The 72089-nt window shown below is 38.2% G+C and overlaps 1 protein-coding gene across 1 annotated transcript; it reads right to left on the bottom strand.

The window, feature by feature from the left end:
* Positions 1-19686: 19686 nt before the first annotated feature.
* Positions 19687-59721, bottom strand: NAMPT (nicotinamide phosphoribosyltransferase). Its single transcript, XM_044245822.1, has 11 exons — positions 59412-59721; positions 44315-44471; positions 42615-42718; positions 40165-40293; positions 37258-37416; positions 36568-36704; positions 31247-31472; positions 28928-29047; positions 25937-26077; positions 24670-24804; positions 19687-22637 (listed from the first exon to the last, which is right to left on the bottom strand). The coding sequence occupies exons 1-11, from the start codon at positions 59466-59468 to the stop codon at positions 22527-22529; spliced, it is 1476 nt and encodes a 491-aa protein (XP_044101757.1). The 5' UTR covers positions 59469-59721; the 3' UTR covers positions 19687-22526.
* Positions 59722-72089: the final 12368 nt, after the last annotated feature.

Raw genomic sequence — 72089 nt, 5'->3', positions numbered from 1 at the left:
GAAATTGTTGCTAGAAATCTCCTTAGAGGTTTATTTTTCCAGGTTATCATAGGAGGAGTGGAGAGGACACATTCTGCAGAGCCTGGAAATAATATGAAATGTGTCCTTTTCCCAGGGCTAAGTCATTCTCTTCTTGGCTCCCTGTAGGAAAAATACAGTGACGTTCCTTCCTCAGGCAGGGTAGGGTGATTATGAGTTGTATAAATCTCACAGAACCTTTCCGGGCCATCTATCACTCTGTCTTGCTCTCTTAGAGGAAGGAGAAAACTGCTGAAGGTTTAGAACAGAAGTGATAGCTTTATGGAGTGCATAGGAATGAAGTTCTGAATCAGTATTCAAGTAGCGTTGTATATAGAGCAGTGGTTCTCGACCGGGGAGGATGGTGCTGAAGAATTCTCTGGTGGCTTATCCAGGTTACACAGGCATTTTCCGCTGTCATATCATGGCAAGTATCAAATGTTCAGGAATAAGTATGGTTCAGAAAAACCCCCCAGATAATTCTCACCCTATCCCTTTCCTACTCCGCCTCCTGATTCAAAAGATGATGTGCCTAAACCCTGCTCAAGGATATAGAGAATGCATGTAAAAAATACAAAAATTGGATACAGAGTCCAGAAAAAGAGCCAACAGCAGGCTCTCAGAAGGCAGTTTCTCAGAATGCAGTATTCTCAAAATGCATTTATTTCCTGCACTAAAATGTCCTCTGGCATTCCTAAAGTGGCTTCCTGGGCATCACCACACTGAGGGGAGACCAAAAGAGCTCTTTGCCCGGGGCACATATTATCCACAAAGCTTGTAAATAAAGCCGGGAGCACACGGCTGGAATGCGGTGTCTCTTGTGAGTGCCACTTAGTTGGCACCATTCCGCAGCCCAGTGACGCAACGTGTTGTTTCAGCCTGCCTCGGTCAGCAGCACTGAACAAACAGGCCATCTGATTTAAAGGAAAATAGCATTGTTTCTCAAATTCCACAGATCAGCAAGATCACATGATAATTGTCTTCCTCTGACTGACTTATTTCGCTTTAATATGCTCTAGTTCCATCCAGGTCATTTGAGAAACAAGGCGGAGGATCATGGGGGAAGAGACGGACAAACGAAACAGGATGAAACCAGAGAGGGAAGGATGGGGCAGCTGGGACATGGACATTGGGGAGGGTGTGTGCTGTGGTGAGTGCTGTGAAGTGTGTAAGACTGACAAAACACAGGCCTGTACCCCTGAAGCAAATAATGTATTATACATTAATAAAAAATAAAGGAAAAGAGTAATTATTTTTTCATAAATGGCTAATTTAGAAGATATTTTCAGCCTTTTTCATCTTACATTTTAGATGTGTCTCTTACAAGCAACAAATACTTGGATTAAAAAAACCCAAAACTATTCTATCTTTTGACTGATTTTATGTGCATATAGGATATATGTATATATTGCTCATACGTGCAACATGTATGTGGCATGTATCATTCATCTTTTAATTTTGCTCTTTGAACCACTTGTTTTTATTTCTTTTTCTCCCATTGTTAGCCTTCTTTTGACAAATTTTAACCTTCCCTGTTTGAAAGCAACATACTTTGTTCCTATTCCTATTAATTCAGTATTCTTTCTTATCAAAATCTAAAATCAATGAATAAATTTAATCTCCTCTTGACAATTCAGGTGCCTCAGAACACTTTGAACTCCATTTATCTTGCTCCTGAGTTAGGCTGTACTCATAGACTTTAAGTATTGTTTAATTTAAATCCATAAGACAGTATTATTGTTTCACACAGCCAGTTGTGTTTAGTTTATTCATAGATATTTACTACTTTTAGTATTCTTTATTCCTTCTTCTCTTAGAATTTCCCTTGTTGAAGGTATGTTGGTAGCAAACCTTCAGTGTTTGGCGGATCTGAAAATGTCATTATTTTATCCTCATTCCTGAAAAATATTTTTACTGGGGATAGGGCTCTATGTTGGCAGATATTTCCTCTTAAGACTGTGGAAGGAGCTGAGATGCCCTTCAACAGACGAATGGATAAAGAAGATGAGGTTCACCTATGCAATGGAATATTACTCAGCCATCAGAAAGGATGAACACCCACCGTTGCATCACCGTGGCTAGAACTGGAGGGGATTATGCTGAGTGAAATAAGTCAAGCAGAGAAAGACAATTATCATACAATTTCACTTATATGTGGAGCATAAGGAATAGCGCAGAGGACCACAGAAGGAGGAAGGGAAAATTTGAACGGGAAGAAATCAGAGAGGGAGACAAACCATGAGAGACTGTGGACTCTGGGAAACACACTGAAGGTTACAGAAGGGAGAGGGGTGGGGGGTTGGTAACTGGGTGATGGACATTAAGGAGGGCATGTGTGAGGATGAACGCTAGGTGTTATATGTAACTAGTGAATCGCTGAACATGACGTCAAAAACGAATGATGTACTATATGTTGGCTAAGTGAACATAATAAAAAAAAATCGTGCAAACCGAGAGTGGTAGGGGAGGGTGAGGTGAAATAATGCAGGTAGAGCACATGTACACACACAGAGAACACACGGTCCTTTTGGGACACAGCAGTATCTTCCAGCTGCAGTTGTTGAGAGCTCAGACACCAGTCTCTGTCCTTAGAAGGCCAGCTTTTCCCCTCTGGCTGCTTTTAAGATCCTCTGTGATGTTGATTTGCAATTCCACAGTAATGTGCCTGGATGCTTGGCATTCACTGAGCTTCTTTAACCTTTGGATTATTGCTTCTTTCTTATAAACTTGGATAAATCCTGAGAGCTTATCTCCTGAAATGTAGCTTCTCACTCATTTTCTCTTTCTTCTTCTGTAGATCTGTTTAGACACATGTTAGTCCCTTTCACTCTTCTACATTGCTTATCTTCTTTTTGATTTTGTCCATTTTGAGAGAGAGAGAATGTAAGTGGGAAAGGAGGAACAGAGGGGGAGGGAGAGAGAATCTTTAGTGGAATTCTAGTTTATGACCCAGAGATCATTACTTGAGCCAAAATTGAGAGTCCGATGCATAACCAACTGAGCTGCCCAGGCACCCTTGTCCATATCTTTTGTGCTGATTCTAAAAAAAATGTCTTCTGAGCTGTCTTCCCTTCTGTTCCATCTGCCGGTTATCTAATCTGATTTATTTCTGCATTTTTAATTTCCATAAATTCTGTTAATCTATTAATTTTCAAATCTGGGTCATTTAAAAATTTTTACTTCCAAACTATTTTATTTAATTATTCTTTTAAGATTTTATTTATTTATTTGACACAGAGAGATCACAAGTAGGCAGAGAAGCAGGCAGACAGAGAGAGAGGGGGAAGCAGGCTCCCTGCGGAGCAGAGAGCCCGATGCAGGACTTGATCCCAGGACCCTGAGATCATGACCTGAGCTGAAGGCAGAGGCTTAACCCACTGAGCCACCCAGGCACCCAAGCTATTTTATTTTTAAAAAAACATTAAGGGGGCACCTGGGTGGCTCAGTGGGTTAAGCTTCTGCCTTCGGCTCTGGTTGTGATCTTGGGGTCCTGGGATTGAGCCCCACATCGGGCTCTCTGCTTGGCAGGGACCCTGCTTCCTCCTCTCTCTCTGCCTGCCTCTCTGCCTGCTTGTGATCTCTGTCTGTCAAATAAATACATAGAATCTTTAAAAAAAAGAGAGAGAGAGAGAAAAAAAAACATTAAGCATAGTTATTTTAGAATGTCTCGTAATTTTAATATCTGAGTCTTTTATGGATCCATTTTCTGTCAACCTCCTTCATGGTGTCTTGTTTCCTTGTGTAATTAGTTACTTTGTGAACTGCTCATTCACCTTGGAAAACTATTCTGGCAATTCTTTGAGACTTAGGATGAGAATCCTATCAGAGAGGACTTACATTCTGCCAGGTGTTTAGGAAACTCTACCAGTCTAGTTTAATCTAAATGTAAAGCTTGAGGTTTCTGTAACACGCAGGGATGTAGACTTCAGACAGATGCAAGGGTTCTGTTTACCATATCCTGTCAGGCCCTAAAAACTAAAGCCAATAGTCTCCAGTTTTGGTAAATGCTGCAGGACAAATCCATATTTAGTGCTTGTTTGTTTTCTTCAGGGCCCTATTTTCACTTGGATTTTGATCTGGTCATTTCTCACTATCCTGTTAGATCATTACTTCTACAATAATAGTAGTAGTAGTAGCAGTAGTAGTAGTAGTAGTAGTAGTAGTAATAATAATAATACAATAATAGTAGTAATAATAAAGATGCCCATTCGTTTTGTTGTTTTCAGTGGTAGGGGAATCAGAATTATCTAGCCTGCTTATATTTCTGGGGGAAAAAAGCTGATGATAAAAATACAAAAATCGTTTTTGTCAGAAGTTTGATGCTGCTGATTTGGACAGAAGATTCCTGGGTTTTCTTCTAAATCTTCCCACATCACATAGTCAGATTTCTTAATTTTACTTACTAAACTTCTGTTTCTCTATCCAAAAGCAAAAGACATTTAAAATAGCTACCAATTTTGGAATCTGTGTCAGTGAAGTCTGCAGATTTTTGTTAAAAAGACCCAAAATGAAGTCACTTTTGTTAAACCCCACATCAGCAACCAAGACTAAAAGCTTATCTTTTTTTTTTCTCTTCAAATTCTAATCAGTTTACATATAGTTTAATATTAGTTTCAGGAGCAGAGTTCAGTGCTTCATCATTTACATTTAACACCCAGTGCTCACCATCACAAATGTGCCTTCCTTAATAGCTACCACCCATCTCTCCTATCCTCCAACCCTCCCTCCATCAACCCTGTTTGTTCTCTATAGTTGAGTCTCTCATGACTTGTTGCCCTCTATTTTCTCCTCGCCCATAAGTTCATCCACTTTGTTTCTTAAGTTTCACATGAGTGAAATCATGCAGTATCTTTCTCTGACTTATTTTACTTAGCACAATACACTCTAGCTCCATCCACGTCATTGCAAATGGCAAGATCTCATTCTTTTTGATGGCTGAGTAGTATTCCATTGTATATACACCACATCTTTTCTGTCCATTCATCATTTGATGGGTATTTGGGCTCTTTCCATAACTTGACTGTTGTTGATGATGCTGCTATACACATTGGGTGGGTGTGCTCCTTCATACGTGTATTTTTGTATCCCTTTGGTAAATACCTAGTAGTGCAGTTGCTGGATCATAGGGTAGTTCTATTTTTAGCTTTTCGTGGAACTGCCATACTGTTCTCTGAAGTGGCTGTGCTCTCACTAATAGCGCAAGAGGGTTCCCTTTCTCTGCATCCTTGCCAATACCTGTTGTCTGCTTTTAGCCATTCTGACAGGTGTGAAGTGGTATCTTGGTATGATTTTGATTTATATTTCCATGGTGCTGAGTGATGTTGAGAATCTTTTCATGTGTCTGTCAGCTATCTGGATGTCTTCTTTGGAGAAATGTCTGTTCATGCCTTCTGCCTATTTGTTAGAACTGAGTTATTTGTTTTTTGGGTGTTGAGTTTAAAAGTCCTTTTTGAATTTTGAATACTAATCCCTTATCAGATATGTAATTTGCAAATATCTTCTCCCATTCTATACTGTAGGCTGCCTTTTAGTTTTGTTGACTGTTTCCCTTGCAGTGCAGAAGCTTTTTATCTTGATGAAGTCCCAGTGGTTCATTTTTGTTTTTGTTTCCCTTACCCCCAGCAACATGTCTATTTAGAAACTGCTGTGGCTGAGGTCAAGGAGGTTTCTGCCTGTGTTCTCCCCGAGGATTTTGATGGCTTCCTTTCTCACATTTAGGTCTTTCATTTGTTTTGAATTTATTTTTGTGTGTGGTATAAGGAAGTGGTCCAGTTTCATTTTTCTGTGTGTTGCTGTCCAGTTTTCCAAACACCATTTGTTAAAGAGACTGTATTTTTTCCATCGGATATTCTTTCCTACTTTTTTGTCAAAGATTAATTGACAATATAGTTGTGAGTCCATTTCTGGGTTCTCTGTTCTGTTCCATTGACCTATGTGTCTGTTTTTGTGCCAGTACCATACTGTCTTGATGCCTACAGCTTTGTAATGTATCTTGAAATCTGGAATTGTGATGCCTCCAGTTTTTTTCTTTCTCAGTATTGCTTGGCTATTCAGTGTCTTTTGTGGCTGAAATTTTAGGGTTGTTTGTTCTAGTTCTGTGAAAATGTTGGTGACCTTTTGATGGAGATTTCATTAAATGTGTAGATTGCTTTGGGTATTGTAGAAATTTTAACAGTGTTCTTCCAAACCATGAGGATGGAATGTTTTTCCCTTTCTTTGTGTCCTCTTCAGTTTCTTTCACAAGTATTGTATAGCCTTTAGAGTATACTTCTACCTCTTTGGTTAGGTTTATTCCTGGTATCTTAATGATTTTTGGTGCAATTGCAAATGGGATTGATGCCTTGATTTCTCTTTCTGTTGCTTAATTATTAGTATATAGAAATGCAACAGATTTCTGCACATTGATTTTATATCCTGCAACTTTGCTGAATGCATGTATTAGTTGTGGTATTTTTTTGGTGGAATCTTTCAGGTTTTCTACACAGAGTATCATGTTGTCTATGAAGAGTGAAAGTCTGATTTCTTCCTTGTCAATTTGGATGCCTCTTACTGCTTTATATTGTCTGATTGCTGAGGCCAAAACTTCCAGTATTATGTATAATAATAATGGTGAGAATAGACATCCGTGTCTTTCCTGACCATAGAGGAAAAGCTCTCAGTTTTTCCCCATTGAGGATGATATTAGCTGTGGGTCTTTCATATATAGCTTTTATGATGTTGGGGTATATTCCTTTTATTTTATTTTAATTAATGATGATGATGATGATGATGTTAGTCACCAAACAGTACATCATTTGTTTTTGATGTAGTGTTTCATGAGTCATTGTTTGCATATAATACCCAGTGGTCCATGCAATCCATGCCCTCCTTAATACCCACCACCAGACTCACCCATCTCCCACCCCCTCCCTTCTAAAACCCTCAGTTTGTTTCCCGGAGTCCATAGTCTCTCATGGTTTGTCTCCCACTGTGATTACCTGCCTTCATTTTTTTTGGATGGGACCGGAGGAGATTATATTGAGTGAAATAAGTCAAGCAGAGAAAGTCAGTTATTCTATGGTTTCACTTCTCTGTGGAACATAAGGAATAGCATGGAGGACATTAGGAGAAGGGAGGTATATTCCATCTATACCTAATTGGTTGAGGGTTTTTATCCAGAATGGGTGCTGCATTTTGTCAGATGCTTCTTCTGCATCTATTGACAGGATCATATGATTCTTATCTTTTCTTTTATTAATATGGTATATCACGTTGATTGATTTGTGAATATCGAACCATCCCTGGAACCCAGGAATAAGTACCAATTGATCATGGTGAATAATTCTTTTAATGTACTTGTTGGATTGATTTGTGAGTATCTTGTTTAGAATTTTTGCATCATGTTCATTGGGCATATTGGCCTTAATTCTCCTTTTTAGTAGGTTTTTGTCTGGCTTGATCAAGCTATTGCTGGCCTCATAGGAGGAGTTGGGGGTCTCCCTTCCGTTTCTGTTTTTGGAACAGTTTGAGAAGAATAGGTACTAACTCTTCTTTATATGTCTGGTGGAATTCCCCTGGTAAGCAGTCTGCCTAGGACTTCTTTTTTTTGGGAGATTTTTGATTACTGATTCAATTTCTTTGTTAGTTATGGGTCTGTTCAAAAGTTCCATTTCTTCCTGTTTCAATGTTGGTAGTTTGTATGTTTCTAGGAATTGCCCAGTTTATTAGCATATAATTTTTAATAATATAATTGTATTCCTGTGGTGTTGGTTGTGTTCTCTTTCATTTGTGATTTTATTTATTTGGATTCTTTCTCTTCTTTTTGATGAGTCTGGCTAGGGGCTTATCAATTTTATTAATGTTTTTGAAGAACCAGCTCTTAGTTTCACTAATCTCTTCTATAGTTTTTTAAAAATTTCATTATCATTTATTTGATCTCTAAATTTTGTTATTTCCCTTCTGCTGGCTTTAGGGTTTATTTGCTGTTCTTTTTCTAACTCCTTTAGGTATAGGTTAGGTTAGGTATTTGAGACTTTCCTTGCTTTTTTTTTTTTACTTCTTGAGGCAATATACTTTTACAAGTATATTATATTATATATTATTTTATATATTTATGTGTGTGTATATATCTATAGTATTATATTACAAGTGTATTACAATATACTTGTATATTGTATATTATATATACTTGTATATTATATTATATATATATGTGTGTGTGTGTGTGTGTATAGTATATTATATATTACAAGTATATTACAATATACTTGTAAAAGTATATTGCCCGTATTGCAATATACTTCCCCTTTAGGACTGCATTTGCTGCATTCCCAAAGTTTTGAACTGTAGTGTGTTATTTGTTTCCATGTACTTTTACTATTTTTTTTTTTTAAATTTCCAGGTTAACCCATTCATTCCTTAGTAGGATGTTCTTTAATCTCCAGGTATTTGTGGTCTTTCCCCATTTTAACTTGTGGTTGACTTCAAGTCTCATAACACTGTCCTCTGAAAATGTGCACGGTATGATGTTGATCTTTTTGTACTTGTTGAGGGCTGATTAGTGACCCAGTAAGTGATCTATTCTGGAGAATGTGCCATGTGCACTGGAGAAGAATGTGATTCTGCTTTAGGATGAAATGTTCTGAATATATCTAAGTCCGTCCAGTCCAGAGTGGTCACTCAAACACAGTGTTTCCTTGTTTTCTGTTTAGATGATCTGTCCATTGCTGTAAGTAGTGTGTTAAAGTTGCCTGCTGTTACTGTATTATCGTCAGTGAGTTTCTTTATGTTTGTTACTAATTGATTTATATATTGGGGTGCTCCCAAGTTGGGGACATTAATATTTACAATTGTTAGATCTTCTTGATGGATAGACCCTTTAGTTATGATATAATGTCTTTCTTCATCTGTTGTTACAGACTTTGGTTTAAAATCTATTTTGTCAGGACGGCTGGGTGGCTCAGTCAGTTGAGCTGCCTTCAGCTCAGGTCATAATCCCAGGGTCCTGGGATCAAGTCCCACATTCGGCTCCTTGCTCAGCAGGGAGCCTGCTTCTCTCTCTGCCTCTGCCTGCTGCTCTGCCTGCTTGTGCTCTCTCTCTCTCACTCTGACAGATAAATAAATAAAATCCTTAAAAAAATCTAGTTTGTTTGATGTAAGTATGGTTACTTTGGATTTCTTTTGACATCCATTGGCATGATAGATTGTTCTCCATCCCTTCACTTTCAGTCTACAAGTATTTTTAGGTCTAAACTGAGTCTCTTTTAGGTAATATATAGATGGGTCTTTTTTTTTTAATCCATTCTGATATCCTGTGTCTTTTAATTGGTACATTTAGTCCATTTACATTCAGTGATTATTGAAATAATATGAGTTTAGCCTTTGTTACCTATAATTTGGTGTTTCTGGTGATGTTCTATGTCCTTTCCAGTCTTTGTTGCTTTTAGTGTTCTTTCCTCCCCAAAGAGTCCTCTTTAGTATTTCGTGCAGGACTGGTTTAGTGGTCATGAACTCTTTTCATTTTTGTTTATATTGGAAACTCTCTCCTATTCTGAATGACAGTCTTGCTGGATAAAGTATTATTGGCTGCATATTTTTCCCATTTAGCACGTTGAATATATCATGCCACTTTCTTCTGGCCTGCCAGGTTTCTGTGGAGAGGTCAGCTGCTAAACTTATGTGTCTACCCTATTGTGTTAAAGACCGTTTGTCCTTATCTGCTTTAAGAATTCTCTGTCTTTGTATTTTGCAAGTTTCACTATGATATGTCTCGGTATTGACCTGTTTTTGATGATGGTGAGGAGAGTTCTCTGTGCCTCTTGGACTTGAATGCCTGTTTCTTTCCCCAGATTAGTGAAGTTCTGTTATATTTGTTCAAATATACCTTATGTCACTTTTGTCCACTCTTCTTCTTCTGGGACTTGTATGAATATTATTTCTCTTTATAGAAGCACTCAGTTCCCTTAGTCTATATTCATGATCTAATAGCTTTCTTTCCCTCTTCTTTTCAGCTTCATGATTTTCCACAATTTTATTTTCTAGATCACTTATTTGTTCCTCTGCATCTTGTCCCCTTGTTGTGATTACATCTAATTGGGATTTCATGTTTTATAGTATTTTTAATGGCTTGACTAGATTTCTAGTTCTCTTATCTCTGCAGCAAGTGTTTCTCTGGAGTCTTCTGAATTGTTTTCTCTCCCCCCAACCCCCGCCCAAGCCCTACTAATATTCTAGTGACTGTTATTCTGAATTCTTGTTCACATATATTACTTTTATCTGTTTTGAGCAAATCCCTGGCTGTGGTTTCTTCTTGATCTTTCTTTTGGGGAGAATTCCTTGGTCTTCCACAATGTGGTGGGGTTTCTTTTTTCAGATCTAGTTGTTCATTTTGATTTTCTCTGTCCTTGGTTCGATTTCTTGGGTGTTCAAAATGATCTGATATTTATCTAGCTGAGTTCAAGGGATGAGGCAAGCCTGTGGTCTCCCTGCTCCTTCACCATCTTAACTCATTACTCCTTAATGCCTATCCTACCTGCAGTTTTAACCTCCCAGAACAAAACCTTTAACCAGTCATTTTGAAATCACCTAGCTAGCACTAGTGAGGTATTTCACCTCATAGGCACATGTCTTCCCCTTAGGAGAACGACCTTTCCTTGACACAGTGAATTATTTACTACAGTGCACTCTTTTTGGTAAAAAAATTTTTCTGTCGCCTTTCTGCCTTTAAAAAATGTCGACTTTTCTAAAGTTCAGTGGAACTCCTTTCTATTGGGATGCTGCCTGCTTTCCATGAGTTGTTTGATCTTTAAATTTACTAGGTTGAATTTTTGTTGTTCAACAACCTTTTATATTTATTTACTTTGCTTTGTTAAAAAACCAACTGACGGTGATTAAAATCTTAAAATTCCCAAGAGCACCACTAGAAGTTCAAAGAGAGAGACGGGCATTTGGTAGAGCCTTGATATTTATTTTTTGACAGATAAAGATCACAAATAGGTAGAGAGACAGGCAGAGAGAGAGGGGGAAGCAAACTCCCCTCCAAGCAGGGAGCCCGATGCGGGGCTCGATCCCAGCACCCTGAGATCATGACCTGAGCCGAAGGAAGAGGCTTTAACCACTGAGCTACCCAGGTGCCCCTTCCTTTTCGATTTTTTGGAATAGTTTGAGAATAAATATTAACTCTTTTAAAAAAACATGGTAGAATTTGCCTGTAAATCCATCCGGTCCTGGACTTTTGTTTGTTAGGAATTTTTTGATTGCTGACTCAATTTCTTTGCTTGTTTTTGATCTATTCTGATAATCTGTATTTTCCTGTTTCAGTTTCATAGTTTCTATGTTTCTTGGAAGGGATCATATTTTTCAGATTGTCCATTTTGTTTGTGTATACTTTTTCATAATATACTCATAATTCTTTGTATATCTCTGCTGCTCATTTATGGTTTTATTTAAATAATTTCTCTTTTTTGTCTTGATGAGACTGGCTAGAGGTTTATCAATTTTATTGGTCTTTTCAAAGAATGAGCTTCTGTTTCATTGTTCTTTTTTATTTTAGGTTCTGTATCATTTAATTCTGCTTGAACTTTTATTATTTCGTTTCTTCTGCTGTTTTGGGGTTTTGTTTGTTCTTTTCCTAGCTCTTCTAAGGTGTAAAGTTAGGTTGTTTGAGACTTTTCTTGCTTCTCAAATGAAGCCTGTATTACTGTAATCTTACCTCTTCAAAATGCTTTTTCTGAATCCCAAGGGTTTTGGACAATTGTGTTTTCATTTTCATTTGTTTCCATGTACTTTTTAATTTATTCTTTGATTCCTGGTTGACACAGTCATTGTTTAGTAGCATGTTATTTAACCTCCATGTGTTTGTCATCTTTCTAGATTATTTCTTGTGGTTGACTTCTGGTTCCATAGCTTTGTGGTCAGAAAAGATGTGTAGTGTGATCCTGATCTTGAATTTGTTGAGGCTTACTTTGTGGCCTAATACGTGATCTATTCTGGATAATGTTCTGTGTGTACTTGATTGTGTATTATGCTGTTTTAGGATGACATGTTCTGTATATGTCTGTTAAATCCATCTGTTCTAGTATGTCATTGAAAGCATCGGTTCCTTGTTGATTTTGTTTAGATTATCTGACCATTAATGTATGTAGGGTGTTAAAGTCCCCCACTGCTACTGTATTATTATTGGTTAGTTCCTTTATGTTTATTATTACCTGTTTTATGTATTTGGGTGCTCTTATGTTGGGGGCATAAATACTTAAAATTTTTATATCTTCTTTTTTGGATTGTCCCTTTTATTATTATGTAGTGTCTTTTCATTTCTCATTATAGTTTTTGTTGTAAAGCCTATTATGTCTGATACAGGTACTGCTACTCCAGCTTTATTTTGCCATCCATTTGTAGAATAATTTTTTCTTCATCCCCTTATTCTCAATCTGTCTTTAGATCTAAAAGGAGTTTTTTGTAGGCAGGATATAGATTGGTTTTGTTTTCTTTCAAAAATTTTATTTGACAGATACAGTGAGAGACGGAACACAAGTGGGGGAGTGGGAGAGGGAAAGAAGGCTTCCCACCGAGCAGGAAGCTGGATGCAGGGCTTGATTCCAGGACCCTGCAGTCATGACCTGAGCAGAAGGCAGACACCTAATGACTGAACGACCCAGGTGCCCCCCGTCTTATTTTTGTTTTTGTTTTCTAAATCCATTCTGTCACCCTTTGTCTTTTGATTGGGTGTTTGGTCCATTTACATTCAAAGTAATTACTGACAGATACGAATTTATTGTCACTACACTTTTCTTGTGGTGGTTTCTGAAGATTTTCTCTGTTCTTTTGTTTTTCATGGTTTGCTGATTTTCTCTAATATATTTGATTTCTTTCTCTTTGTTGGTTGCATATTTATTAGTGGTTTTTGATATATGGCTACTATTGGGGTTGTATCTAACTCTTGCAGATAGCAGTCTATACTTAAAGCTGATGGTTGTTTAAGTGAACCCATTCTTTTTTTTTTTTTTAAGGTTTTATTCATTTTTTTTCCAATTTATTTATTTTCAGAAAAACAGTATTCATTATTTTTTCAGTGCTCCATGCAAGCCGTGCCCTCTATAATACCCACCACCTGGTACCCCAATCTCCCACCCCCCCGCCACTTCAAACCCCTCAGACTGTTTTTCAGAGTCCATAGTCTCTCATGTAAGTGAACCCATTCTTTACTCCTCCCAGGTTTTAGGTATATGTTGTCATGTTTTACATCCTTTTGTGAGTTCCTTTACCGATGCTCCTTTTGTGTTTCCTACATTTATACTGTCATTTTTGGTCTCTCCTTTCCACTCAAAAGAGTCCCCTTTAATATTTCTTGCACAGCTGGTTTAGTAATCTTGAGCTCCTTTCATCTTTGTTGTCTGGGAAATTCTCTCTCCTTCTATTCTGAATGATAGCTTTGCTTGATTGAATATTTTTGGCTGCAGATTTTTCCCATTCGGCACTTTGAATATTTCATGCTAATCCCTTTTTGCTTGGTAAGTTTCTGCTGAAAAAGCCCTTGATAGCTTTACGGGGTTTTCCTTATAAGTTACTATCTTATTTTGTGTTGCTGCTTTTAAAGTTTTATCATTATATTTTGCTAAATTTATTACAATATGTCTCTGTGCCGATTTGCTTTTGTTGATTTTTGGGGGCTCCTCCGTGTCTCCTAGATCTGGATATGTTTTCTTCCCCAGATCAGGGAAGTTTTCAGCATTATTTTGTCAAATAATTTTTTCCTTTTCTCTCTCTTCTTCTTTTGGGACTCCTATAATATGAAGCTAAGCAGGGTCGGGCCTGGTTAGTACTTGGATGGGGGGGGTCTCCTATAATATGAACGTTATTACATTTGATGGAGTCACTGAGTTCCCTAAGTCTATTGTCATTCTGCATAATTCTTTTTTCTCTTTTAGTTAGCTTGATTACTTTCCATTAGTTTGTCTTCTAACTTATTAATTTGTTCGTCATCCAGCCTGCTGCTACCAAGTATATTTCTCACTTTGTTTCTTAAGCCCTTTATCTCTGCTGTTTTATTCCTTATCTGTATTAATGGTCTAACTGATGCCTTCTAGTCTTCTCGAGTCCAGTATCATTATGAACAGTAAATTCCCTATCAGGCATAATTACTTATATTTTTCACTTGGATTTCTGCCCATCACCTTGTGTTATTTCATTTGGAAAAGTCTTCTCATTTTTCCAAGTTTCTGTGCCTATTTCTGTGTGTCAGGAAAGTCAACTACATCTCTTGTTCTTGAGGGTAACACCTCATGAAGAAGAGGTCCAGTAGTGCCGTGCCACCATGTGGTCATGTGGTATCCTGTTCACCAGGGCCCGGCGTTTCTGGGAGTGTCTCCAATGTGTGCTGTGTGTGTTCAGCTGTTGTGTTCTGGCTGTTTTATCCTTTAGGTCAGTCATCTGCAGCATCTCTTTGCCTATTGTGGGCAGTGTTTGGTTCCTGGTCTGAATGTGGTGTTTTAACTAGGTGTGCTCTGATCTGCTTGTGAAAAGAGACCAGTCACTGCCTGAATTAAGGCTCCACAAAACTCCTACATTAGTAGACAGTGTGAGCAGGAGATTGGGCATGTCCTCTGGTGGAGGGGGTCAGCTGTCTGGAACTGAAGTAAGCATGACTGGGAAGAGTGGCTCCCCCATAGCACTTGGTGGTAGGGCTTGGTGTAAGCAATTTAGGAAGGGAGAGTGGATGTTGCACTGGTTCCCACAGGTGGGCCTGTGGCTATGCTGAGTGGTAGCAAAGGGAAATGGCAATTCCTTTGTTACCAGAAGGGTCTCTACAGTATTTCTCTTTGGGATATCCTCCAAGATGAGCAAATAACCTCCCCACTGTGTGCTCCAGGTACTCTTTAGATCACGGTTTCCAAGCTTACATCCGTTTGATGTGTTGTTTGATTACGTTCTCTCCAAAAGCTGAGCAGTGTCCGTGGGACTCTATGTCATCCAAGTCTCCTGACCTTTAAAACACCAGGCTTCAAGTCCTGCTGGTTTCAAGAACTTATAAAATTTGGCCCCTCTCGTTTTTGAAGCCAGTTACTATGGGGATTCATTTTCCTGTGTTGTTAGTCTGTCTCTGGCCCTTCTCCTCAACCACAGCTCCCTCCCCACTGCACTGGCCACAAACCATTTCTCTCCCAAACTGCATCCCTCCCCTTTCTATCTCTTCAATGTGGCTTCTATTTTTAAGTTGTAGAGTTTGTTCTGTCAGTCTTCAGGTCAATTTCTGGGGTAACTTAGGATGATTTGATAGTTATCTCATTGTATTCATGGAATCAGACGAGCCTAGGCCCATCTTCCTCCATGCCATTGTCAAACCTCCAGGCTCTAATCTATATTTTGATTAAACACCTTATTTCATGAATGTACTGTAATGATTTTTCAAAAGGACAGTAATATTTGAACATGCTTTGAAAGTTATCCATCTTTTTAAAAAATGGTAAAATGGCTTTTTTTAATATTTAGTAAAATGTTCAGGGTATTAGCATTATATAGGGTACCAAAACATTCAGAAAAGCCTTTATCTTAATGACATTTACTCAACAAACATTTGTATGTCTACTATGTGCTAAATGCAGGAAATAGGGATGAATAAAACACTGCTGTACACATCCTACACCATAGGACATAGACCTATGGATCACAAGTGCATTTTAGAAATACACTCGATACCCGATACCCGTGGAGCCCAGAGGAAGGGTCCATGGAATGAGGATGGCAGATGATTGAGTTGTAAAGGGTTCCTGGAGGCGTTATCACCTAATCACCTACAATAAGTTGGCCAAAGGAAGGCATTTCTGGCTGAGGCGTCAGCATGAGCAAAGGCAGAAAAAAACAGAAGATAGTGTATTGTGAATATGTGTGCATGAGTGTGTGGAAGGTAGAGCAAATCAGTTAATCCTGGCACAGATAAAGAAAAGTAAAACAAGAGGCTATCTGTGTAGCATGGGGCAGATCAAGGAGGGTTTGTGGGTTAGGCTGGATTCTGAGCATTATCCTGGAGACTAGAGGGAGCTTCAAATGTTTTAAGTGGGGGACTGACACTATTGGAATTTGTTAATACTCTGGTATGTACAAAGAGAGGGAGAGGGGGTTAGGACAGGAAAACTAGTTAGATATTATTTATATTGTTTCAGGAAGAGAGCTGCAGGTCTGAAATGGAGTTTGAGGGAAGAAAATCGTAACATTTAGTAGGTAAATTAGCAGGACCGTGAGTTTGATCATGTGTGGGGTGGGGAATCTCACTTAGGTGGTGGGCTGAGCCTCCAAATGAGGCAGATCTTCAGGAATATGCTAAGTTTGGAACTGCTATATTTGAGTAGGTAGGTATCTGGGTGACAAGGCATCATAGAAAAATTCATAGCCTAGAGATATCAATGCGTGGAAGCTTTAGTAGATAGCTGATAGCTGAGACCATGAGAATGGCTAAGATCAGCCAAGACAAATGTGGAGATAAATAGGACAAGATAACATTTAAAGGGTTTAAATGTGTGAAGAAGAGCCCGAGGGCCCCCATCATATTATACCATAGACAACAAAAGAGTAGTTTCAATTATTGGCAGTGGCAAATAGAGGAGCAATCCTCTGGTAAGATAAGAACTAAACACACTCATTTGGCAATCAAGAGGTCACTTTGTATGAGCGACAAGGACCCGATGAGGAGGGCTGGTGTTATCAAGGGATTTTTTTTTTTTTTTTTAAAGGATGAGAGAAATAGAGAAATTCCTTCCCGAGGAGGAAGGAATAGAAAGTGAGAAGCTGAAGATAGAGTTATTTTTTTCCCCCTGAGCTCAGAAATCTGGTAGAAATCTTCAGGCTACTCGGAAGACCGACCGCATCAGAATTAAACCTGTAGCCAATTAATTCATCAGGATTGCTTATAAATAAGCATAATCCATCTTAAGTTAAAAACCATGTCTTCCGAAAGTTTAAGTCAAAGAAGTAAAAGCTCAGTAACCAATTACAAAATTTAAAAAAAAAAAAAAAAAAGAAAGTTGGTCAGGATAACTTTAAACTGAAATTTTTTGTCAACCAAGAATAATGCTTCATTTCTCTGGGATGAATATAAATCATTGTAAACCAAAATTGCCTTTTTTCTGCAAACTATGCTATAAGCCAGTAGAAAAGTCAACTGGTAGCTTCTACTGCTCACCAAAAGAATAGCACAAGCCCTGAAATGTGGTAAAAGCCCCATGTGGCCACAAATACTAAGTTAAGTCACCAAGAGTCTTTACACCAATAAGGCGAAGGCTCAGTTGCTCTGGGGTAGTCTACAGGCAAATTTCCTGATTATCAAGGCCAACTTCTATGTTAGTTAAAGAAATTTTGGTGCAGTTGGTAATTTGATTCTAAAATTCCTTTTAAGAACATATTTTTCTTTGTTGGAATGACCTAAACAAATACTTTTGTGAAGTTTTAATAGAACAAATGACTGTGAACCAAATAAAGATGGATTTGTCTCTGAAGAACAGATAACAATTAGAGAAACTTCAAATAAAATGAAATAGTAATTTAAAACGAGGTGGGAAGAGCCTGAATACAGGCGAGGTGACTGGTTTAATTTGGCTGCAGAATGCTTTGGTTGCTCTTTTTAAAAGAACTAAACAAAATGTAAATCTTGAAACATTAAAAACAAGCAATTTCAAAAATGCATTTCAAGGCTTGAACACTTGGGCCTGTGTCAGCAGAAGGGGTGTTTATAGCATGCTAATAAAAATCAAGAAATTTCTTATTGAGATTATTCCTTCCCTCCGTTATGTCAACAGATACTGACTAGTGCCTGGTAAAGGTCATCAAACAGCCGGCAACACACTAAGTGCTTTATGTCTGTCTCTCCTTGTCCATATGTGTTTGGACACCATGAGGAGGCTGGGCGCCTCCTCTCGCAGGCTGACCTGGGTCAGTGGTCTCCACTGCCTGATCCCTTTGAAGCTCACACCACCCACTGTTGCTGCCTCCTGCTGACCTCTGGGTCCCTTCCCTTCATTCACGGAACATGCTGGTGCCTTATACAGCTTTCTTCTACTACCTCAACTTCTGCCGTCTTTCCTGTTCTTTTTTTGTGTCTCATGATCTTCTGCATTCAGCCACTGCAAGGTCATACCCTGGAAAGTACTATACCATGAACTTGCTCCTCTCTGATCATTGATCCAAGCATACTCGTCTGAGACTAGTGTTTCCTGTTCTTCCAAACCTGCCTGTTCCAGCAACGTAGACCAGAGCTGCTAGCACACTGTCCATTGGGATCCCTACTACCTTCCCAGTGCTCTGGGTAGCTCTCATGTCCTTACCTCCCGGTTTAGATATGTAGGATCATTATTTTGGCAATTATTCACTTAGCATAACTCATCTGACAAAACACCAAGTATCTCCATGTTCTCTGTGTCTGTACCCAGGCATCGGCGTGCTACTATGAAAGGGAACAAAAGCATCGCAATAGGCCAACTTTCACTTTTAAATTGTCACCAAACAGTTGGGTCCTCCACACTGTGCTATAGTCGTACTATGCCTCCGGTCACTGTATTCTCCACAAAAACTATTTAAAAGCCTCCTTTTCCCAAAGCGCAATCTCCTTTGGTCTCTGACTTCACAGGGAAAACCATGGCCTGCATGAGCACCTGTCCCATCACGGCAAGTGTTTTGGACCCCATGCCCCTCACGGATTCCTCTGTTATCATCAACTTCTCCCTCTTTCCCGAGTCCTTTTCAGAATTAAAGCAGTAGCTAAGAAGGGAAAGGAAGACAAACTGTTGCCTCACTTGTTTCCTTTTACATCCAGAATTCAGAGTTTTGTAAGGTAGCGGCTTTCTGCCGTGTGCTGCCTCTGCTGCTGTGCAGGGAATGCTGGGAAGCAAGCCACTAGTTATCTCCAGGTTCAATGCAGTTGACGCTTTTCATCCCTCACTCTACTTGGTCTCTCAGTACGTCTTCAACACAGTGCAGAAACACTCCCTTCTTTCATCCTTCCTTTACTCCTCCTGGTTTTCCCCTCATCTCTTTAGCTGCTACTTGTCAGTCTTCTTTGCCTGCTTAGCTTCTGCCACTTAGATTTTTAGAGTTCCTCTGGGTTTGCCCTTGGTCCTCCTTTCCTTATACCCTCCAGCAGAGATTGGCACATTTTTTCTTTAAAGGCCCATAAAGTGAATTATTTTAGGTTCCATAGGCCTTGAGGTCTGTCACAACTTCTCAGCTCTGCCACTGTAGCATGAGAGCAGCCATAGGCAATAATCAGACTAACATGCATGGCTTGTTCCAATCAAACTGCATTTACAAAAACAGACAGGATGGATTTGGCATGTGGTTTGCCAGGGCATAGTCTGTCTCCCTAGAGAAGTACCCTTTCCTGTGTCTTTCATGACCAGCTGTACATCAAATTCATACCTGGAGACCCTCCTGTCCCCAATCTGTAAATTCAACTACCTAATATCCACATTTAAATGTCTCAATGGCATCTCAGATCTTAACCTAGGAATTGTGCCCTTTCCCTCCAAATCTGGTCTCTCTCTAGTGTCTTTAGTAAGAGGCACTGCCATTCAGATAGCTACACAAGGCAGAAAATAGAGGAGTCATCCCTAATGCCTGTCTCTCATTTTCTAATTCTTTGAATTGGAGGAATACCTAAAAGAGGGTAAATCTGGAAATGGCCATTATTTGAAGCACACAGTCAAATTTAACATTTCACTAATAGAGCTAAACTTTATTTCCATGTTTATTACATGTTTTATCTTTGATGTTGTAATATACATATTAGAATTAACATACAACTTGGGAGAAAAGCTGGACATTCTCCACTGAATGGGTTAAAAAGGAATGTAAAACTACAAAAATACTTGTTTAAGTGTTGAATTCTAAATTATGGCAAACAGAACAATAATTACCTTGCCATTTTTCTCTTTCTAGTTTTCCAAGAGTTTCATTATAAAATATTTTCATAACAATTTATTTCAAGAAAGGAAATAAGGGATAATCATTAAAACCATTTGACTTCAAGTATAGAGTACAAATAAAGAGTCTTAACACAGAACTCCTATCTTCTATTTAAAATACAAATACTTCATGATATTACGAAACTGAGAGGGATTAACTGATGTCAACTGCAAATCTAATGACTTAAGCAAACCCAAACATGCCATTTGCTTTTGTCTGGAAGAGTTAGGCTGATTTAAAGGTGACACACAGCAGAATTCTAGTTGATAACTATGTCAACCATTTGCTACTGAGAATGGGGATGGCCAAATATTAAGTGCTTAGTCACAGAAATTCAGACTACTCAGTTCCAAGTGGCTAATAGAATTAATCATTCCACCTCTCTCCTTCTACGCCATGCACTGCTGCACAGATGTTAACATTCATTGGATGTCTGAAAATAAAATCCTCTAGCTACTGTGAAACTGCTGAGATTCACAGAACACAAAGAATATTATCTGTAGTATAATTCCAATGTTTTAAACAAAATCAAAATTATGGATGGTTATCAAAGTTGGTATTTGGTAATAAATATGGTGTTTTAATTCTCTAAAAGCCCCTTAGCACATTCTGTGAAGAAAGCTGTGTTTTTAATACTAATTTTTGCTTAGATACATTTAAAAGAATTAGCTTAAAATTATTTTCCACTAGGAATTACAGGATGAAAACTCTTAATAAAAGTGAACAGTGCTTATTATTTTCAATAAACTAGTGTTTAGAATCATCTGCAAAACCCACCTTCTTTTTAATGATGTTTTTAAGAGACATTATTCTACTGATAAATACCTTTCTCTTGTAACTGTTTAGGACAAATGATTTATGGCTTTTCAGTTTTTTAAATTTCACATTTAAAGTCATGTTATTAAAGCTTTCAAAATTGGTCTTCCAAGATCAGATTCTTAAATAAGAACAGAAAGGACAAAAGAAAGACAAACTCCTTATCAACATAGTTTCCTCCTGTCCCTGGAAATCAACATTTCTCTTAAACTTCAAGGCACACACTCCTTTTCTTAGACCTCAGGGGTCGACAAACTTTTTCTGCAAAGGGCCAGATAATAAACTTTTCATGCTTTGTGGGTCATATGGTCACTATGTAACTACTTGATTTCTGCACTGTCTCAAGAAAGCAGTCATAGACAACAGGTATTTATTAAAAAAAAGCAGTCTGAACTTGGCCACAGTTGGCCAACTCCTGCCTTAGAACAGACGTAAATAGAAAAGAATCATTAAAACAAAACTGGTCTCTTGTCAGCTGTGATGACTGACTCAGCATCTAGCAGTTAATCACTCTAGAACATTTTTGATGTTGAACACTTTGAATGTAGCCAACTTACTACTCTTGGTTAAGAGTCTTCTCTTCAAACTCATGTCATCATGCTTTAATTTATCCTCATTTAAGAACTTGCTTGTGCATTATTTATTGAGGAATTCAGTTTAAAATTAATAAATGATGTCCATACAATTTAATATCCAATTTAATTTTTAAAAAACTTAATGAAAAATATAACAGAATCGAAACATTTAAAATAAGTACACTCACTACCCATTCCAGTAATTCATTTAAGTCGTATCAACTATAGAATAGGAAAAATAAATTCAGAAGTGTAATTTAAAATACACTACTTCCACTTTTGTTAATATTTTACATTTATGTATATATTCTATCATGGAAGCAGAAATTCTCTCTAAAAACATCTCCTTAAAATCTTGAGGTGCATGTTAGAGCCACAGGCGATATCTGACATATAAAACTGAAGTACAGGCCTTCAAATTTGGCATTTCACTGGTACAATACAATGACCAACGTATATAATCACTGTACAGTGCCTAGACATTCCAGTAAGAACCATTATTTTCTTTAATGTAGAACGATTAATACATATTCTACAAGGGGCAGTGAGGTTAGTAATTCTATAGGGTATGTCCCGACATAATTTTCAAATTGTACAATAACATAAACAGCTCTGTTAAGGCCATGTTTTATTTGCTGATTAATGGACAAAAGGCAATGTAATTTATTTCAAGTATTTTCTTGAAAGTCTGTGCTCATAAAAATCATGAAAAGTTGGAAAGACTGTTAAATCACTGAAACTTTAAATATATCTTACACAATCTTGTTTGTACAAAAATACAAGTTAAATATAAACATAAAGCAATCAATGATAATTTTATGCAAATCTGTTTTATGTGATCTTCAGTTATATATAAAAGTTTCTGGATTCTGTTATTTGTGAAAAGATCAATACCAGATTGAATTACTATCTATTGGCAAAGGGCCCTAAAAAGCTTGCCTTAGCATTAATCTTTTACATGGTTAAGTGCATTTCCTAATTTGAGATCACCTAAACACTGGGAAAAAAAAAAAAACGAAAGGGCAGTATGTCCATAAACCAACAAATAATTTGGCTGTAATGTATCATAAAACACAAAGAAACCCCCACACATCTGTACAATAAACATTATTACATACACACAGGTGTCCGCGTGCGCACATGCACGTACACACACACACGCAGGCGAGCACACACACCCACTGGTAAAGCCTAATGAGGTGCTACTTCCAGTTCGATATTCAGCTCTGCATTTTTTCTTATTTCATCAAATGAATAGCTTTTTGTCACCTTCCCATTCTTGAAGACAGTATGGAGGAGATCCTGTACAAATAAAACAATATAAATATATTTTCATATTTTATGTTATATAAACATAAAAACGTAAGTTTTATTAACAATCAAGCAAAATACTTCATTAATGCTTTGATGAATTAGACTGACTAGTCAAACACAGAGATGTTTTATGGTGTTCAAATTATGAAATATCTTTATATACAATGCTTGTGGAGCAGGCAGAGAGCCTGGCAGTATCTAAAAGCGCTATGTAAAAATATTTAGCTTTAAAAGAAGCTAAATATTCTTAGAAGTTTTCCTTGAAGGAAAATCCAAAAAAATCCTAGCTGATCCATCTCTATGCTTTCAGGTGGAAGCTGCTCGGCTGCCAGAAGAGTCCTGCTGTCGCTGATCATTATGATGGACGGTGAGCAAGAAAAGCCTGCCAGACCTTCCCTTGTTTCTAGACAACAGACTCAATACTGATTAAACTTACCCACCCTGGAATGTGATAAATTTCCTAGTCACTGAGTTTTGGACTTTGGACAAACAAAAACCCCTAAAAAAACCAAGAAACCAAGCCAGAAACAAAAAAATACTGATTTCTTGATGAATGCTCAGTGGCTGATTTAAAAACTGTATATTCCAGAACTAACTGATACATGTAATCCATTTGATCTATGCAAGGGTCACAATGCTTGAGAATTAAAACTAAATCCCCTTTTGGGTCTGGTAAAGCCACTTGGGTCTCCCTAAGGAACTATCTGCCTGCCTTCAGTTTCTCTTTAAAACACCCTAAATTTCGCATTGAGATTGAGATGCATGACCTTCTCTCTCATAAAGTTAAGTACTATCAGAGAATGGGGTTTCCTATTCTTAAATTAAAATGCCATTTAGGATTATAACTGACTATTGCCTCAAACATTCTAGAGTATCATGTACATAAAATCAGTGCCTTTTCAAAGTCTTAGTTAGGACTGTGTCTAAAGTGACGCTAGTCCATCTGGAAACACTAATTCAGCAAACTCTTGGTAGCTAGGAAAGTTAAGTGAAGGCTACCAAACCCCTAAACCATCAGGCTAAACCTAAAAATTAGCTTAGGGACTAAATGCTTTTTAAAGACAAAAATATTCTGCCTCAAAATCTTAAGAGTGTCAAAGTAATACACTCTAAGCAGAATATCTGACATGGTATTAAGAATCCATAGTGATAATGTATGGTATAAACTTCTTTTGGTATTTTTTTTTCTGAGAATATGAATGTTCACAAGCAGTTTCCCTCTAAGTTTGTTCAATCCAGTGGTTTAAATAAATTTTGTAACTTTTGAGTTCACAAATACAAGTGTACTTTTGCATGTTAAAGACTGTTACAGCACATGGACCACTTCGGCACACTAGGAATTTTTCTGGTTTGGTTGATTTGAATCTGGAAACTTGGTTAAGTCTAGGTTTCACCAATTGTTATTATGTCATCAGAATCCAGTCTTAGCCTTTTCACATCTTACATTAAGATAACATAATTTGCATTTTGTAACCCAGAATTGCTGTGAGAATCACATGAGACTAAAGAAAAACATCTTGACTGGATTCTGTTAAGTTTAAAAAAAAAAATGCAATTATCTTTAACAACATCTCAGAATTTAGACAGCCCTTCCTTTATTAAAAGCATCATAGTTTTACTATAACATAAATAGCCTTCCTTTAGTATTTTTGGCTATTCCTCTTCAGAAATTATTTGCTGCTAAATTGGCAGTAAAAGTAAGAATATGTACACAAAAGCTTGTTGAAGCTCATCAATCACTACCCTGTGGGTCACTGTGTAGAACTTTTTTTTTTTTTTAATGTTACAAAGTTTTTCACCCACTGTATACACTGATTTACAATCTAGCCCCTTCTTGGTTTTCATCTTATTTTGGTAGACTAGGTCAGCATTTGTACACTTTCTTATCACAAAAGTACTTTGTCCTTCAAGAAAAAAATCTGTTCTGAAAATAATTTAAAAATACAACATAGGAGCCCCTTTCTTAATTTGGAAAGCTGACCTATTGTTAAAAAAAAAAAAATCAGCATAGAGAACATACATGACCATATTCTTCAAGGTCTCCTTTTCCTTCCTCAAGTGTAACAAAATTCCCTGCTGGTGTCCGGTGTAAAGATAATCGACCTTTTTTGGATCTTTTGTTGGGATCAGCAACTGGGTCCTTGAAGACATTAATCTGGAAGAAAGAGAAATAAGACTAATCAGGAATGTTCACTCAATTCCCATTCAAGAAAAAAAGCTTAGGTATTTTATAGGTATAACTAAGCAAATCCACAGCTGGCTTTTAGAAGCATCACTCTAGCTTGTGTTGGAGAACAGAGTCCTCTGTTGTATAAGGTATAAGGTATGAACAAAATCCAAAGTCTTAAATATCCTTTCTTACCACTGGAGATACCTACTACTCTAGTTGTAAGAAGTCGTTAAAGTGAACGTGTGACCCTCAAGGGATCTTTTCTATTCTGGATTACCTTAAACGGATTCAAGTACAGCACATGCATGCTACTGAAAAAAAATCTATGTCAACTGTATCAGAGAATCTGGGGCAAGGGAACTAGGATTCTTACTAAGGTAAAAGCTTCCATTCCATTACTTGATAACCTCTCCTTTTGTTACTTTTTACTCTATTCCATGTTACTGTGAAAAGCAAAGAAGACCTAGATAACCTGAAGAGAACAGAGGTTCGTTTAAACATCAGAAAGGTAGGAGGCCAATATAATAGAAGCATGTAGTCAATCAACCTCAGAATATTCCAAAGACAGACAGAAATGAAGTAAAGCAGGGGGCCAAGCCAGGTATTGAGGAGTTCTTAGTAACTCCCACTCCCACCTTTAGATCCACAGATTTTCAGGGGCTATGAAGGGCCAGCCAGGGCGATTGCTGTTCAGCTCCCAGAAATGGGCAGCTTGGGTTCTCCTGTTTTAAGACTATCAGAACAGGACTGTGGTATCTGAACTCCAACCTCATGCTTCACCTTCCTCAAACACGGGACAGTGCCTACGTACTCACTTATCTTTAATATGTGATGGCTAGGTGAGCTGACATTCCCACTCAAAATGGTCAGCTTTCTGACTCAAAGGTAGAATACTGAAGCAGTAGGAAATGAGTGGCCTGCACCATCTCTCAAATCTTATTTTTCCTCCTCTCCAAGTCACATTTTTTTTAAACCTCTTTTCTTTCCTTGTTTTGAGTCAAGGTCAGTGGTATATGACAGCATATTAGGAGTTTAGAATCATATCCTTTGGTAGAATGCAGTTATTCAATGTAACAGACACAGAAGTTACTAACACAGGAGTAAAAGTTGTACATACCCCAAGGCCATTGGTTACAACATAACTACACTTGAAGGAACAATTCAAGAGATCTCTCGTTAACTTCTGTAGCAAAGCTCCACCAGAACCAAAGGCAATGTTTTCAATACTCCATTTTTTTTGCTTCATGCCTTCTACAATCTAGAGGATTAAAAAACAAAAACTAAGTAATCTGATAGAGGAAGGTTATTTTTGCTGAGTCATTCTGATGAACAAAAACATCCTAGAGTCATAACACCATACATCGTGAGGTAAGAGTAAGGCCTACAGAGTTATATTCCACATTTTGTCTTTTAAATAACCTACCCACTTCAAAAAGTGTTAAAGGAAGGAATTTCACTCCAAGCTCCTGCATGTATAGTGTTGCCATTGTGACTGTGGTCAGGGTAGGGGGAATGAAAGGAATGAGGGAATGAGAAACAACTGGTGATAAAACATTTAAGGTTTTGTGTCTATCACAAGAGAGGTTTCTGCCTCTTTTCCTAAATAAGTAGATTCTGGTACACAGAAATCTACAGCAGGGTTGTATCAACTTCGTAAGATGTCACAGGGAAGCAAAGTTCAAGAGTGAGGCTGACAATGAGGGAAGTCTGCTGTTTCTGAAGTTAAACAGAATTTTCATTTTGTCACATTTAAGGCATCTAGTAGATGTACAAAAGCAAAACTGCTACAATTCCTTTCCTTGCTTCTGAAAACTTATTTCGACTCCCTTCAAGACAAAGAAAGCATGTATTACCCTTTAGGTCAAACAACATACAAGTGCATCTGCATTAACACAGATGATTCATCTCTGACCAAGGCTTCATGAAGGCCAAGGAGTATCTGTCTCGATATTTAACTTCTTGTTTGTAAGTTAAAACAAACAAACATACATCGAGTTTAAAGCTAATTCTCAACTTTAAAAAAAAAAATTGCATATACATTCTCAAAATTTATAAAGAAAAAAAAGAAAAAGAAAACAGAAGAGTTTCAGTTTTTACATGGAAGTTCAAACACACGGATGAACAAGCGGACTTCCAGAGTTGAGTGCTGGGTGTGAGCCATGGAAGAACACTGAACTAATGGGTTCTCTGAAAATGGCACAGGCCCCTTCCTGCCTGTGATTTTTCACGTGAAAGGGGGAGAAATGCATGTGAGAGCACCTGCTAAACTCGCTAAAATGTAGGCATGGGTAATAGTTCTTACCGGGTACCAAGTAAGAAACCTTTAATTTAGCTGAGCTAAGGAGACAACAACAATTAAAAATGCCTGCTGAGCTCTCTCTACTCAGGCCTGCCTTCCTTTTTGCATGAAAGCCCCTAACCTCCCCATACCAAATGTCTTAGAGTTGTCTGGGGAGTTTCCACTTTTCTTAAGTAAGGCATTTTGGGAGAGCTCATTTCTGTAACTGCAAGCGAGCTCTTCCAGAAACTTCGTTCTGGAACTCCAAATGCACATCACCACTGAACTGCTGTTTGTTATATGCCATAGTTTTCTCTTAAATGGATCTTTGCGACACAAACTATTTATAATTTGGGTATTGACCTTACTTTTACCACACCAAAAATTCTTGCAAACAGAAAAATCCTTTGGTAACTTGTGTTAGACAAGCGGGTGCTACTGGAGATTGATGGACATGAAAATACCAGTGCTTTAGGACAGGAGACCGTGCACAGCATGATAGCAGGGACAGCCTTCATTTTTATGGAGTATTTTAGGTATTAAAGTTGTAGTGCTTTAAAAGCTTTTTCGAGGAAAAAACGCAAAAGTTTTAGATAACAGAACACTGTTTGGCTCAATAGTGATGACAGTCAATGCTTAATTTAGAAGAAGTGACAAACCATTCTATACTCTTTTGAGAAAGCACATATTAACACCATCTGAATTTCATAATTGCATTCCAGAAAGACACACCTGTTCAAGCTATGTCAAGACTTTTCACTTTATATACAAGGAAGTGTTCCGTAACAGGCGCCTATTTTCTTGTTTCATAGTGACACATCTTTAGTTGTAGTATCAAGGATGCCCAATGAGGACAGAGTAGTATGTGTGGTCTGGCTGCTATGTCTAGACTTGCATTTTCTCTTCCTTATGATTTTCTTAATATTTTCTTTTCTCTAGCTTACAATTAATTCTAGGAATATAGTGTATAACACATAGAATAGACAAAATATGTGTTAATTGACTGTTTATGCTATTGGTAAGTTTCTGGTCAATAGCAGGTTATTTGGAGTTAAGTTTTGGGGGAGTCAAAAGTTATATATGGATTTAGGACTGTGCTGGGTGGAGGGGGTATTGGCACCCCAACCCCTGCATTATTCAAGGATCAATTGTGTCTATAAATTTTAAGCAATTAAAAGATATATGATCATGTGTCGTGAAAAGAAGGGCCATCTGTACTCCAATGTTTATAGCAGCAATGGCCACCGTCGCCAAACTGTGGAAAGAACCAAGATGCCCTTCAACGGACGAACGGATAAGGAAGATGTGGTCCATTTACACTATGGAGTGTTAGGCCTCCATCAGAAAGGATGAATACCCAACTTTTGTAGCAACATGGACGGGACTGGAAGAGATTATGCTGAGTGAAATAAGTCAAGCAGAGAGAGTCAATTATCATATGGTTTCACTTATTTGTGGAGCATAACAAATAGCATGGAGGACATGGGGAGTTAGAGAGGAGAAGGGAGTTGGGGGAAATTGGAAGGGGAGGTGAACCATGAGAGACTATGGACTCTGAAAAACAATCTGAGGGGTTTGAAGTGGCGGGGGGGTGGGAGGTTGGGGTACCAGGTGGTGGGTATTATAGAGGGCACAGCTTGCATGGAGCACTGGGTGTGGTGCAAAAATAATGAATACTGTTACGCTGAAAATTAAAAAAAATATATATATGATCATGAACATTTATGAAAAGAATCAGAGCGGTACTTAAGTTATTAATGTGCTATTTATCAAACTGATGAGCTTAATTCTAAGGAATGCTTTATCAGAACTTTAATATAAGAAACTTACCTCTTGTAAGGTATTAATATCTACTCCATCCCCTTGAATAATTCTAAGATAGGGTGGCAGCAACTTGTAGCCCTTTGCGTTCTCAGTAACAGGGAACTTCTTACCCAAAATATCCAAAACCTGTAGGGGAAAATACAAACCCAACAAAGTAACTAAAACTGAGTGGGGGGGGGAGTGTAAAAGCTTTCCACAGTTAAAAAAATGACTTTGCTTTGCTAGACAATCTTGAGAATATAAAAACTGATCAAACTGCTTAAAAAGTTTTACAACACTATATACAAGCCTTCTAAAATTTAGTGTCAATTCCTTTTGATTACATTAGAAACAGGCGTGCTGTTTTTCCATCATGTCAATTTATACTGTAAAGTCGCTCAAAATACAAAATTTTTTTCTTCCCATCTTTCAAATTAATATAGATTCAGGGAAAAAATCTTGGACATTAGGAAATTTAAACAGTAAATTTTAAGTGAGCAGAGTGCCCAGTGAACACAGGCTGGGCCCGTAACCCAGAGGTCAATGAATCAAAAGCAGTAAATATCATATTTTTAGTAGGTATATAAAACATCATTTGACAAACTTATGATTTGGATTTATTCTGCCTATGCCCAACAGTTTGTTTGGCTTATTTATATTTTTAGATTTATTTGTTTGAGAGAGAGAGAGAACAAACATTATCAGGAGGGGCAGAGGGAGAGACAGAATATGACGCAGCCTCCACACTGAGTACAAGTCTGATGCAGGGCTCCATCCTACCTACAACCCTGAGATCATGACCTGAGCCAAATCACAAGTTGGAGGCTTAACCAACTGTGCCAAGCAGGTGCCCCAGTTTGGCTTATTCTGTCTGATAGAACCCAAATATAATCTATCTGAATTATAAAACCTCAAATTATGATTACAAAGCACGAAATGAAGCACATACAGCCCAAGTTTCTCAGAAGTTCTTATTTAAAGGTGACACCCATTTTTTTTAAAGACAAATTGCGTATTATACAAATCATCCCACTCATTCACTGCCTACTAAGTTTTAGAACAGCTGAAATTCCTGAACACTGATCTAAAATTTCTCAGAAAGCTTGGGTCAGAGCTTACAAAAGACCTACCAGACATATATTTACCCCGAATCACTCCCTTTTCCTAAATGAAGTTTACCAATGAGAAAATTCCATATGGATGACTTGGTTTATTCTTAATTAGGTCAGTACATTTTTATTAGGCAACAGGGAAGACATGAAACCCGTTAAGTTTGCTAAAACCCAATTTGTTAGTATTTCAGATTAAGATTTTCAAAATTGCCTGTTACTGAATGGGATAGGAAAAGACTTCCTTGGTTCTCTATCCCCCCTTCTCAAGGGGTAACTTATCATCTAATCATTAGTTGGGAAAGTCTGGTGAAGGCGAAGGCAGGAGCTACAAAGATCTATATCAGATACCTGGCATATTGTACAGGTTGTGTGACCTTTAGCAAGTTATTTTAACCTCTCTAAGCCTGTTGCTTTGTCTATAAAAGAGATGGTAATATTTATTACACATCTTCATAGGAATGAAATGACACAGCTTAAGTAAAGCACTTAACACAATATTTTTCTAGTAGTACGCACCAAATAACCTGCTTTTACTAATGATTTCCAGAGAAGGCAAACCAAGTCCTGAATGCTTAAAAAAAAAAAAAAAAGCAAAGCAGCAACGCTACATTGAGGATCAACAGTAGCTCCAAAGAATCACTACCTGAAAAGTATTTTTGAATTCTTTTTTTTCCATGTCACCTTGCATGTATTTCTTCTGCATTAAAAACTTCAAAGGTATAGCAATGATTTGTGGTAAAGAAAAACCACAAAATTGGTAACCAAATCACAGGATTAATATTACTAATTAATTTTCTTTCTTTTTTTATATTTTATTTATTTGCCAGAGAGAGAGAGGGAGGGCAGGAGAGTACAAAAAGGGGGGGCATCAGGCAGAGGGAGAGTAGAAGCAGACCCCACTGAGCAGGGAGCCCGATGTGGAACTCGATCCCAGAACCCTGGGATCATGACCTGAGTCAGAAGGCAGATGCTTACACCACTGAGCCACCCAGGCATCCATAATGTTACTAATTAATTTTCAAGGTATGTAAAAAATATCTGTTCAACATTATTATCTATTTGATGATACACAACTAACCCAGAACTGTATGTATCCTTGGACAAATTTATTACCCTCCTTGGGCTGTAATGCTAAAATAGTTCTGAAATGGTATGTGCACAAATGAAATTAAAATAGTACTGATATAGCTCATCTATAGGCATTTTAATAATCAAGTTATGTGTTAAAATTTACCTTCAATACAGTGTCCAGAGGATTTCCAGAATCAGGTCTAATTATTAGTGGTGCCTCTGTACTTCTTGACAGTATTAAATGTCTTAGGTCTTCACCCCATATTTTTTCACATGCGTTGTAAATGTCATAGCTATCGCTGACCACAGATACAGGCACTGATGAAAACTGTGTTACTATATGTTCAAAAGCATCTTTTTCACGGTCTTTCCCCCAGGCTGTTATGGTACTAGGAAATAAAATGAAACAGATTTACTTAGGCAGACACATTATCTACTCCTGAATCACTTCTCATGCACTATACTTACACCATCAACATCACAAAGAAGGTGAGTGATTTAGCTTAATGAATATACATCATAAGGTTTGTTGACCATTTGAGCCACACTACCCCTTGGCTGATGTTTAAGAGTATAAGAAATCTTATTCCTGTCCCATAGTTATTTTAACTCTTAAAGTCATAGTCACCCAACTCTTTTTGTATTCCTGAACCTGCTCATTTAAAATCAGTTCACTAGGGGTGCCTGGCTGGCTCAGTCAGTATAGCATGTGACTCCTGATCTCAGGGTTGTGAGTTCGAGCCCCATGCTGGGTGTGGAGTTTACTTAAAAAATCAAACCAAATCATTTAACTAAAAAAAGCAACTCCTGAATGCCAAAATGTCAGAAAGAATGACTACATATTCCTATTATTTTGCTAGGCAATGCAAGCACTTGGCTCCCTTCTGTGAGTTTTCCAAACCATATACCAATAATAGCAGGGACATATATTTGTCTATCTTAACTTTAAAAATCTTATACTTAAAGGCAATTACTTACACAATTATTTGTACTGTACTTTATGTACATATAGTCAACTAACCCTTTACCAGTTATACCTTTAAATGGCCAATAACAGGCAGCCATTTATTTCAGCTATAGAGTATCCACTACTAATTAATACATGCCCAGGGAATATAAGAATTTTAATACTTAGTTTGGGCAAAACATAATTAAGATGGGAAATAAAATGTGAGAGTTTCTATTAGGCAGAAACTGCAACAGTGATTTTTAAAATCTTCTTGAATAAGATTAATAATATATAACAAGAACTTCTTGGTTAATAAATATAGGTCAAACAATTTAATAATGAATTTGAAAACTGTTACCAATTCCTCATGCCAAACCATTTTTCCTTCTCCCTAATTTTCTAGTCTTCATCTCTACCCCATCCATTTTTCTACATAAAATAATGGGAAGACAACCCATTCATTTATTGTATAGGCCCATGTAGGTTCAAGTTTATTTCAAAACTGAAGAGTTCAATCTGAAACTGTCATTCCATTACAGGTGTTTTTTTTAATATTTATTTTCTTTTTTTTTTAAAAGATTTTATTTATTTATTTGACAGACAGAGATCACAGTAGGCAGAGAGGCAGGCAGAGAGAGGGAGAAGCAGGCTCCCTGCTGAGCAGAGAGCCCGATGTGGGGCTCGATCCCAGAATCCTGGGATCATGACCTGAGCTGAAGGCAGAGGCTTTAACCCACTGAGCCACCCAGGCACCCCTCAGGTTTTGTTTTTTCCCTCTAAAGGACTGAAGTAAACTATTTCCCCATGCAGTCAGTGATTTGTTGGTGCTAACAGAGCATGTACACTTCAGGGTTATAAAGACTTAACTACTCAGTGACAACTTTTGTATGAAATGGAGAGACAGCAAGTCTATTCACATAAAACCTATTTTAGAGCAAACACTGCTCCTGACAAGTACAGAGGCTGCCAGTAGCTACAAATCCAACTCCCTACTTCATGCCAGCATCTGCAGGCTAAAGGGATAATTAAGACATGAATGAAAAGAAGCCCCATCTACATCAAGAACTACTACTGTCCTCTTTATAAGGATGGAGAAAATTGAGCTCAAAGAATACCAAAATGAGAAAGCTTTGCAATGTAAGAATGAACTCGTACAGGCAAAGCTGGCCGCCCACGCAGTGCTGCCTGTCCGGTGCTGGTATCAATACAGTCCCCTCCCTCTGCTCCTTGCATCACCCACCACCACTTTGTTGTTCATTTGTAGTCTTTTACTTGCTTCCTCTCTGGCACCTGAACTTCCTTGAAGCTTTCTTTCCCATAACTTCAGAGACCTCTCCACCATTTTTATTTTATTTTTTTCCTATTTCTATGGCTCCAGTCTGCCTCGGAGGCTGTGTTCTCCCCTTCAGTCTAACTATAAGCTCTGACCCGGTGCATGCTTTCCTCCATCCACCTCCTTGTGTGAAAAATACTAGCTTTTAAAAACAACAACAAAAACCACTTGTGATAAGGGTTTCCAAAATCTATACCTTAGTCCAGGTTCTTCTTCTGGACTCCAGATCTACTTGTTAGGCAGGAAGGTGATTATCTTTATTATATTGATCACCAGGGAGACATATCCTACAGCACCTTCTACATAAACCAATTGTAACACCTATTCTTCTGATAATAGTATTTGGTATATGGAGCTTATATAAATATCTGTTCAATGAATTCTACTAATGCGATTATTCCAGTTTCCAGCATCAAATCAAATTGACAACTTTCCAAAGTTTAAGGGAAATTTTATAAATAGTGTATTTTTTTCCCTCCTCAATTTCTATTGATTTTTGTTTTACTTATATAGTTTAACAAGGCAGTTTTACATAAGCTCAAAAAAGTATGCATTTTCTTAACTACATGATGTACAATTTTAAGTTGGGTTCCACATTAAATAGTCTAATACTTCTCTTAAGTTTCTTGGTCAACCAAACTCTCCCCACATCTTTGGGTTCAGTGGGGTTTTTAAAAAAAAATGTGTTATTACTGGCTATAAGAAAGTGTGGCTTTGCTTTGCATAGCCTCAGAATAAGTAAATTGGAATATGAAAATCGTTATATGAACAGGGCAAAATTAGAATCTATGTGAACTGGTAGTACACTGGAAGAAAACAGAAAAGTCCTATTAAAACAAACGATAACAGCATATACGTTAAGTCCAGATTCATATATTCCTTAAAATATTTGTAACAATAATGGCTTTTAGAGTTCTCTTATTTTCAAGTTATTTTAGATGTTAGTTCATTTATCCTTAATGACCTGCTAATGTTGGAGACTTGCATTTTAGCTCCTCCTTTTGTTTGGCTGGATGGACAAACTGGGGAAGGGAGAGGTAAGTGACTTGCCCAGGGCCACCCAGACTGTCAGCTGTAAGGTTTACTGGGTCACTCAGATTTCCCAGCTTTTAGTTCAAAGCTTCTTCACTATATCATGCTACTGTTCAAAAGACTTTTCCATTTAGGAACATCTGAAATATTCTTATATATTAAAAGGGACAAATTTATAAATGTAGTAAATATTATGAGACATCCTGTTTTAACATGGAAACCCTAAGGAAGACATATCTTTATTCTCAGATTTATAGTATCACACTTGTGAAAACAAAACCATTAGTGAAGAGTCATATATATATATTATTTTTGTGTGTGTGTCTTTTTATTGTTTTAAAGATTTATTTATTTATTTATTTATTTGAGAGAGCATGAATGGGGGGAAGGAGCAGAGGGAGAGGGACAAGCAGACTTCCTTCTGAGTGTGGAATCTGATATAGCGCTCCATCCCAGGACCCTGAGATCAGAACGGAGCTAAAATGAAGAGCCATCTGCTCAACACACTAAGCCATCCAGGTGGCCGCAGATACTACTCAAGTTTTTAGAAGATGTACATACATCTAAATCCAAAATAAAACTACTGTAATCCTAGAGCCTTCATCTGTTGATGACATCCCTGTGTTCCCACTTTCATGAGCCTTGACTCATGAGAGCATTCAACAAGGCCCTAATGTCATGATACAGCATTTCCCATGAATATTTACGGAATTTACCATCTACCAGTCCCAATCTAATCATCAAGTTCTAGCAGTTTCATCTCCCAAGCCATTGCTCATTTTCAGCGACTTCTTTCTGTTCAGAGCCACAGGGTCTGCACCTTGTCATCTCTCTAAACTGCTGCAACAGTTTCCTATTCAGCCTAACTTCTTGTTTCTGTCAATTCACAGGGTATCCTGCTATCAAAACAATCTTCATAAAGTATTTATCTGATGTCAAAGCTCCTTATGCTCAAAACTTCAATGCTCACTCCCATTTGAAAAAATAATTAGATTAACCTAGCATGATGTAGCATCAATGTCAAATGAATATGAGGGCCTTAACTAATCTATTTTTTCAGTTTACTCTATGTTCCCAACAAATCCCTATTATGTTTCAGCCCATATTCCCTGAACACATTCCATCTCCTCTTTCACTCTTGCTTTCTCAGGACAATCCCTGACCTGTGGTAGGCATGTGATTAGATTTACTCAGAAGGATTGCTCTCTCATGTCTGCCATTAAATTTTGCCATTCCTTCAAAAAGTGAAGATTTCACATAACCATCTCTATAAAAAGCTTTCTTGATCCTGCCAGCGAAGTAACATCTTTCCTTTCCTTCCCTTGCAGCACTAGAGCACTTTCATCTCTTTAAAAGTACTTCATCAACAGAGCAGAAAGTTGCTAGTCTATTATTTTTATACTGATATAGGAAGGGTCAATTTCTTGTATTTTTCTATCCCTTACAGGACCCAGTAGATTGCCTTGGAGAAAACCTCACTGGTGGTTTTAGCCACCCTGTGATATCCAAGTAGGAGTAAAACTTAATAAACTCCCCCAAACTGATTACTGTAAATAATTTTTGCTATTAAGAACAAGAAATTAGGTTTGGCATCACTGTAAAAGCTCCATGGACTTTCAGTAAAGTTTTAGTAAAGTGGGAGCATAACAGTTGCACTCTGGATTGCACTCCTTTTACAGTGACTTGAGCTGGTTTAGCCATATCTGATAAGGTAGCATGAAAAGAATCTGAACCCCCTCCTTTCATCAGAGTGCCTTGTTCTACAGTTGACGGTACTGGGTCCAGCTGACAACTTGCAGGGCGTGTAGAAAGCAGGAAAAGAGAAAAAGCGACCCAAGTTTTACAGGGAGTGCTCCTAGATTTAACAAATAAAACGTATCTGCATGTGGCAACAGAGCAGTTCTTTTAAAAACTCTTAAAACTTACGCAGCAACTTAAGAGTCAAAAGAAAGCTCTCCAGTGGTTTTTATTAGGATGGTTTCAAGTTCTCTACCTAATCTTTAATACCTAGTATAAATACTGAATTCATATTGCTTATATTTGTGAAGATTTACTCTAGTTACTGGCTTGTAATTAAGAAAAACATCACTGAATCACCAACACAAGAGTGAAAAAAGTCATTTTAGAAAACAAATGTTTAGATAATAGGAGGATGAAAACAGAATTGTACCTGTGTTCTGCTGCTGGAACAGAATAGCCTGGAACAGGATCTTTTGTTCCATAGTATTTTTTAACAAAAGCAATTCCTGCTACTGTATCTGTTCCTTTGAAGTTAACCAAATGAGCAGATGCTCCTATGCCAGCAGTCTGGAAAATAAACCACACACCAAAATCCAACAAAAGATAAAGACTCATATTTTGAGGTATAAAGTGCATCTCTCAAGATACCCTGTCTTCAAGCCATTCTTAGCAGAGATAACAGTTCCTATGACAAATATCTAGTGTCTCCTAAACATTTAAGGAGCCAACTGTTACTTCTAGCAGAGAGACTGACTGAATCGTGACCCATCCTCATTTCCCACCAGCCTCTTTTTCCTTACTCTGCCTTGTGCCTTTCTGTAGAACATAATCTGACACCTACTGTATTTATTATAATATATAACATTATACATCTATCCATCCATTTGATATGTAAAGGAGAGGGTCATTTTTTGAAAGCTTCATTCCACATACTCTGAACAGAGGCTAACACATAGTAAGTACTTAATATATATCTATTGACTGAATGTCTGGAGTTTTAAAATGTAGTCTACTCAGAAACAAGATCAGTATTGGTAACATCCCCCAAATTTATAATTTAGATTACCATTCTAACCAACAAACCACATTCTATGAAATGAAGTTCATTTCAGTTTCTTACCTCTTGGGAAGAAACTCCTCTGTAGCCAAAATCATGTAACTTGTATTCCAGCCCATTTAAGTTACCAGATGTCTCCAGCAAATATTTGGCCAATATTTTCTTTTGCTCTCTAGAATTTGTGGCCACTGTGATTGGATACCAGGACTGAACAAGAATAGTCTGTAGTGATAAAATCAATCACAAATATTAGGATATAAAATACCGATTTCTTTCTGAGTAAAATCCCTGCTTTCTTTGGAGGTATGTCCTAGACCTCCGTACTACCAGAAATACCAATTAGACATCTGAACTGTCGAGCAGGATGCCCACCGCGTGCAATCCAGAGATAGTACATAGCTTAGCTTTCAAATCATCAACACAAAGGATAGGCACAATAGGATCTTAGTAGTACAGAACATCAAATTACCTAGTTTTCAGTCATGCGCCAACGAAGCAAATGATACTTAGAAAGACTGTGATAAAGGACAAATTTTTTTTTAAATTTTCAATCTGTCATGGACAAATAGTTTTATAAAATACATTCACACTTAGGTATTACGGCAATTACCATGAAAGTTTCTAAATAAGTTTGGTTATCCTCAATTACTATATTTAATGTGGACCTGCATCAAATAGTTTATGGACCAGCATAGGAATACACTTTGAACAGTATGGGGCTAAAGAAGTTAATCATTTACTTCTCTACATAGTCCTGGATCTAATTTTTCCTCAGATCTATTATGACTACCAGTAGGTTATTTAGTTCAGCGATGCTTTCGCTTAGCCCTAGAGAATTCTATTCACTGAGTTGTGCTTTATGTTCTTGACTTTTATCAACTCATTTTAAGAAAGCTACATGAAACATTTCTGCATATGCTATAAAACTGTGTGGTCACTGTCTATTTTATAATTCTTTTTAACAGCAAAAAGGTTTCGTTTTGCTTTTTGGTTGGAAGAGGTGGTTACGTTTAGCACAATGTGTTCAATCCTCAGCCCCTTTGTAAGTCTGAGACATCTTTACAGAACCCTTGGGCTCGTCTAAACAGGTTTTGAAATCTGATTGCAAATTTCTAGCACCACTATTGATATTGATAAAGTAATTCAATAATTTTAGTGGGTTTTAAAAATCAGTATACAGTGAATAGCAAAGATTAGCAATAACTCTGAACATACACTGGGCAAGGTCACTGGAAGGAATACTATTTAGTGCTATTTAAAATGTTTTAAATCAAGGATTGCCTGAACAACATCTTTAAGTTTGTAAATAACAAGTTGTCTAAATACAACATTTTTAACTTTATGGTTGTCTAGTGAAATACACCAAAATAATAATGATTATTTCAAAAGGGTTTTTGTTGTTGTTTTTAAAGCTAGTGTTTTTGTCACTTTCTGAAGAAAATAAAAACATACATGAAGCAAGGTGAGCTCAGAATTAGTCCTCCATGTCCATAAATATCTGCTTTATGGACGTTCAATTAGACACAAGGGCAAGTACTTATTGACTAAACCTTCAATCAGAAAATAAAAGTGAAAAAAGTTACCCATAGATGATGATTTTCAAAATAAAATTTATCTGCTTGGGATATTCTGGCACTGAAGGTAACTTTGGATAACTATTCCTTTTGTGTTTTTATAATACCATCCTCTTAAAGTCTAGTATTTCCCAGTAAAAATACTATCACAACTATATAAAAACTAGTAAGTTTTCTTTTACTTTGAATTCAGTCAATTCAAAGTTTTAAAACACTGCAGTAAACTACTTTAAGTCATTATTTTGGGCAACTGGACATTTTTCCTGGGCCTATTAGCCTACTATAAGTTGATGTCCCATAAAGGGCCCAGTTAATTTTGAGTTTTAAATTTTCCGTCAATTTCGAAAATGTATGTCAAACATATTCTTGGACCTCTTATATTTTTTTAAATTTTCCAGTACTTATAAATAACCTCAAATGTATGATTTTACAATATAACAACAAATTAGTTTAACCAATAAATACTAAGTTAAAGAATTAGTTCTAGTGGTGCCTGGGTGGCTCAGTGGGTTAAAGCCTCTGCCTTCGGTTCAGGTCATGATCCCAGAGTCCTGGGATCGAGCCCCGCCATCGGGCTCTCTGCTCAGCACGGAGCCTCCTTCCTCCTCTCTCTACCTGCCTCTCTGCCTACTTGTGATCTCTGTCTGTCAAATAAATAAATAAAATCTTTAAAAAAACTATGAGCATGCGAAAACAGGACTACTTAGGTACAGATGAAATAAAAACAAAGAGCCTTCCTCAGAGTCTCTAGTGTATCCTCCTTTTTGGGCTTAGAAATTAAAATGATTAGCAAGTCTTGAGTGTTGTTTAGAAAGAAATATCAGGTGGTAAAACACAGGCTCTAAACTGATTAGATAATGAAGAAAGCTGTTGTTAAAAATCTGAACAAAATTCCTTTAGTATAATTAGAACAGAATATCCACAAAATATCCCAAGTTACTAAAAAATAAACCTGTGCTACTTCCCTCGGTTTTCTCTATGATAATAAACATTTAGGATTGCAACAAACAAGAGAGAAGACAACTGAGCTTTAATAGTAATAGTTCTTAATAATTTCACTTAGATAAAGTCTCAGAACACTAGATTTCACTGGAAGGAAACTTAGATTACTTAATCCAACTGTCACTTTATAAATGAGAAAACTGAGGCCTGGAAAGGTTTAGTCAATTGTAGAAGATTACACAGCTTTATTAGCAGCAATTGAATTTTTTAAAAATTTATTTGTGTGTGTGTGTGTCTAAAGTGTATTAAGTGAAGATACAGAAATAGCTCTCAAGAGTTAGAGGGGTCCCGACAGGATTGCCCTATTAGTAGCAATTTAAAAACAAGAATGCCAGTTGAATGGTTTTTACATCCTTAATTGATGTTAAACAGTAATCAGAATAAAACAATTCACCTCAATCCAATTTGTAAGCCAGTAACACTCTGGGTCTGTGTTTTCCACTGTGAAGAGAACATTTCCTCGGGGAATGACATAGCCCTCAGGAACAGCTTTTATTTCTATTGGAAGATGCCCATCGTATTTCTGGTAAAAGACAATAATGAATTTATTTATTCAATGGATGACATCCAGTTACTTGTTTTAATAAGGTTCTTTATATTTTACAGAAGCTAAACTTACTGTCATAAAAACTGTAATTGTACATGTTACTATATTGTGAGTAATATAACTAGAATATTATTATTTTCCTGAAATAAAATTAACTAAAATTATTAACAGTTTAGGCACTGATACTAATTTTTAACTTTATGTTATCAGAGTACTTCTGCTAAAAATATTTCTCACTAGAAGATAATCTCAAACTGATCAAAAAGTTTCTCATTCTTTCAAAAAAAGTTTATTCTGACATATTTTAAAGATATTCCAAGAATACTATCTTTCTTCTTAGTTGTTTTCATAAAAGAAAAGCTAAAGGTTAAAAGACAAAATAAGGGACTGCCATTAGCAACATAAAACGACGACAAACGAAAAGAAAGGGCGCCTGGGTGGCTAGGTCGGCTAAAAGTCTGCCTTCTGGCTCCAGTCATGATCCCAGGGTCCAGGGAAAGAGTCCCACATCTGATTCCCTGCTTGGCGGGGAGCTTGCTTCTCCCTCTCCTCCCTGCTTGTGCTCTCTCTCACTATCTTTGTCTCTTGCTCTCAAATAAATAAGTAAAATCTTAAAACAAAACAAGAAAAAAGAAAGAAAGAAAAAGAAAAAAAGAAAAAAAGAGAAAAGAGAGAGAAACCCCTGCCAGTAGAAGAATCTTAAATAGGTTTTCTCTTTATTCTGGTAGTAGGCTGAAACCACTTTAGGAATAGACAGACCAAACATTAAGTATACTTTCTAAAGCTTTGGGAATCAATATGCAAGTGCAACAGTTCTCTGCAAAATTAGCCTGAAACACATTTGCTACAGAGTATGTTATTGGGTATTTAATTATGCCTCCTTTCTTTTAAAGGTAAATGGTGTGGCTAAATTTTGGCTAGGAAGGCAAATTATTTCAGAAATCCCAGGGACAGGTTAACTAGATAAAAGAAAAATCCGTTTAATGAGAAGCACCGGAAGACCTTATGATATAGCAGAAAGAATATTGCCTTAGAAACCGCAGCATGGACTCAAAAATACTGACTTTGGGCAAGTCATTTAACATCTCTAGGTCTCAGACTCTATCCTTAAAACAGGGTTAGGTGAGACTAGATTAGATCCCTAAAATTCTCTGACCATAAAATCAAAAGATTGGGGCGCCTGGGTGGCTCAGTGGGTTAAAGCCTCTGCCTTTGGCTCAGGTCATGATCCCAGAGTCCTGGGATCGAGCCCCATATCAGACTCTCTGCTCGGCAGGGAGCCTGCTTCCACCTCTCTCTCTGCCTGCCTCTGCCTACTTGTGATCTCTCTCTCTCTCTGTCAAATAAATAAATAAAATATTAAAAAAAAAATCAAAAGATTTATCACCCTGGCTACTGGGAATTATATTAATAAGCTTACCACCTATCTATCACTGTTCTCTTCCCAGCAAACCAAATGAGGTAAGTGTAGGTTAGCCAACAGATTTTACTAACCTTACTTAAGATACAGGGAAAGTATAGCACATAATGCTGACTTGACTTCTTCAAAGACCCGTAAGTAAAAATTAGTAAAACTCAGTATTACAATATAAGCCTGAAAGTTGAAGTATTTCTAATTATTTTGTGTTTGATAGTCTACAATGGAAAAAACATTTGTTTTTAAGACATAAATTAACACTTTACATGGCAAGATACCAGAAGATCCCATTCCCAATCCATCTTTGTAGTGAAGACCACCACCAGAGGACAGTCAACTCTCATAACTCAATTCCCAGATCTTTGGATGTTCAGTAAGTTTAGGTAATTGATCCAAACATGCTAGGTATGAATATTACAGGACAAAAAAGAATAAAAATCAACCTTATGGACTGACATGGAACCATTCCAATGATTCAGTCAGGGAAATTTCCTAGAATTACTGTATAGTGATAGTCTCACCACATCTATTCCCTTAAATAATGTATAGCCAAGAAAAAAGACCTAAATTTTACAACTGCCAAATAACCATGCCCTTTTTAATCATAGCGCATCTTCAAAGAAAAGATCAAATCACCTTTCTGAAAACTGCTAGTGATTTAAATTATAATTCATTTATATTATAACCAATATTTAGACCTGCTATAGAAAAAAATTTAAATGTAACCCTTAACTTTTCCCAAGAATATCTAAAATAGTAATTATATTAGGGTCACAGATGGAAAAAAGCTATAATTACAGTCTTTTACTCAAATTCCTTTGTAAGAAATTTTGAACTAAAAGTAAAACCAAAGTAGAGCAAAACACAACATTTTTTTTACCTCAAGAATGTAGTTCCATCCCTTTTCATTAAAGACATCATCCTGGAAATGCTCTCTATACACTTCTTTGGCTTCTTGGATCTTCTCTTTGGTCACTACTTTACCTGAAAAGACAAATTCCTCCTTTTTACATTTCTAAAGGCATTCTATAAGTTGCTGGGTTGCTGTATGATCAATCTCTCTAGCTATTTCACCATTCTTTGGATTAAAAATCCAAGAACTGAGAGGTTAAATAATCACCCAGAGTCAACCGCACAGCCAGAACAGGAATTTGCCCTTCTGCTTGTTCACTCTAAGCATACATAAGTTTTTATTTGAAAAGCAGATGTGCAGAAGAAATCATTACACGAAAAGGACTTTTTTAAATAAATAGTAATAAGTTAACTTCTAAGATGATTTATCACTGTAATGTATCTTCAAATTTGATACAAATAATTTTCCAGGTGAACCTTTTCACTTTATTCATAAAGGGTGTCTTCAGGGCTGATAATCCAATAATTTTCACAAGGACTGAGTGTTTGCTCCTCAAATACACTTTTAGTTATCTTTAGCTGTAAAATGAGGATAATAGTAGAGTACCTACTTATAGAATGACTGTGAGAACTAAGTGAGTTAAGACATATGAAGCACTTGGCATAATGCTGGCCTATAACAGGCAATTAACAGATCTGAGCTGTAATTAATAATATTCTATAAAGTTTTTAAGCTATAGAACTAAAGTATGACATCAATCTTTAGGACTTTATATAAGGTTACTAGAAAACTCATTTAAAATATCTTGGTAAGTCTTACTGCAAAGTACTGTGGATATTCAAGTTGGTTTTCTTTTTTTTTTTTTTTTTTTCCCAATTTATTTATTTTCAGAAAAACAGTATTCATTATTTTTTCACCACACCCAGTGCTCCATGCAAGCTGTGCCCTCTATAATACAAGTTGGTTTTCAATGGTATAACACATCTGAACTTAAATCTGACCTTAAAACTGCCAAGATTATGGGAAAAGATTATTATCTTTGTAAAATTCAACTTAATCTGTTTTCATTTCTGAGATTATTTTCATTTGAAAAGGCTTCAGACATGAAATTTTCCAAAATGTATAAAAACCTTTGTGAACTTTTTTCACCCTAGAAATACCATTATAAAACAAACTGGACATTCAAATACAAAACTTGATCTTAGCCACAAGGCCGAGAAGCGATGGACTTTCAAATACAAAAGCACAGAAATTATTTTGGGGGTTTTCCATTTTAAAACCTATTTTAACTCGGGCCATAGTGGCAGGCAGTTCTGAAAAATAGGCTTTTAAGATAAAACAGACTATGACAAAAATATTCTAATTGCTACCATAATTCAAAATGAATTTCTAGATGAATAATGAATCCTTTACTGTGAATTAATGACTTAAATCTATAAACATACCAGGTTAGCCTCAGAAAATTATTGACTTTTCTAAACTTACTCCTGAATTAGTTTCAGAAATTCTTTCTCATATTTAGAATAAGCCCATACACCAAAGTTTAAGATTTAATGCATTCAAATTAAGAGTTTTTTACAATTCAAAAATAACATCTGAAACAGTCAAAATAGTTAAGTAAATGTCAAAATTTAACTATTTGAAATCACAGAATATAACAATATAGGAGAAGATTTATGAAGTGTTACATAAAAGCAGTGTTTTAAATGTACTAGGAAAAATAATACCTTTTAAGTACTTATTAAGAATGTACTGCAACCCATAAAATACTGTTTCCTCGTATTTCACCTTCTTTATTTTGGAGTTTTCTGTCTTCTTTTCACGGCATTCAAAGTAGGAATAAACTTTGCTTGTATTGGGTGGGTACTGTTTATAGTGAGTAACCTAAAGGAAAGAGAAATACTTGAATTACAGAACATCAGAACAGAATATAAATCATGGCAGAAAAGGCTTGAAATTATCTAAAACCAGAGAAACTACACTTCTTATTTGCTACTGATCAGCTTCTTTTCCAGCTGTAAAGAATACAGAAAGAAGCATCATACTTATTAGGATACTATTAGTAGTTCATTCAGTTATCTTAAATTTGAAAACCAGAGGACAGCATTAAGTTTTATAAACAAATAAACTGAACTTAAAGAAGTATGAGACCTTTAATGGGATGGACCCTTGAAATGAAAGTTCGAAGAAAGGTATCTCATTTGGTCTTGGGGAATGGTCTTTCTTCAGGATAGAGAAATGTAGCTGCCTGGAGTGGGGCATACCCATGATATAAAAAATGAACTGGAAGCAGCATTTGGTACTGCTACTATCCAAATGTGCTACATTTGATCAGTCAGAGTCAATGATTCCCCATGACTCTACTTTGTAAATAGTGAGGCAGTGAGAATGACTCCTTCCAGTCTTCATACGAACACTATGAAAACCTGGATGAAAGTAACAACAGCAGCAACTAACTAACTAAAGAAATAAATAAGTAAGTCCTGTTTATAATATTACTTTTTCTCAAATTTCCTCTGAATTGGGAAATAAATCCCTGTCCAATGTAACATCGAATCCTTAGGAGTTGAAAAACATGAAGTATTATTTCTTTTCCATGAATTTGGATTGAAGTTACTATGTTAATATGTCTTTGTTTTAAGAAAAAAGTGAGTTCATTATAATTTGAGTTTTCTTGTATTTTAATGTGGTTAAAACATTTTACCAATAGAAAGTAACTGGAAGTATAATGTGTATGTGCTCTGTTGAAACAGTAGGAATGAAAATGCCTCGAAGGTTAAGGTACAGGGCAGTCAAGCACGTAATGGTGTAATGGTCACTGCAGAGCAAGTTCCATGGATTACACTGTGAAGAACATAAACCGTTCGTCCTGTTTAGCTCCGACCCTAAGTTTAGGGAAACCAATGCTTTCCTTGTTTGGATGCATAATCTTAAAGTAAAATTTAGGCTTTACCCTAAAAAGTATTTGTAGATTAGCATAAAAAATTCTAAAATAAATATACTCTATATAGAATAAAAAAAAAAAATCACAAATGTTTAATAAATGTTTCTTCTCCAAAAGAAGCAACCTGGAACTCTATGAAAACAGCACCCTTATGCTGCTTGAAGGCAACCCGCATGAAGAATCTTAAAGTTAGAGATATAGACCAGGGTCTGGCTTGGGTTTTGTTTTTGTTTTTTATGTCAGAACCTAGAGACTGACACTACTGGAAGCTGAAGTAGTAGCTCAGTGAAATAACTAATACAAAACCCAGAGCAGTTAAATCTATGAACCAATTCACCAAAATACAAATATTTGAATGATACCCTAGTAATAAATCACTACTACTTCAACTACTTAAGAAACTGATTGGAAAAAGGTTAACACCACCTAAAAAAAATATATCCAAGATGTATATAAACATGAAAATGTCCAGTTTACAATGTAAGGGACTCCAACTCCTTTAGTGGGAATGAGCAGTGAGGTAGAAGAAAAGTCAACTCCAATGAAGTAAAAACCAAAGGTCTGGATCACATTATGCAAGCTCACAGAAGTCAGATTCATAGTTGTGACTCTCAGTAGTTTGACCTTTTTGCAGTTCAGATACTGAAAGGTGCATTTTATAAATTTACTTTTTCTATACCAGATTTAAAAGTGTTAGAAGGCAAATAAATTATTTTCATCACCAGTCAAAAGCTGAATGAAAATGTTCCTAAATTACTTAACCCCATTTTGGCCTAAAAGTATATTAAAACTTTTTGATCATGCAAATCCAGTTCCAGTTTTGGACAGTGAGTATGTTTAGAATTTCAAAGCTTTACTACTGCCATGTTCTTTAACTATGTACTTAAACCTCTACATAAATATTTGGAATGCTTCCTCTGAAAACAAATGTCATTAAAAACACAGAACTGTCTAGGCTGCTTCATCAGAAACTAAGTGTGACTTCTAAAATCTTCTTTGGAGAACTTTTGAGAACTGTTCTAGAATTTAACTTTAGAAGCTAATTCTCAGGCAATTAACCGCCTACCAATGAACACCCAATATATGTAAAGAGCCAAATAGTATGTTTGGATCTATTTATATTAGCTTATGCCATTGTTTTAATGGGAAAAAATGTTTAAACAGAGCTTCTTAGTAAATATTATTCTAAGAATATAGCCAACAGAAGATTTATAATGGTTCCAAGTTTTGCCAGGTTTACTAGCATTTTACTTTCTTCATTTTACTTTCTGCTAAACCGCTCTCTCAGAACCACTTGGAACCGTCACTAGAAAATGAGATGATACAGCAGAAAATCAAATCATTAAATTGCCATTTTGTAAATAGTTTATTCAGAAGTATATACTGTGTATCCACTATGTATCAGGCATTGTTTCAGGTACTGAAGATGAAGAAATAAAATGGACTAAGGTGGTTTTTAATTCTCAAACGGCTAATAAGGGCTAGAAGGTCAGAGAAAAACATATAAGTCAACAAAATAACTTCAGATCTAGATGTAGGTTTGAAAAATTAAAAGAAAATGAGGGGCTAGAGGGGGTCTGATAGATTGCTGTAAAGATGGGGTCAGGAAGGCTTCTCTGAGATGGTGACAGGTGACAGGACCTAAACTACAAAATAGGAAATACACTGACTTAAGGGATGAACACATGTGTGGTTGGTACATGGAGAGTGGGGAGGAGGAGGAGGGAGTACATGGTGAGGTCACAGAGAGATGCAGGGACAAGACTGTGTAAGGCTTGTACGCTACAGCAAGGAGCTTGACTATTACATCAAGTACAGTAGGCAGCCAATAGAATGTTTTAAGTGGGAATGAATACGACCTGATTCATATTTTATAAGGATCAACTTGACAGTGAGGTCAAGAATGGATTACAGGGTGACCAAAGAGGAAGCAGGACCATCAGATAAGAGGCTAAAGACTAGCTTAGGTGATAGAAGTGGCTCATTTGGAGGTAAAGGAGAATTATGTTTATAGATTATATTTGGGAGATAAAAAGGGGGAGGAATTTATGTTTCCTACATTTTTGGCTTGAGCAACTAGGTGAATAATGGGTGTCATTTACTGAGATAGGGAAGGCTGTGGAAGGAATGGACTAGGAAATCAAGAGCTCAGTTTTAAATATATCAAGTAATGCTAACAAAGTTTCATAGTCTTCAAAATTGAACTACAAAAGGGGAGCTATTATATCATATTGGGTTTATTTGTTTTTTTAAGCACTACTTGACTTCTACCAAGAGAGAAAATGGTTCTACGATAAATTTAACATTATTTATAAGATGAAAATAGCTAACTTCTCATAATATCTTCAGCAAACCTTATTTTTAAAAATGTTTCCTAAACTAGAAAGATTTTCCTACAGCTAATAGAGCACTAGCAGTATACAAAAACATAAGTAGTAAAGAACACAGGCACACAGGAAAAAGTAGCTCTTTAAATAGAAGTTAATTTCACAGTCATGTGACTGATTTACTTCATGAAAAGCTAAAGATTGTAATCACTCCCTAGGCTAAATATCCTTGTCCCAATTATGACATTTAAAGAGAAATATGAGGGGTGCCTGGGTGACTCAGTCAGTTAAGCATCTGACTCCTGATTTCAGCTCAGGTTATAACCTCAGGGTTGTGAGATTGGGCCCTGTGTCGGGCTTGGTGCTGGGCAAAGAGCCTGCTCAAGAGTCTCTCTCTCCCTTTTCCCCTTCTCCCCACCCCACTAAAAATAATAATAATAATAATGAAAAAATGAAGAGATATAGAAGAAATATTTAAGTTGCATAGAATCTTTCTGTAAGAGCAAACTCTTAAGATTTTTCTGAGCTTCTCCAGATTTCTCATAAAGTTGATCTGATATTTTTTCAAGAGGTTTCCTCTCACAATGGGATCACAAGACACCAAAGACAGCCACTACTAATCTACTTTATCAGTTACAATTTTAACAGCTAAGAAATGATCATTAGCCAACATTTCAACAGTACCATGTGTATATAAGAGCACATGGGAAAATATATATAATGACACAAATAAGTTATATTATCTATATAATAGGGCACTCAGAAGAGGATCCATTCTGCCTTACGATGGCCAAGACTTTCTGCCTTGTCAATGCTAATGTGCTAGAAATAACAAAAAATTAAACTGATTCTTTATTCTTTTCAGCGTTATTTAAGATATCTCAAGCCTTAGAAATACTTCTATTGCCACAGAAAATAATTTTTTGCTATTTGACTTTTGAAGCAATAATAACTTCAAAAGCAGGACTTAAAGATTTTTGGATTATATTTTGGGGTCTTCCAAATCAGCTATAATCATAAACCTCTTAGCACAGAGTTCCTGATAGTTTGTACTTTTTTTTTTTTTGCCACACCTTTGAAAAAGATGTAGTCAACTGACAGAGGACACCTGGTTATGGTATCTTTGTTTTGCAAAATATTATATAATTACTACTGACCTAAGTTAATTTTCCTATCAAGTGTATTTGTGGTTTACATATAGGATTTTATTTCTGTTGCCTGAGCTTTTCCTATAATTTATAATATAAAACTCACTGGAAAATTGCATTGAACAAATGTACACACAATCTCTGACATACAAACTACAACAGTACTCCATTCCTCACAATGCTCAGACTGCTATGAGAGTCACTGTGAAATAACTGAAGTGTCTGGTCAGAAGCAATGCAAAAGAAGCAACGATGAAAAATACGAACAGCTCAGACACTGGGCAGCTAAGGTTCCAGGCAGGACTAACTTGCCAGTAAGACCTGCCCCCAACTCTTTTTCCAAAAAGCCCAAACTTTTAAAATTTGTTAATCTGTTATTAACGAGGCAGCAAAATCTCTTAAAAAAAAAAAAAAAAGCTACCTTGGGGGGCGCCTGGGTGGCTCAGTGGGTTAAAGCCTCAGTCTTTAGCTCAGGTCACCATCTTAGGGTCCTGGGATTGAGCCCACATCGGGCTCTCTGCTCAGCAGGGAGCCTGTTTCCCCCTCTCTCTGCCTGCCTCTCTGCCTACTTGTGATGTCTCTCTCTTTCTGTGTCAAATAAATAAATAAAATCTTAAAAAAAAAAAAAAAAGCAAGCTACCTTGGGTGCCAAATCACCATACATAAATTATACAATCTTCTTTAACTTCTCTAAAACCAACTTCCACTCACCCTGGATTTTAAGAGACGCCTTGTCTTTTACAATACCTTGGAGATCTCCAATGTTTATTAAATAAATTAATGAAAGTGGGCTGAGTTCCAGATAACCAGTTTAGAAATAACCTTTTGAGAAGCAACCCAAACTGGACAGCACAATTCATAACAATAGGTGATGTATAAATTGCTTAAAGATTACTACTATACACTATATAATTTTTCAACTCAATTGTCAGCATCTTCCATCTTAATCTGCTAATAGGTAAAATGTTCAGAAATAAACTAAACTATACTCTCCTATAGTTTGTTACTAACATTATCTACATAGAAGCAAGGGAATGGAACAAGGAATAGAAATGCACTTTTTAATGAGCCAGTTATTTGTAAACTAATCAATGGCTACTCCAGGGACAGGCAGTTGGCGGGGGTGAGGGTGGGGTGAGGGGTGGGGAGCACCCAAACAAAAATCTGACTGTTCTTCTTTACAAAAAGTTCCAAATGCTTTTTAAGTACTGCAATGGCTAAAGCAGCCCAATACACAACATAAATACAACCCAGCTGATACTTTTACTTTATGCCATTTTGAAAATCATTAAACAAGAGCCCAGGATGAAAATGGAAGAAACAACTACATTAACCTGTTTCTCAGTTCCTTATTATGTATTTAAGATAGTATGAGATTACAGAAATGAATATATATTTTCCACCTTCCTCCTTTGATCGGAATTGTCTTGAACCCCCCAGAGAGGATATAAGTAAAAACAATATAACCATGTTTTCATGTGCTTGGACACTACCCTACTACCTGCAAAAAACCTTTCTGTAGACTTTAGACAACAAACTATTCTTTCTTTAGTTTTACAAGAAGAAATCAACAATATTCTCTCTTCCATCAACACATCTAAAACCACTAGGTTCCCTACTTACATTAACTGCCCAGTAGTTCGTAAGTACTGATAAGAATATGTAATAGTCTCATGGAATTGCCAAATAAAAATTTCATTGTTTCTAACCTCAGGATTATAATTTGTCTCTTTCTTCATCTAAGAAGATAAAAAGGTAAAAATGGAAATAGAACATATGAACCTGACTGAATCCTCTTGAGGAATTTTTGGGGAAGAAAAATGAAAAATCTTACTAAGATAAAAAACCTTTTTAAAAGAATTTTTTTAAATGATTTTATTTATTTGAGAGAGAGTGTGTGCACACATGCAGGCACACAAGCAGGGGTGTGGAGGGGCAAAGGGAGATGGAGAAGTGGGCTCCCCACTGAGCAGGGAGCCCAACATGAAGCTCAACCCCAGGACCCTGAGATCAGAGCCAAAGGCAGATGCTTAACTGACTGAGCCACCCAGACACCCCAAGATGAAAATCTTAAAATGTTTCATATTAGACAAACTTGGAAGATGGTGGCAGAGTAGGAGGACACAAGACTTGCCTCATCCCACAACTAGATAACTATCTAATCACCCTAAATACCCTAGAAATTGACCTGAAAACTGGCAGAACAAACTCTACAATTAAAAGCAGAGAACACGCCACATCAAAGAAGGTAGGGAGTACGGAGATAAGGTTTGGAAGAAATGGATCATGGTCAAGGCAGTGGAAGAGAGAAGGGAGAGAGAAAGGCTAGAGATGCATAGGGGAGCACATCAAAATATGAACCCATAGCGACTGGCTTGGAAAGCAAGAGGAGCCAAATTTCGTGAGTTCTTTCAACTAGCGGGGCTTAAAGCCCTGAGTTTTAAAGGTCAGCAGGCTTGGCTTTTAGAGCCCAGAGGACACTGCACTGCTCTCAGAAAGAAGGCAAGTCAAATAGCCAGCCCATGAACACAGCACGGAAACAGTGCTCTGAAGAGAGCCTGAAGCAGACAGTGGAGAGGTTATCTGCTCATCTTGGAGCATGTCCCAGAGAGGCAGCATGAGATCCCTCTAGGAATAAAGGAACTGGCAGAAGCCATTTCCCTCTCCCTGCCCCCAGCACAAACACAGGACCACCTACGGGAACCAGGGCAGCATCCACATTCCCTTCCTAACTTCCTTCCACCAACCCCCATGCACCATGATTGAGTGGAGCTTGCCCCCCTCCCAGTCATGTATGCCTCAGTCCTAGCACTGTGGGCCCCCTCATCCAGACCAGCCCAAACCCCTGCTCACACAGTGCCTCCAGAGACAGGAGACTTGCAGGGTTTCAATTCCAATTCCAGTGACAATGGCAACAGGCTTCATTGCACAAGCAGAACAGAGCACACCTAGTTAAAACGTGCTGCATTCAGCCAGGGATCAAACATTGCCTGAAACAAGCAAAGATAGCCTCTGCAGATGACTGGCCTGAAGGATAAAGTGGCCAGGTATAACAGTTGAGCACCTAAATGTGTGCTTATTTTGTTTATTGAGCCCTTATTTTATTTATTGAGCCCCCCAAAATGTAGCACACACTGGAGACACTCCCAGAAGTGTCAGGCCCTGGGGAACAGGGGATACTACATGGCATGACACTACAGGACCTCTTCATTTCCCTCAAGATCAGGAGATGTAACTGATTTTCCTAATAATACACAGAAGCAGGCACAGAGACTAAGACAAAAAAATGAGAAGACAGACAAACTTGACCCAAATGAAAGAATAAGACAAGGCCATGGGCAGAGATCTAAGTGACAGATATATGTAACCTGCCAGATACATAATTTAAAGTAGTGATCATTAAAACATTCACTGGACTTGAGAAAAGAGTGGAAAGCATCAGTGAGATCATTAACACAGAAATAAGGAATAACATAGCAGAGATAAAGGGCTCAATAAAATAAGAAACATGCTTAGTGGAATGAAAAGCACGCTGGAAGAAGCAGAGGAACAAATTAATGACCTAGAAGACAGAGTAATGGAAAGTAATCAAGAACAAAAGAGAGAAAAAATAATTATGCAAAATGAGAATGGACATAAGGAACTCAGTGACTCCATCAAATGTATTAACATTCGTATTCTGGGAGTCCCAGAAGGAGACAGCAAAAGGGGAAAAATTTTATTTAAAGAAATAATAGCTGAAAATTTCCCTCAAACTGGGGAAGAAAATAGACATACAGATCCAGGAGAAATGGAGCAACCCCTCCCCACCCCAAAAAACAATAAAAGCAGATCCACAGCAAGACATATACTAATTAAATTGGCAAAATATAGTGATAAATTGTTTTAAAAGCAGCAGGACAAAATATAGTCACATACAAGGGAAACCCCATAAGGCTATCAGCAGATAATTCAGCAGCAATTTTCTAAGCCAGAAGAGCATGATATATTCAAAGTGCCTGAATGGGAAACATCTGCAGCTAAGAAAACTATCCATCAAGGCCATCATTCAGAATAGAAAGAGAGAAAAAAAGAGTTTCCCAGATAACGACTAAATGAGCTCATGATCACTAGACCAGCCCTGCAAGAAATATTAAAGGGGAATCTCTGAGTGGAACAGACAGACCAAAAGTGACAGTATAAAGGTAGAGAATAATAAGTGGCCATCAACTTAATATAGACTGCTAAATGCCAAAGAGATACAGTAAGCACAAACATAAAACTGCTAATACGCAAAGAATAAAGACAAAGAAATCCAAATATATCACTAAAGAAAACCAGCAGACCATAAAGGAGAAAGAGAAGAACAGATCAGAGAAAGTCATCAGAAACAACCGCCCCCCCCAAAATAAATAAAATGTATCTATCAATAATTACTTTGAATGTAAATGGACTAAACACTCCAATCAAAAGGCATGACCTGACAGAAGGGATTTAAAAAAAAAAAGGGCTAGATCCATCTACATCCTGCCTATAAGAGACTCCTTTTAGACCTAAAGACACTTGCAAATTGAAAGTGAGGGTATGGAGAAACATCTATCATGCAAATGGAGGTCAAAAGAAAGCCAGAGTAGCAATACTTTTATTGGACAAATTAGACTTTAAAACAAAGACTGTAACAAGAGACAAAGAAAGCCACTATATAATAATAAAGGGGACAATCCAACCAGAAGACATAACAAGTGTAAATATTTATGCACCCAACATAGGAATGCCAAATACATCAAAGTTAATAACAAATATAAAGGAACTAATGGAAAATAATACAGTAATAATAGGGAACTTTAACATCCTATATACATCAATGTACTGACCATCTAAACAGAAAAGCAATAAGGAAACAATGCTTTGAATGAACAGATGGATTTAACAGATAAATTCATAACATTCCATGCTAAGACAGTAGAATACATATTCTTTTCAACTGCACACAGAACATTCTCCAGAACAGAATACATATTAGGCCACAGAACAAGCCTCAACAAATTCAAGGTCGAAGTCATACCATGCCATCTTTTCTGAATGCAACACTATGAAACTGGAAGTCAACCATAAGAAAAAATCTGGCAAGATTACAAATACATGGAAGTTAAATAACATGCTACTCAACAATGATGGATCAATCAGGAAATCAAAAAATAAACTAAAAAGTACATGGAAATAAAATGAAAACACAATGGTCGCAAACCTTTGGGATGCAACAAAAACAATTCTAAGAAGCAAGTTTGTAGCAGTATAAGATTATCTCAAAAAGCAAGAAAAATCTCAAATAAACATCCTAATCTTACACCTAAAGGAGCTAGGAAAAACAACAACAAACAAAATCTAAAAACATTAGAAGGAAGGAAATAATACAGATTACAGCAGAAATAAATGATACAGAAATTTAAAAAATAATGGAATAGGGCAATGAAACCAGGAGTTGATTCTTTGAAGAACTCAACAAAACTGATGAACCGCCAAGACTCAAGAAAAAAAAGAGAAAGGACTCAAAATCACAAATGAGAGAGGAGAAATAACAACCGATACCAAAGAAATACATATAAGAGAATATCATGAAAACCTATATGCCAACAAACTGGTTGCAACCTAGAAGAAATGGCTAAATTTCTAGAAATATATAAACTACAAAACTGAAACAGGATGAAATAGAAAATTAGAAAAGAGTGATTGTTAGCAAAGAAACTGAGTCAGTAAAAAAAAAAAAACAAAACAAACAAACAAAAAACCTAAAAAATAAAAAGTCCAGGACCAGATGGGTTTACAGGAATATTCTACCAAGTATTTAAAGAAGAGTTAGTATTATTCTTCTCGAACTATCCCAAAGAAGTAAAAAAGTAAGGAAAACTTCCAGATTCATTCTAGGAGTCCAGCATCACTCTGATACCAAAACCAGATAAACACACCACTAAAAAAGAGAACTACAGGCCAATATCTCTGTTGAATACAGATACAAAAATCTCAACAAAATACCAGCAAATCGAATCCAATAATACATTAAAAAATTATTCACCACAATCAAGTGGATATTATTGCTGGGTTGCAGGGTGGTTGAATATTTGCAAATCAATCAACGTGATACATCACATCAATAAGAGAAAGGGTAAGAACCATATGGTCATTTCAACAGATGCATAAAAAGCATTTTGACAAAGTACAGTGTATAATAAAAACCCTCCACAAAGCAGGTTTAGGGGGAACATACCTCAACATAATAAAGGCCATATCTGAAAAACCCACAGCGAATATCATCCTCAATGGGGAAAACTGAGAGCTTTCCCCCTAAGGTCTGGAACAAGACAAGGATATCCACTCTCACTACTTTTATTACGTATTACCGGAAATCCACACCACAGAAGTCAGACCAGAAAAATGAATTAAAAGGCATCCAAATTGGTAAAAAGTCAAACATTCACTATTTGCAAATAAATGATACCATATATAGAAAACCCAAAAGACTCTACCAGAAAGCTACTATAACTGATAAACGAATTCAGTGAAGTTGCAGGATACAAAATCAATGTACAGAAATCTTGCACTTCTATACACCAATACTGAAGCAGCAGCAGGAGAAATTAAAACAATCCCATTTACATTTGCACCCAAAATAATAAGATACCTAGGAATAAATCTAACCAAAGATGTGAAAGACTTATACTCTAAGAACTATAAACGGTGATGAAAGAAATTGAAGAGGACACAAAGAAAGGGAAAGACATTCCATGCTCATGGATTGGAAGAACAAATATTGTTAAAATGTCTATACTACCCAATGCAATTCACACATTTAATGCTATCTCAATAAAAATCCCAACAGTATTTTTCATAGAAGCAGAACAAGCAATCCTAAAATTTGTATGGAACCACAAAAGATCCTGAGTAGCCAAAGCAATTTTGAAACAGAAAAGCAAAGCTGGAGATACCACAATTCTGGAGTTCAAGATATATTACAAAGCTGTAGTAATCAAAACAGTATTGTATTAGCAAAAAGTAGATACATAGATCAATGGAACAGAAAAGAAAGCCTAGAAATAAACCCGTAACTGCATGGTCAATTAATCTTCGACAAAACACGAAAAAATATCTAGTGGGAAAGTCTCTTTAACAAATGGTGTTGGGAAAAATGGACAGCTACGCGCAAGAATGAAACTGGACCACTTTCTTGTACCATACAAAAAAATAATTCAAAATGGACTAACGACCTAAACGTGAGACCTACAACCATAAAAATCCTAGAAAAGAACATGGGCAGTAACTTCTTGACATCAACCAAAGCAACTTCTGGTTGCTAGGTATATTGCTAGGTATGTTTCCTGAGGCAAGGGAAACAAAAGCAAAAATAAACTATTGGGACTACATCTCAAAAAGCTTCTGCACAGCAAACAATCAACAAAACTAGAATATAGCCTACTGAATGGGGGAATGTCATTTGCAAATGATGTGTCCTACAAAGGGTCAACATCCAAATTATATAAAGAACTTACACAACTCAACACCCACAAAACAAATCATCCAATTTCAAAAATGGATGGAAGACCTGAACAGACAGTTCTCCAATGAAGACATACAGATGGCCAAAAGACACATGAAAAGAACCTCAACATCACTTACCATCAGGGAAATGCAAATCAAAACTATAATGAGATATCACCTCACACCTATCAAAATGGCTAAAATCAACAACACAAGAAACAACAGGTGTAGGCGAGGATGTGGAGGAAAAGGAACCCTCTTGCACTGTTGGTGGGAATGCAAACTGGTGCAGCCCATCTGGAAAACAGTATGGAGATTCCTCAAAATGTTAAACATACAACTACCCTAGAATCCAGTAATTTTTACTACTGGATACTTACCCCCAAAATGCAAAACACTAATACAAAGGGATACATACACCCTTATGTTTAGAGTATTATTTACAATAGCCAAGATATGGAAGCAGCCCAAGTGCCCTGGATTGATGAAAAGAGGGGTGGTATACACACACACACACACACACACACACAATGGATTACTGAGCCATAAAAAAGAATGAAATCTTGCCAGTTGCTAGGACATGGATGGAGCTATAGAGTATCATGCTAAGCAAAACACATCAGTTAAAGAAAGACAAATACTACATGATTTCACTCATACATGGAATTTAAGAAACAAAACAAACGAGCAAAGGGGAAAAAAGAGAGAGAGAGAGATAAACCAAGAAACGGGCTCTTAATTATGGAGAACAGGATTACCAGAGAGGAGGTGGGTGAGGGGATGGGTTAAATGTGATGGGGATAAAGGAGTGCACTTGTCCTGATTAGAACTGGGTGATATGGAAGTGTTGAATCACTATATTGTACACCCTCAACACATCTACACTGTATGTTACCTACCTAGAATTAAACCAAAGACTTAAAACCACATATAAGAAAATAAAAAGGTTTCACATGAGGAACATAAAATATATTGGTCTGATTCGAAAATGGGCAGGAATACACTTTATGAAATAGGTGCAAATTCTAACAGTGCATTACGTATGCCCTGCTAGGAGATTAGAAAACTTTAAGGTAATTCACTCTTCTAATTAAAAGCATCCCAGAAAAGTGATGTTAAGGCAATTTTACATTTGTTATGTATAATTGCTAGAGGAAGTGCAAACTAAAGGAATTTGGACTCCTTTTGTTTTTAAAAGACTAATCAACTTGTTTACATTTCCCATTTCCAACCAAATCATTAATTGCTACATTAAGAAAACTTGGAAATCATTTTAAAGATTTAATTAGCAAAAAAACTGGTGGAAGAAATTTAGTTAAGAAAAAACTATGAATGAGACCATTGTGAAATCATTACTGAAGATACTCAAAACACTAGGAAAAAGACAAGAGAAAGTTTTAAGGTCATGTACACCATACTTGATAATACTTTGATCTCCTTGCAATGCTGTAGATTTCCACTTTAAAATTCCATTTAAAAGACTAGTTGTTAAAGAAACTTGGCTCTACTTTTAAAAAGTACCCATCTAAATTATCTTAAGTAGAATCTTAAGGCGATTGGGAAGAAATGAACAAAACAGAACGTAAGCAAAATGGGATTCTCCAAAATTTTAAAGGAAATATTTAAGGAAAGAAAAAGCAAAAGTTCTGAACAAAAACCAACAATATGAGAGCATCATGCTTTCCTTCATATTCCAAACCACCATGTTAAGTAAATACTAAAATTTATTTTGTTCAAGTGGGGTGTCTGGCCTGACATTTCATCTTTTAAGTGTGCTGGCCCACAAAGCTTAGCAAAGTATAGTTCAGTTTACTTCATGTAATTTGGAACCGAGGGGAAAGAACATTTACCAGATTTTCCTCTCATCATTCTTTCCTTTACTAATTTGTGTGAGTTTCAAACAAAACTAACGCGGCAGCAATACTCTCAAGTGTCCAATAAGCTTATTAACACAAATGTGTCATTTCTCTGTGAGTTCTCCAGGGTTAAAACTACAATTCATTTAACTCGTGTTTTCACTTTCCTTTTCACAGAAATCCTGTAGTGGCCCTAATGTTATAAGGGCAGCCTACCGGCCTCTACAACAAGGGATAAGGAGTATGAGTGATCACCGGGAGCCAAGGAGTTTGAAACGGAGCCCAGCGGAGTGGGCCGGGGAATCCAGCAGTCTACCGAGGGCAGATAAGTGTCCTCCACACCCCGGCCACAGGCAGAAGAACGTGGCTGGCTGCTGCGGCACCCTACTAGGTCCTCGCCCATCTCTTTCTCGGGGAGGGACGTACCTGGCCAGCAAGGGGGGAGCGCACTCGATTCAGCCTTTAGGGGAAAACCCACTTCAGTCAAACCTCATTCCTTTTCTGCACGGCCGAGCCCCAGGGGCCGTTACCTAACTGACCCGCTCCTCCGGCGACCTTTCGCCAGGCTGGCCCTGCCCGACCCGGCCCAAGGCCAAAAGGCCGCGCTCCCGGGGAAGGCGTGCGCTCGGCCGGGGACGCCAAAGCCTCCCTGGCCCCGACCCCGTCACGGCCTCTCCAACCGCGAGCCGGGAGCCGGGAGCCCGGAGCCCCGCGTCCCGCGCCTGCGGCGGGCGGGCGGCGCAGTCTCCGGCCCGCCTCAGCCCCTCGCCGCGCCCCCCCACACCACGCACCCCAAAGCCCCGCCTCCTGCCGTCCATCCCTCCATCCCTCCTCCATCCACCTCCTCCCCACTGCGGCGCCAGCTTCACCTGCCTCAGCCCGCCGCCGCCGCCGCCGCCGCCGCCGCCGCCCGGCCGCTCTTTCCCTCGGGATCGTGCAGCGCCACGACCCCAGAGCGGCGCCCCCCGCCCCACAGCCCCGCGCTTGTCCCGGACGCGCCCTCTCCTCCTTCACCTGCCCCCGCCCCGAACCTCTACCTTGTAGGAGTCGGTGGCCAGGAGGATGTTGAACTCGGCGTCTGCCGCAGCATTCATCTCGGGCGGGAGTGTGAGGGCCACGCGCCGCGAGGTGCCCGGCGCGGCGGCGAGGAAGGAGAAAAATGGGCTTCACCGCGCTCCGTTGCTTAAGTCACCGCTCGGTCGGAGGGGCGGGGGAGAGGAGGGAGAAGAGGAGTGGGGAGGAGGGGCCACAGAAGGGCGGGCCCGGGAGCAGTGACGCGGCGGAGGGTGGTGGCGCCGGTAGCTCTCGAGCTCTCAGCCCAGGACTCCGACCGACTCCTCACCTCGGCTCCCCGCCCCCACCCCCGCCCCCTTACCCCGGAGGGGACGCGAGGGGCGGGGCGCGGCCGCGCGTGCGCAGCGCGCGAGGGGGGGCGGGGCTGGGGGAGAGGACGTGAGGCACGCGCTCTTTCTCCAGGACGCCAGCTCCGGGAAAGCGAAGGCTTCCGGGCAGTCCCGGTGTGGGACCCGCGTACCTACGTTGATTTCATTTCCCGGCACCGCGTAACGGAGAGCGGCGGGAGGGGGAATTCCCAGCCTCGCCCTTCCTGCGATTAGCGGGTTCGTCCGCCTGGCTGACACCTTCCTGTCCTACCCTGTCCTGGCTCGTTTTCTGAGTCCTCCTGAAGTCACGCCACCCGGCTGGTGGCCGTGAAGCGGGTCTCCCCATCCCCCTCTCGCAGTTACTCACCTTTGTCTCCGGCTGGGACTGGGGATCGAACCTTTTGCCTGCATCCCTCTTGTCCCTCTAGGTCCTCCTAAGCCTCTCTTTAAAATCCGAAGAGCGGCGATGAGGAAGGTCTGAGGGGTCCCTTTGCTGTGCATCGACTCCGCTTTCCTCTGCCTGTGTTGCTGAGCTCTTGGATCCTTTGATGTTTTGACTTTTTTCCGCAGAAAATAGTCTGCACGTGAAGGCGGGCGTTGAATTCAGCCCTCCCAGATAATGAAAGTACGAGGCCTAATTGAATCTAACAGTGCCGAGAAGTAAACGGCATCGGGCCAAGTTGTGACACGGTGCAAAACTGATTTCATCATTGCTTTAGTTGTTAAATTTTGGGAAATGATTTGGTAACCTCCAAAAAAGAAGCAACGGATACGACGTCGGATGACTTCACCGAAGTGTAGACGATCCACTTATGCAATTCTCATACGTGATTGTAGTTTTGCGTAAAATTAAGATTTCCTTTGTCCACATGATCAGTAGCTGCTGCGGCCTTTTTAAAAATTTTTTTATTCCAAGATTTAGGTTTTAGAAGATACAAGTAGCGGGGCGGGGGGGGGGGGAAGCGGATCAATGAAAACAGGCATAGGAACTCTATAGACTATTTTAAAAGTTGGTAAAAATCTCACTTTATCGGGGGGTGGGGGGTGGTGTGGGATGGGAAGGGGGACGCTGTGAATTGAGAGATTCATCACAACAAAACGGAGACCTACCTCTTCAGTTAAAAGCAATTTGGGTCCAGACTGTGGTCTTGGAATAAGTGCAGATTCTTGACAGTCGCCTCCATCTATAGAGTCCATACAGGCAAAGATCACGGAAGTGGTGAGATACCAAGGTAGTAATAATAAACTCACCAAGGTAGTAAATAATAATACATTTAGAATAAGAATTATCAGCAAAAAGTTTGAAAACAGAAGAGGCTTTTTTCCCCTTTTTGGTTATTTTTTTAAAACAAGTAGGTAAATTACTTAAATTTTTTTTTTTAATTTTGGCAAATTTTATTAAGTCAAGCAGTGTGATTCAAATAAAGAGGATGATCCTTGATGCCTTTCTTGATTTGGTGCTTTTTTTCTTCATTTAAAATTTCCATAACCTACCTTGCTTAAATGACAAATTCTTTTGGCTTAGCTTCCTGGAATCCATGTATGTATAACTGACCATTGTTCTGTGCTGCCTTATTCAGGAAAAAAATTGGGCCCTGATTATAAAATGGGCTTTGTTTATGGTAGGATTTTCTTTAAAGCAAAATAAAAATTGATCTTGCAGTCTTTGAGTTGAATTTGCATTTTTAAAGTGAAAAAGTTGATCAATTCAAGCAAAAATGTTAAGATTGCATTGTTTATTAAATGTAAGAAAGTCACAAGGCCTGCATACATATTAGTGACTTAACCCCTCACAGCACCTCCAGAGGAAAAGAAGTTCTATTTGCAACAGAAAAAATCACCATTTGCCTGAGAATCAGGCACGCTGTATGTAACTACCTACATGCTTAACACAGGACCAATTCTGAGTTAATTGGGCTTCAGAACTATGAAATGATCACCAAATACAAAGTTAAGATTTCATTTTTAAACAGCCTCCCTTGAAAGACAGGTTAACAACCAGCATTTAGCATGTTTATCCAGTAGCATGTAAAAGTTTCTGAGAAACTGCTTCTCATGGGCACCCTCACATAACAAATAATAAAAAGACTCAGTTGGGTCCCCTCACTTTATTCAAAGCCCTGAGTTAAACTACCATTCGTACCCAATGGCCAGTCATGCAGGGTAAACTGGGCACCCAGCTCCTGATTTATATCCCTTGGAGTGCTAGGACAGCTTGCCACTCATATATTTGATCAGTCAAAGTGGGTGTTACTGTACCACTCCTGTTTCTCCACACTCTTCCAGACTTCGGCACACGTTTGTATTTCAAAGTTGCCTCAGATATATCCATATGACCTGGTTTCACTTCAGTAAGAAACAGTTAACAACAAAACAAAACAAAACAGGAAAAAATACCCCTCAAGAGACAGGCGTGGGATTCACGAATCTGCAACTCCTGACAATGGTCCTGTCCATCCCCCTTTATAATTTCCTCTAGTTTTACCAAGAAGCAACAATTGTCACAAAGATAAATGTAACAGAAGAACTTTTTTATTAAACTTAGGTCTTTTCTTATTCAAACTTCCATGGTGCTTTGGGGCCTTCTCAAGTGTTGTAATTTCCCAAGGAAAGGGACTCATCTACAAAAAGATGTGGGTCTTCGCAGATCTGATTGTCAGCACTGCCCACCGTTGACGCACTCTTCGATGACTCAGCGGCTGGGTCTCCTGCAGGCACACAGGAACACACAGAAAACTGCTGAGTCTTCTGAACGTACAGAAGTGATAGCGTAAGTGTAACCCACAAACAGGAAGGATTAGCACATGGAGTTGGGTTGTTCACGGTCATTGCACTGCAAATGTCCTTAGCTCTCAAGACCCAGCACCTGCCCAGATGACTTTCCTTTTCTCCCTATTGAGACCTGGGCTAGATCCCATTCTTTCATAGTACCCGCACCATGCCTGGCTCCATCATCTCCCAGCTGGTCCCAGATCCTTACCTTTTCTTCTGTGGGAGTACCCAGGCTACTGAGCATTCACAGGAAACATTGCACAGTGACACAGGAATCTGCATCCGTTGCAGGACGCCTAGGGTGACTCTTCCACTCCCTCCATTCAGCGCTTTTTTCCCCCCCATTTTCCTCAGAGGTTATTTGAAATGTTTACCTCTCTCCTCAAACCCATGACCCCGAAACAACTCCCTCCCTCTCAGCCGTTGGGGGAGTCCCCTGTGTCAGTCAGGCGATGCCAGGCCATCAGCAGGAACTCCCTAAATGGTCATAGCTTCGACAGCACCTCGGTTTCATTCAGAGAGCCAAGTGGAGTACCAGGCACAGAGCGGGGGCTTCGCAGATATTGACTGAATGAACGAAGGAGCAACTTCTAACAGCTTGTATGGTTCACCCCAAATCACAGTCCTTTTCCTATGTCCTTCAGTGTTGAGCTCAGGCGTGATGATGGGGGTTGCTTTCGCCATAAAATGTGTGCCACGGGGATGAGCATCACTCCCAGCAGCAGCTTTAAGAGCCCAGGCGTGGTTTGTCATTCTCTCTTCTCCTTCTGTCCCAAAGATTGCAGTAGTCCACGGAGGGGCTGACCCACGGGCTTAAATCCTGAAGAGCGGACAACCCAGAATCAAGTCAGAGCCAACTGGCGCTGGCCATGAAGTGTGAGTGAGAAATTAACCTTTCTTGGTGTGAGCTGTGGAGCTTTTAGAGTTTGCTACCGTAAGCATAACGAGGTTTATCCTGACAGATACTGGCCTCCACACCTGTGTTTTCTTTTTTTGCTCAGAGAAAGAGGAGTCCTTCCTTCTGCCTCAGGTGAATCGCTCTCATCGGTGCTCTGGGTCCATCCCTCCCTGCCCACCCCCACTCAGTCTCCCCTGGTCCAGCTCAATTAGACATCTTCTCTCTTCTGAGTCTCTAAACACCCCCTTCCTGTTGACTTCTTCTTGGCACATAGACATATTTGGATTTCTCTTCTTTTAAAGAACAAAACGGAAAGAGCCCAACTTCCTTTCCAGATACCACAATATCGTTCTCCTTTTCCAGAAAGAGAGGTCTCTGCCTCCCATCTCTGCTTTCTTTCCTCTTCTTACCTACCTCAGTCTGTGTGGCACTGAGCCTTTGGCCAGACAAGCTGGCAGACTCAATGGTTATAGTTCACAGATACTAGCTAGTAAACCCAGTAAAAAGAAAAACAACAACAACTTTCTTTTCTTCCTTTAACCATTATCCCTCTTGTGTTTCCCTTTGACAACAGGATGACAGTATTTTCTCCAAAGGAAGTTGGAGCCTATCATTCCACAGTTCCTTTTGGCATGGAACTTGACTATAGGTCCCAGAAGAAACCATATGTCATCTACCCCAAAATTTACCCAGACCTGGACTAGGTGCCTCTTTCTTTCCCAGGGGTGAATTTTCTGATAAACTATAGCTTCTGTTAATCAGAAACTAGGGAACATTCTGGATCCTGTCTGTAGCCAGGGGTGTTAATCATACAAACCTGTGGCAAACTTCAGCCCCAAAAAGCCTTTCCATATTTTTCAGAGGGGACCGAGGGGTTCCTCTTGCCTAGTGGGATCCCTGTGGCCTTCTCTGAAATTCAGAATTCTGAGTTGGGCTCATGGACTGGATTTCCCACAGATACTTCGTGCTATAAGCTGCATATTAGGATATTAATCTGCTGCTCAAATTCATCCAAACTCAGTAAGAATGAATGTGAGCACCACCCTGAAAACTGAGCAGTGTGTCTGTAGATACTATTCAATTAAAATAATCCCATTTAATTAAAGCTCATGGTCCTTGCCAAGACTTTAAGTGTTCTCTTCTGGTGACCACACCTATGACACCACAGACACAATAAACTGTTCTAGATTTTCTTTTGTCTCTTGAGGTCCCACCAACCTTGTGGGATAATCAAAAACTTGTGAAACAAACCACATGGTTTAGGACTTACGATCTTCTCTCTTCTCTTCCCAGAGCCTCCCTTCTCAAGGTTTCACTGAGACTCACTTCAGTGCCCTGATTGCTCTCCGATTTTGGCGTCATTGTCTCTGCTCCATCCTCTGGCTGATGGTGAGCTTTTCTAGCATACTTGTCATCCTCCTGCAGCCGCATGTCCTCAACTCATGCTCATTCAGTGGTTTTGTACTTTTATGAATTGTGGTGCTGTGTGAGGCTCTTGGACCCCCAGTAATTATAGCTCACAATACACCCTAAAAAGAATTCTTGTTCTTGCAGTTGTCTCATCTCAGATACTTAGGACAACTTCTCAAGGGCTTCCTTATCTAGAGGACATTTGAATGGTATCATCCTGTCTTAAGAAGGTCTCCCTCACTTTTCTCAGAAAGAATGCTTTGGGCTCCAGGTAATAAGCTACTATTAAAAGTGGCTTAAGGAATAAGGGTTTAATTTCATCCCCAACAGGGATGGTTTTTCTAGGGTGGGCTCAGTAACTCAAGAATATCAAGATTCTGGCTCTTCTCCATTTTCTCCGCTCCATTACCCTCAATGTACTGAAGATCCGTCTTTGTCACACAAGTCACAAGATGATTGCCACAGCTCTAACTATCATGACCTCACACAAGAGTACACAGAAGCAAGAAGATAAAGTGGAGTTTTGTTTTGAAGGTGTCTGTTAGATGCAAAAGCCTTTTTCAAGAGGTCCCCTTGGACTTCCCTTGGGCCCGACTGGCCCGAGCTGGATGAACGCCCGTGCCCCAGTTGTAGGGAGGATGAAAATGTGAGAATGCTGGCATGCCCAATTTGTAGAATGGGAGGAAAGTTCCACCTGCAAGAAAGAAGGGAGTTAGGAATGTCTATTACGAGGCACCTGGCTGGCTCAGGTCATGATCTCAGGGTCCTGGTGTCCCTGAGGGTCCCTGTTCAGCAGAGAGTCTCCTTCTCTCTCTTCCCCTTCCTCTTCCTCTCCCTCCGTCCCCCACTCATGTGCTCTCTTTCTCAAATAAATAAAATGTTGAAAAAAAAAAAGAATTGTCTGTTGCATGGGTAAAAACAGTAATCACAGTATCACTACTACCTAGAAGCTCAGGGTGAATTAATTCTCTGTCTGCATGAAGGAATCTGCCCCTACACTTGGCCTCTTCTGTGTCCTTGTTATTGGGTAATAATCTAACCATTCCCAAAGTAGCTTTAGTGTAAACGTAACTCCTAGTGGCCTTCTTGTACTCCAGAATCAAACTGAGTAGAATGTGTAGAATGCATCCTACCTCTGCCACTTATCTTTCCATTTTGTCCTGCCCTCTGCCTCTGGTTTTGCTACAGGAAAGCAACAGAAGGCCATGGGTGTTCCTTATGCAGGCTCAGAAAAATGTGTGTGGGCTAGAAAAACTGTTCATGCTTTTTTCTAGTGTGATCATTACAATCTCTGAGGAGTAAGCACAAAATAATGACCTCTTCTCACAGACATTTATTCAGTTAGTTTCATTATAATCTTACATCATGTCCCCATTGTATTATTACACTAAATCTAGCACAGTATTGGCTCTCATATTGTCAACAGTAGGTTTTAGCTACCATCTAGATTCTTTCTCATGTACTAATGCTTAGACCTTTAAAAATTAATGTGAGCTTCTGGGGCGCCTGAGTGGCTCAGTGGGTTAAAACCTCTGCCTTCAGCTCAGGTCACGATCTTAGGGTCCTAGGATTGAGTCCTGCATTGGGTTCTCTGCTCAATGGGGAGCCTGCTCCCACCCCCCCACCGCCTGCCTCTCTGCCTATTTGTGATCTCTCTGTCAAATAAATAAATACAATCTTTAAAAAAAATTAATGTGAGCTTCTGTTCAATAAACTGTTATCACTAGCACCCCAAAGCATTTATTAAGCACTGGATTCCATGTAGTACTATTCTAGATGGTATATAAACCAAAAAATGCAACACATTCTACACAGATTTTTTTTAAAAGATTTTACTTATTTATTTTATAGAGAGTGAGAGTGCACAAGCAGGGAGAACAGCAGAGGGTGAGGAGAAGCAGACTCCCCACGGAGCAGGGAGCCCGATGTAGGGCTCAATCCCAGGACTCTGGGATCATGACCTGAACGAAAGGCAGATACTTCAGTGACTGAGCCAACAGGTGCCTCTATGCAGAGGTATAATACTAAACATAGGAAAGCAATTGATTGAGTTCAAAATTCACAATTTTCCCTGACAAAGAGGGAGGCCAAGCTCAGGTGGGGCTCAAAGGGGTGGTTTCCTCTCAGAAAAGCCTTTATTGGACAGGGATTTATATGATAGAAACTCTGCCTTCTAGGGACAAACAATCTTATGGGGAAACCCAGGAATCAGTTTTCCTTCCTTCGTGTCCCCTCAGAAATGGTGTTCTCTAGCCTTGTTCTGCTGATGTCCTACCTCAAACTGCTGTTCACTTGCTGCTCCTAGAACCTGGGAGGCACAGACTGCAGCCTTCTTCAGTGCAATGGGGCCCTGTCTGAAAGGGCCACCACAGAAGGCAGGGACACATGGGATATACTTCACCTCCTTTACAGCATGTCTCTGTTAGAGCATATTATTTCATCCAGAATCTGTATCTGGATGCAGTTATACTTGGTTGTACCAGAAGCCAAAACCAAACCAAACCAAACCAAAACAGACCCCAAAAAAGTGTCCTAAATAAGATTTAAGTTGACTTCTTTCTCTCAGAATAAGCCATGCAGAAATGATATAATGCTTTATCCTCCTGCTTTGCTTTTTTCTTTTCTTTTTTTTTTAAAGATTTTATTTATTTGACAGACAGAGATCACAAGTAGCCAGAGAGGCGGGCAGAAAGAAGAGGAAGCAGGTTCCCTGCCGAGCAGAGAGCCTGATGCGGGGCTCGATCCCAGGACCCTGGGATCATGGCCTGAGCAGAAGACAGAGGCTTTAACCCACTGAGCTACCCAGGTGCCCCTGCTTTGCTCTTTTCAATGCAAGACTTTGATTCTGTGGCCCAAGTGGGCTGCTCCAACTCTGGCCATCAACTTGGCATCAACATAGCTGCCCTATGCAGAAGAGATGTTAAGGGGCAAGAGAGTAAGCGTGGAAACCAGCTAAGTGGTCACTGCAGTCCGCATGAGAGATGATAGGGGCTTGGACTAAGATGGAGAGTGGAAAGAAAAAAAGGGGGGCAGATCTGAGATATTTGGAAATAGAGCTAACAGGACTTTCTGAGACATAAGATTTGTGTGGGAGAGTAGGAGGAGATTCACGAGAACTATATGGAGAAGAATGGAATCTTGATTATTCTTAGGTTTTGGCTTTAAATACAGAAAGTTTTAATAAATGAATTGTGGACAACTTCAGAAAGCGACTTAGGAGATCAAATTAAAAGCTCAGTTTGGGCTTTAAGCTTGAGATTTCTATTAGGTAATTATAGGATTACCTACTTGCTTACGGAGTTTTTGACTACTTGGATTTCTTCTTCCTATATCCTGATGGCGAAATGGATACCTGTTCCCAAAGCCCTCCATAATTAGAAATAAATCTGTGGCCCTGTCCAGTCCTCAGGTTTTTTTTCCCCTGGACTTTCCTGGCCATTTGTTTTCAGAGTAGTCTTTGTTGTTCTCACTTTTCCAAGCTCTGTTCGGCCTGGTGCTGGTTTTCTGTCCCCAGAGTGAGCTCAGATCCTGTGTTTCTGTAGTCACAAAATATCTTGGGACTATCACATCTATACAGATGAAGCTGCTGGGAATAGACAAATAATTTTTTGAATGAAACAAGATCTTGGAAACTTGTCTTGTGTACTCGTCTTCTTTTGTCCATTCAGTGATTGTAAACAAAGAAATAAAATATATTTTTAGAAAATGGCCAAATAATAAATATAAGTTGGATGTTTATCATTGATATTTTCTTACTTAGTATTAAACAGAGTAACTACCTATTGCAAATGAAGAGAGAAGCACCAGAGAAGCCATTATGTTCCTCATATATAAAATGTCTTAAGGGTATCTACATAGTCCTAAAGCTGGTCCAGAAATAGTTCTATCAATTGCTTGCTCAAAGCTGATTAAACTATAGAGGCTGAAACGTCAACTAAGCTCACAAGCAACTTCAAGTTTGGTTACTTCATGGGAAGATTTAATAAACTGCAGTGTGAAACAAACCTGATTTGACAATGGGATTCTGTTATTTGTACAGCAGTTTCCCTCTGAAAATGAGTTTAGATATTAGTAATTTGGTTGGCTGATACATAATAAGACACAGAGTGTTAGATGCTCTCAGAAAATATCTTCATTAGGTCAGTTAAGTCTGGAAAATTAGCTTTCTTTCTTCTGGCAATAATATGGTCAAGGTTAGGGCTGCTGGTCTTCTAGAATCAAATCACCTCCTGGATAGTATCAGAAAACAGCGCAAATCCCACAGGTACCATTTCAGTGTGCCAGGCAAGCTACAATGCAGCTGGAGAGGGGGAACAGTTTCATTTTACATCAGTGACATCTGAACCATGTCTTCTTGACACAGGAATCAACCATTTTCCAAATCAGGCAACACATTTGTAAGCTGTTTCTTCAGCGTTTGGTGTTATGATTACATGGCTTTCTGTTTTCACTTTCAGATGGTTTTTTTCCTTATGCTGTCGCCAAATTCTGGATATTCTTGTGTAGTCCTTCATGTGCCAACAATATTCAAGATTTAAGAATGACTTTACTTTTTTAAAGGTTTTATTTATTTTTGAGAGAGAGAGAGAGAATATGCACAGAGAGTGAGATGGAGAAGGAGACTCCCCGCTGAGCAGAGAGCCCAATATGGGGCTGGATTGAAGGATCCTGAGATCATGACCTGAGCCAAAGGCAGACACTCAACTAACTGAGCCATCCAGGCGCCCCATTAAGAATGACTTTAAAGCTCTGTGCCAGATCACATTTACTAAGAATTCTCAAGGTTCTTCACAATGAAATTATACAAACTAATTATTGATGTGTAAGAATCTGCTGAAATGTGAGGATTTACATAATTTGGGAAGGCATAAATTGGCAAAAATGCTCCATGGGTCCCAAATTCTAATTGGTATATGGATATGTGTTAAAAATCAAAGAGGCAGTAAATTTATACAAATTATATTCACTTTTTCCAATTATTTTTACACATTTGGAAGTTTGTATTATTTTTGATCACAGGATAAATGCTGGGCTGACAGAGATACAAAAGTAGTGAACTGGAAAATTATGCAATGAATTTGATCAATATAATTTATTGATCATATATACATTATTTGTTTTTTTTAATTAAGCAACTATTACAGAAAATCATAGGGCAACAGTGGCTTTGAACAACAAATTAGACCAGATGGACTTTATATATCTATATCTATAACTATATCTATATCTATAGAATATTTCATTCCAAAACAGCAGAATCTACATTCTTTACAAGTACACATGGAACGCTCTCCATTATAGGTGACATGTTAAACCACGAAACAAGTCTCAATAAACTTAAAAAGACTGAAATTTTATCAAGCATTTGTTTTTATCACAAGGATACAAAACTAGAAATCAGTTACATAAAAAAACTAAAAAAAACCCTCACAAACAGGCTAAATGACAAATGGATCGATGTAAGGAAAAAAAGAAGTAAAATATACCTAAAGACAAATGAAAATGAAAACACAAATGTTCTAAAATATTTGGGATATAGCAGAAGCATTTTTTTTAAAAAAATTATTTTTTAAAATAAATTGTTTCAGGGGTACAGGTCTATAATTCATAGTCTTACACAATTCATAGCACTCTGCACAACACATAGCCTCCCCAATCTCCATCACCCAACTACCCCATCCCTCCATGCCCTCCCCTCCAGCAACCCTTAATTTGTTTCCTGAGATTAAGAATCTCTTAAAGTTTGTCTCCCTCTCTGGTTTTGTCTTCTTTCATTTTTTTCCTCTCTTCCCCTATGATCTTCTGCCTTGTCTCTCAGATTCCATGTATCAGTGAGATCATATGACAATTGTTTTTCTCCGATTGACTTATTTCACGTAGCATAATATGCTCTAGATCCAGCCATGTTGTTGCACATGACTGGATTTCATCTTTTTCATCTTTTTCTGATTGCCAGCAGAAGTAATTTTAAGAGGAAAGTTTATAGTTACACAGGGCTTCCTCAAGAAACAAGAAAAATCTCAAACAAGCGATACAGAAAGAAAACAGAAAAAAAAAAAAAAAGAATAAACAAGCCCAAAGTTAGTAGGAGAAATACTAAAGATCAGAGTGAAAATAAAGGAGACTCAAAAAAAAAAAAAAAACAATGAAACTAAGAGATGGTTCTTTGGTTCTTTGGAAAGGTAAACAAAATTGATAGACCTTCAGTCAGATTCATCAAGAAAAAAAAAGAGGGAAAAAACTTAAATAAAATCAGAAAAAGAGAAGGTACAATTCATGCCATAAAAATACAAAGGATTAAGAAACTACTATGAAAAACTGTATGCCAACAAATTGGAAAACTTAGAAGAAGTGGATAAAGCTCTAGAAACATACAATCTTCCAAGATCCAATCAGGAAAATGAAAAATCTGAGCAGATGGATAACTAACAATGAAATTGAATTGGTAATCAAAATACTACCAACAAACAAAAGTCCAATACCAGATGGTTTCACATGTAAACTCTGCCAAACATTTTTTTTTAAAGATTTTATTTATTTATTTGACAGAGAGGGATCACAAGTAGGCAGAGAGGCAGGCAGAGAGAGTGAGAGGGAAGCAGGCTCCCTGCTGAGCAGAGAGCCCAATGTAGGACTCAATCCCAGGACCCTGAGATCATGACCTGAGCCCAAGGCAGCGGCTTAAGCCTCTGAGCCACCCAGGCGCCCAAACTCTGCCAAACATTTAAAGAAGAGTTCATATTTATCCTTCCCAAACTATTCCAAAAGAACTGAAGAGGAAAGTATGCTTTCAAATGTAATCTATGGGGCCAGCATCAACCCTGTTGCCAAAACAGTACAAAAAAGTCAAAAGGAGAGGCCAATATCCTTGATGAACACAGATGCAAAAGTACTCAATATTTAAAATATTGGAAAACCAGGGGTGCCTGGGTAGCTCAGTGGGTTAAGCCTCTGACTTCAGCTCAGGTCATGATCTCAGGGTCCTGGGATCAAACCCCACATCAGGCTCTCTGCTCAGCGGGGAGCCTGCTTCCTCCTCTCTCAGCCTGCTGCTCTGCCTACTTGTGATCTCTCTGTGTCAAATAAATAAATAACTAAATCTTTAAAAAAATGAGTTAAAAGTAAATAAATAAAATCTTTAAAAAAAAGAGTTAAAAAATATTGGAAAACCAAATTCAACAATACATGAGAGGGATCATGCATCAACATCAAGTGGTATTTATTCCAGGGATGCAAGAATGGGTCAATATTTC

The sequence above is a fragment of the Neovison vison genome, chromosome 4 (genome assembly GCF_020171115.1).
Source record: "Neovison vison isolate M4711 chromosome 4, ASM_NN_V1, whole genome shotgun sequence".
Lineage (NCBI taxonomy): Eukaryota > Metazoa > Chordata > Mammalia > Carnivora > Mustelidae > Neogale > Neogale vison.
The sequence above is the reverse complement of the archived record's forward strand: the minus strand, read 5'-3'. Positions and strand labels throughout refer to the sequence as shown.

Bases quoted from the DNA above. Each gene is read 5' to 3' on its own strand.
- NAMPT (XM_044245822.1), bottom strand. From the start codon at position 59,468: ATGAATGCTGCGGCAGACGCCGAGTTCAACATCCTCCTGGCCACCGAC. The intron at 37,417-40,164 runs GTGAATTGTTTT...TTATCACTACAG, and splicing joins GGCTTACAAATTGGATTGAG to ACTATTCTTGTTCAGTCCTG. The intron at 26,078-28,927 runs GTAAGTTTCTTA...TTAATCCTCTAG, and splicing joins ATATTAATACCTTACAAGAG to ATTGTAGAAGGCATGAAGCA.